Source organism: Rhyacophila brunnea, unplaced genomic scaffold (assembly GCF_057557595.1).
Source record: "Rhyacophila brunnea isolate RB1 unplaced genomic scaffold, BYU_Rbru_1.0 scaffold_17, whole genome shotgun sequence".
Lineage (NCBI taxonomy): Eukaryota > Metazoa > Arthropoda > Insecta > Trichoptera > Rhyacophilidae > Rhyacophila > Rhyacophila brunnea.
Window position 1 is genome coordinate 11,081,235 of NW_028232827.1, and position 72,089 is coordinate 11,153,323.

Below are 72,089 nucleotides of genomic sequence, written 5' to 3' on the forward strand. Positions count from 1 at the left end.
AGAGTATTTTAAAAACTCTGTCGCACAACGGTGTTTTATCCCTTCACTTGTCTAGCATTAACCAGATAAATGTTTCATTTCTGCCCATTATACGGTTATTCTTGTTGTAATGACGTTACTATAATAATATCTATTAGCTAGTTAGCACTCGCAAAATTTGAAGGACTTTCACTGTCGACTCACTGTTAAACGGAGTCTTTTGACTCTGTTGCCATCTTTCGTGACAGCACCGGCATCTTAATATACAAACTGAGGTATGCACTTCGACGTTATGTTCAATATACATAATTTGAAAACACTATAAAAAAAATATGACACTCACATTAACGCAATTTGATGAGCATTTTATGTAAGAACTCCAGTTAAATATGTCATAATTAAGTAGGATGCCCGTAACTCAATTGGTTAAAGTGCATTGGTGCGAATCCAGTGGTTACGGGTTCAACTCCCATCAGATGTCATATTTTTTTCAAAAAAGATTTTTTCTAATATGTATATATCTGAGGTGTTTCAAATTACGTACATATATTCAATATACAGTCGAACTCGGTTATTACGATCTCTACATACATTTATTCACTTTTATAACGAGCTACTCATCAGGTATACCAAGCAAAAATATTGTCATTTATAATTTATTAATATCGAAATTTTCTTAAAACTGTTAATGTGTCGATCGTTTAAAAACAACATTTTCGACCCTAAGCAATAATATCCGACTGATTCCGCCGGGATCGGATTACGTTTATGACACTAGTTTAATGTCCAAGTACCTAATTGGTGTTTTCGCTGACAACATTGAAAAAGTATCCACGCATATGGTTGAAATTGCATATTAAAAAAAAAACGGTGTGTGTACTTATGTACGCGCGTTAGAAGTTACACTTCTTTGGCGTAACAAAATAAAATAATCGCACACCGCGTTAGTCAAAGTTCACATCAACCAAAAATATTCAAACATTTAAAAAATAATTTTCATATAAACTAAATAATATGTAATACCAAACAAAAGTAACATACCTATCACACTTAAAAATATTAAGCTTAGTTTTGACAGCTAATCACATATAAAAAGGAGAGAAAGGAAAAGGACAATTCACAACGCGAAAGAATATTTTTCACCAAGCAAAATAATCCATACTCCTTATTCTATGGTCACTATGGTCGGCTATGATCACATCATTGCGCGAGACGTAATGTTTCAAATCTGTCAAATAATAAAGTATGATATAAGATAGAATTGACGTTTTAATAGCCCCATATCAATAAAAACTATAATAAAGGAGGGCCGCTTATTGGAGTGCCACTGGTATATTTCTAGACACTTTAACTTATATCACTAAATAAATTATTTAATTATTTCTCATTGATTTTATTTTGGCCAACAATAATAAATTCGTTTCCTAGGCAACGGAACAATTCTTCGTACATATAATAATAAATTCGCTGCCTAGGTAACGGAACAATTCTAAACTATAATAATATACTGTATAATCGTCACGATTGCATTATCATACTGTGGCGTAAAGGCAGTGCGTTCGGCTGATAACCGAACAATCGTGGTTCGAATCCAATCGATTGTGATTTTTTTCGTGAAAAAATAAATTATGTGTTACAATGTCACACGCCAAAAATACACTCGATCTGATTTTCCAAACCGCGCCTAAAGAAGTATAACTTCAAAAATACAGGCTTTGTGAAGTCAGTAGGTATCTATCAGCGCCGTCGGCTCATTACAATAAACAATTTCTTTTGTAGTTTATGAATGTCATGCTTTTTTGGGGATTTTTACAATGGTTTTCAGATTAAATAGAACGTGGTGCGAAAAATGTTATATAACGAGTAATGCTTATAACGAGGAAATTCAGTCGGTCCTATCTTCCTTGTAATAACCAAGTTCGACTGTATATAATGTTACATTCTCAAATTATTCATTGAATAAAAGAAATGGTTTTTTTTTGTTCTCATGTTCCTAATTGTCAGCATTTTCAATGGGAAACTGTAGAATTAAGAAAATAATTTATTTCTCACCATCAAGACGTATTCATTATTATATTATTACAATATTCTAGTCTAGTGATATTGCTAATTCTATGAGAAAACCACAGAACAGATAATAAATAGAATACCGATAGGCTATATTCAATACCCCGCATCTTGATGCAGGGTTTTGAATGTGTGAGTGTCCTACGAAAATGAAGCACGCATTGTGAACGTGCAATAGTGTGTGTAATACACCAACATTAAATGAGCGTAAATGCATAGACCGAGAGCAGTTTTCAGTATTCAACGTAAAACGTATTCTTGACACGTGTGTAAGTTTAACCCGGATTCTTCCTTCGAGTTCCTCGAGTCGGTTACCTGCTATCGCCTTACCCGTTATGTATTTCAATTCCCATTATTTCTGAGTTCCTGGAGAAAACTGTTTATGTAATTAATCATGTATATACTCAAATTATTTATTTGTTTGTTTGTAGATATTCATCATAATTTTTTTTTATACATAATGTGTATTTTATTATAATTTAAATTGTAATCGATGAGAGTTTTGTACTACATATTTCATAAGTGTGTGGTTTCTTCACGCTATATGTACCTACTTATATATGTATTATTAATCTAGTTAAAACACAATTTTATCATACTGATTCCACTTTTATTAAAATATAATTGAAACGGTTTCGCCGCCTCAGAGAGATATTTTCAACTAGATTTTCAAGTGGAAATAGGACGAATTGTGTTTTATTTAAATTAATAATACAATGCATTTCCACCGTGAATTATTGATAGGGATCATATACAACTGACAAAGATTTTATTCATTAAATTAACTAAATAAATGACCTCACAAATGATGCCTTAATATTGGAAAGTTTAACGTCCCGTGAAATGGGATATTATTTTTAACATAACGGTAGTACAAAACTGATATCAAATGAAATTGAAATTTTATTTGCAAGCGCCTCACCCTTTTTTTTGAGTCAATACCTACTATTCATTTGTTATTATATTTTTTTATAGTGACCTTTATATTTTAAGGTATTTAACAGAATAAATACAATGGAATAAGCATTGAGAATAATTCTAGTTTTGTTGATTTTAAAATTTTACTAAGTACCTGTATACATATTATTATGGACATGTTTACTTCATAAATACCAATAACATATTTTTATTAGAATGTATAATTTTATTATTATTAAAGTATGACCTGCATCCAGTATTTTTTTTGCATTGATCATCTGTTTCATGCTTTATGATTTCTAAGAGTAAGTTCTTGATAAACAAAATAAAAAACATCTTTCAAATCAGGAAAAAGCGTACCAATGTTGTAATCCATCAGAAATAAATGTTCTTACAATAATAAAATAAATGCCTTCTTATTTATCAACACTACTTATCTTGTCAATACATATATAATTGTGACTTTCTCCCAGATCTACTATTTAAATGGCATACGGATACGCAATTGAGCGAATTTGCAAAATTCAAATTTCTTCATTCAAATGCAATGCAAAATATTGCGTTTGCAGATTCACTTTATTGCATAAGCACTTTATTAAATAAAAACAGAATGGCTACCCTAAAATTAAACCAAGTATTGTTGATATTTTTAATTTAAAGCGTAGTTGTAGCCCAAGTATTTACTTTCGGTGTAATGTATTTTATAATATATGGACCTAAAAAACTGCATAATTAAATTTTAAACTCAATGTATACGTGACGAAAATTAACTCTTTCGCTTTTAACCCACGCCTTTTGTAGAATTCATTTTTATCACGGTGAGATTGGCATCTTGACATTTTTAAATCAACGGGAGGGACGCATGTTTTTAACTCTTTACGGTCGAATGATTTTAATATTAATTCAATTATTACTTAATATTATAATTAGTGAATAATTACATTTGAATGGTAGCTAGGAGGAGGGTCACTCACTTCTTCAAGAACAGCTGACTAATATACTGAAGGGCGATGATTCGGTCTTTCCGTACTCTAGAGGGGGCGTCTGCAGAAGGCAGACAGTTCTGTTGGTGTTAGTACCTATTAATTTACCATGATTCAATCCACAAAAGCGGGTAGCCTACATTAACGAAATTCGAGGAGCACTTCAGTTGTGTGACAAGTTAATTTCGTTGTAAGCAGGGCAGGCCACATGTGGCTAAATAGGTAAAGCACATTGACCGGAATCCGATGGATGCAGTTTCGTGTTCCATAAATGGGTAGCATTATTCCTCCTGTCTTTCGAAATACATTCCTCCCACTTACATACTGACGTACCCGCCCCGCGTGAGATACCTACTTTATACTTCATTTGTATAATAGGAAGGAAATAACCTTTAGGAATAATTATAAGACAAATCCATAAAATATAAATTTATTTTAACACCATAGTAAAGTTTCTATATAGGTACATATTAGAACACCAGAATAAACGTCCGTGCCCATTTATTCCGCTGTCTTGCAGAAAACATATATCTTCCGAGCACAATTAACACTGATTAGTCACTTTGTTTCTTAAAAACTCATTAAACAGTACTTATTTTTACATTAGAATTTTTTACAGACGTAACTTTTCCAAATACACATTGAACCGTCCATCATAGCTGTTTTCGGATTTGACCTACGATAATTCTCTAATGTTAAAAATGACTGAACATAATGGTAGTTTTATAGATACTTACTACATAATTAAAAAATGTTTTTTTATTATTCTAAAAATGAATACATAATATCCAATGAATTGAATTGAATTTTCTCATACAATATGAATGAATACTAACTTAGTTACTTCACACGATACGAAATATTCATTAAGTCATAAACATAATAACATCACAAGTGAAAATCAGGAGTGCTGACTGCTGAGCAAGAAAAAGCGATGCAATAATACAGTTTGATATAAGTACAGTGGAGAATAACAACCGTAACAATATTCACATTAATGATGGCTCTGTCTAATTCCTGCGCATTACATCTAAAACTACTATATTATGGTTCGGTTCAAAGAGATTTTTGGCCCAAATAGGAAAACAGCTGTAACCGGGAACGGATTTACCAATATTCTGAGTGCACGCAAAAGTGGGGCCCCGGATTTAAAAAAAGAAATCAGAAAATACTGAGATCTTTAAGAATCCTTAAAAGAATATTATGAAACTGTTTATTGAATTGAAGAAGTAAATTCCTGTCAATTTATTAATTAAATTTTTTTTTCGAGCAATGAGAAAGAATTTGAATGAGTTCAGAGATAATAATGATTACAATTTTATTCAAAAAATGTGCAACAAAATAAAAAAATATTTTCTATGATACTGAGGACATAGGAACCGATTTTAAAAGGAATCAAAAATATATTGTGGTAACAATTAACAGCCCGTAGAAGGCCTTGCGTGTGGAATTGTAGAAGAGGAAGGAATCATTTGTATTGATCTTGGAGCTATTTATTATTTATATACATGTTACACCGAATGTGCGAAATTGACTATTACATGAAATGGGCAAAATTTTGGCTAATTCATGTAATAGTCAAGCCTGTTGCCTTATTCATGAATTAGGTAATTTTTCTGCTGAGTACATGAATTCGCCACGGTATGGAATTCTTGAACTGTCAACATGACAGAAGAAAAAGTAAATTTAATACGGATGGTTTTATTAGTTATAATTGGACATAATATAATATTATTATTATTAGGTTAGGTTAGGTTAGGTTTTGTAATTCTGAATTAAATTATTCAACTGAATGTCCATTTTGAGGTTAGCTATCAAGTGTCAACAAACTATCACAAACATTCAATCGACCATTGCACAATTGATACCCAAGCACGAATCAAATCGCGAAAATACTTTTCAATAAAATTCTTCCGTTATTCTAGAATTTTTTTGCGCATAGTAAATGGATATGAACGTCATTCAAATCAATGACATTTGACACATTTGTTTAGTTGCAAAAAACATCACGGAGCGCGATCATCTATTTTGACCATAGATAATAATATAAATGTACATTTTGACCAATCCATGAGCATTTGATACATTTAGTTTAGTTGCAAGAAATACCACCGTAGCGCTACTATCTAATTTGTCCAAGACATGAAGTAGGCAGAAAAATTACTGCCGATTTCACGCACTCTCCAGATATTTTGTCTAATTCATGAATAAGGCAACGGGCTTGCATTTTTCATGATTTAGGCAAAATTTTGTTCATTTCATTTAATATTCAATTTCGCACATTCGGCGTAACATACATATTATATTATTTATATGAAATTTTACGTGTAACATTGACAAGACCAAAAAAAATGGGAGCATTAAAAGGAATAATAGGTATGTACATACTCAGATGATATTGATTACATCCTTTTAAGTAATTAATAATTTCGAAATGCAGATTCTCTCACAATTTTTCGGTAGTGAAGTAAATTAACTGACATTTAAAACAATTAGTAAGTACGTTTGTGATTAACAGCATTATCTACTTAAAATAATAATATGCTCTGAAGCTTACAGTTGCGAGTGGTGAACGCAGCTAATGTAACATGCTGTCGCTATGGTTACGGACATGTATCTTAATAATATTATGTATTGATATGCAAATTGAAAGCCATATTTATTATTACAAATAATTAAAGTGGATAATAGATAAAGTCACTGTGAATATGACTCGATAGTCCATATACATAATATAAAAAATATAGTTTCATTAAAAATAGAAAAGATAATTAATCTACAACTTTATATAGAAAAGTTTGACCATCTTGTCACTAGGCTCACTTCAATTCCCATTCACCTACTCATTTATAGGGCATTGAAGAAATAAAGTGATGTAAGTATATTGTGTCAGTTTCTTTTAATCACCTTCAATTACACATTTTCAAGACAATACTATTGCTAATAACATTGTTAATATATGCCGATTTCCCTACTGACAACTTTTCTGTGGTCCCACATATATAAATTACAGAAGGATGAAATGCAGTCACTTTTCTATAAAAATATTAGATGATATTATATACATACAAAATAACGCAGCAGTTGAGTATTTTGACTTTAAAATTAATATTCCACTCTTATGATAAAAATTAAATATTTTTTGGGAAATTGAAAAAACAATAGATTCAAACTATACTTTTCACTGAATGACTAATATAAGACGAGGGTTTCCAAAAATGCACCGCTGGATGATAATAAAAAACTAATACATATTCATTATACCTACCTATCATAGTAAAAATAGAGTAACCTTTTAGTTTATTATCTCAACTTAATCTATACATACATATTGTATTTTATTACAAATTACAAAGAAACAGTCGCATGCTAACCTTTTCTTACGAAGAAAACTTACTGAACGTTTGTAAAATACAAATGTTTTAAAATGAAAGGAAAAAGAAACGGTTCTAGATTCATTCTTTTCAATAAATTCTCATTGGAAACATTTCTATAAGTAAACCAAACTTTTTCACATGTTTTTTACATATATTTTCCTCTGATAATAATAATACAATATCGTTACGCTAACACTATGCCTAGGGGCATAAAATAATATAATATGTACAATTACATCACAGGTTAGTGAATTGGCACATTTTTTAAATGAAAATTATCCTAATTTATTAAAATTTGAAATTGACCTTTCGTATTATATTACATATAAAATGACAAGACATACATAATATTATCTTAATATTAATTGTGCAGGCTATGTTCAATATATTTATTAACACAATAACTGTTTCTAAACGGACACAATTAATCTTTGAGGCGTCTTTGGAGGATTTACAATTAAAATAAAGCATATAGCGTGCCCGTAATAATTGTAATTCTAATCATTCCCCTCCTGTTTAAAAGACAATAACTTATAATAATTAAAATTTAAAGTAAGTATACTGATGGCAGTTTAAAATTTGAGACATAAAATTTGTTTCTAAAGATAACATGAAATAACATAGACTGACCGGCGAGCCCATTTATATCGGTCGGTCTACTTTGTGTTTGGTCACAATATAATATTTGGAAACTCCCGCTTAAACTATTTGATATTCATATCTAAATAAATTGGACGCGTTCGGTCATACGCCACTTTATAGGTGACCAATGAACGGCATCGAGCCGTTGAAATTTTCGGTAAGTACGGACGAGTTACATTTTGAGTTAATTAGACTAGAAAAAGTAGCACAAAAAAATATATTTAGCAGAAGAGACGTAGACAGGGAGAGCGGACGAATTGATCTTTTCAAATAGGCACCTCCCCGTAAGTGTCGTAATCGAAGATCGACTGTATCACTTCTTGGATAGTCATCCAATTCCAGGGGAAGATACGCACTACGCTGCCCTGTCTGACTGTACTGCAGTATTTCATGGTATTATATAAACGGACGCAAGCCATCACCAAGCAGAACACGGTGCCCCAGAACCATACTTTTTGTAGCATGCGAGAACTGTAAAAAAAGACATACGTTTATTCTGTGTTTAGATAATATTCCGAGTGCGAGCGAGCTGTCACTTTTATAAATTTGATGAGGGATGAGGCCGGGTCTTACTGAATTTTCAATAATAAAGCTACTACTGTTCTCGAATATTCTTTTCTACTTTTCCATCATCTTATATTATACGGATTTAGATATAGTATGATGTCTAAACTTATTACCAGTAATACATATACATCGTCGGTGTTTTGTAAAAAGGGCAAATTAACCAAAATGCTATTTTACAGGAGGATTTTTAACTATTGACATTTATTTGTTTATGACCTGTGGATGATTATAAATATCTAACAAGTTTATAATAAAGCTTAGAAAGAATACTGTCATTATAATAGGCATTATTATATAATATTTTAAAAGGCCTAATATGTCACTTTTTTTATTCGTAATTTTAATTAATTTAATTTTAGTCGATTATCGTTTTTAAGTACTTTTCTGTAGAGATACAAATTCACCGTTTTTACACAACAAAGCAAGTGGACTACATATTGTATTTTCATTAAAATCTCGATTTCGCCAAAATGGTTGATTCGCCCTTTTTACAAAACACCGACGATATTATATACCTATATTATATTTCAATTTACTTCTGCAAGACCGATAACGACAGTGCACTTACGCACTTACATCATTATAATTAGTTGAATTCTCAGCACATCGATTATTCAAATTACTTTTAATAATTATTCTCTGATTGACTTTAACAATGGACTGTACTTCGAAAAAGCAGTGTTTTCCAATATCGTCATCATATTACTTTTCCGATTTAAAGAAAAGTATTTATGACAAAAGTATGGTACATAAGAGCTCATATCGAGTACAGCCGTAACACATTGCAAATCGCTGACAACTTTCTACAAATCATTCGCTTGCTAAAATTCGGGAAACACTGCTCTAAGTTATAGTGAAGTGCGCCCATAAAGTGAAGCACAAAGGAAAGTGACGGAGGAGGAAGGAGTTGTCGTTTAATGATTTCGGTCGGAACAGATCGTAGATAGAAGAAGACAAATCATTAAGTGAGCGAGTGATATAATTTATCATTCATTTTAAAAATCTTTTAGAGGGATTGAAATCAAATAGAATGCGGCCGTAGCATAGGCAATAAATAATAGAATATTATATTATATCAAATATGATTTGAATCATTTTACCAATATCGTCGTAATCTGGCAGCACACCCTTTGGATTCTTCTCTATTTACGCAAACAATCTTTAATGAATCCTTCATCAGTGAAGCGTTCCCTGAAAATATGAGAATAATTATTGAATGACCGATTTCAACATTTAAGAATGAATTTCTCGCACAAATCAAGATATTTAAAAATTCAATGTTTACAGGCTTTTGATTTTCAAATGCAAATAACACGTTATTACAAATTTAATTAAAAGGGCCCATAAGCATTGAATTATGTTTCGGCATAAGAGCACTTTTGGCCAAACCGAAAACAGCTGTTTTTACATGAAAAGATTACATAAGTTATAAATAATATAAATAGTAAAAATGAAGGTATAAAAGTGACATCTAAAAGTTCTATACAAGATATACATATTATGTATTAGCAAATAGGTACATATCAGTCTGTTAGTAGTAATTATGCCTGGAGAATACACGTGACCCTACAGTAGGTAACTACAATAAACAAGAGAGAAAAACCCCTTTGATGTACAAAAGAAGTGTTAATGAAAAAAAGAAAAAAATTAGATATATACAGACACATAGGAGACTAGTAAAATACATTGATGTAATATATCATTCTAGTTGAGAATAATTATTTTCAATATATAGGAGCAATCTTTGCGCATGTTAATTACTATTATTATGGTCACAGTAGATCTCGATAATCCACATTTGAATTAATTTCTCTATTCTCTACTATCATCATCTTATCTAATGTGTTATTATTCAAGCGCACACGCACAATCGAGTCACAAACCTACCAGAAAAAAACGACACGCATACTAAACATAACAGATATTTTCTCAGAATTCTCTCTTCGCAGACATATTTTGTTTATTTTAGGTACACCCCGTTCAGCTTGAATTACCGATAGTCTACTTCCATGCATATGAATCATTACTCATTTACTCAGGCGACTGCATACATAATAAAGCAAATTAAGCACACTTTTAACTTTTAGAGGTGAGCTATTATAACATTGAGTGGGTACCATCGACTAACCACCAAGTATTACAATTTCAATAGTTCATCTCAAAGTAAAACAGAGGTGACTCATTTTGGTTTAATCTAAATTCATGACCGCTCCGCCGATCTGCATCCTTAATTTACTTCGAATTACATCGGTAAGGCAATTATATTGCAGTCATGATGTCTATAAATATAATGCACGCATGCGTCTGCAATCATTTCAATGATGTCATGCATGGAATTGAATGTGTTCAAATAAATCGAATTTTGAATATTACTGACATAAACTGGGAAATAAAAATGTAAAACCAGGAATTAACTGTACAATAATGAAACGACACTGCAGAAATAGCAGGAAAACATGAATTTTCAACGGGTAAAATCGAGGTTCCACTGTAATTAATATTATTATAGTGTTGTAAAAGGGAATCCTATCGAGCAAATACCATTTCAAATTGCATTCAAGTGGCAAACTGATATTTTATGTAAAGTGATTCAAGATAACGTTTGTTATAATTTACCGATGACAGCACCGCATTCCGTCTGCGTACCGCTTTCCAAAAACATTTCTGCTTCCTTTATTCGATGCTCAGCCGGTCGAGAATGTTCCTCCGAATCGTACCGCAAAGTTGTCAATTTTCGACGGATAGACCACACATTTAAACCCAGCAACATTTCGTGAGATCTGATCACGACCATTTGGTTTTTGAAGGCGTCCACTGTACGTTTCATTTCCATCATTTCTTCATTGTTTTTAATGAATCTTTGCCCGATGCTCACATTAAATTCTCTTTGATCGATCAACTCTCTTTGCAGTGCGTTTATTCTATCGTTCCAATCGATTTCGCAACCTTTCATTCTTTCACTTGACGGATCGTCATCTAATACGTAAGTGTGTTGACAGGAATTACCGATATTAAGAGGCGATTGTATCTCTATATTATTTATCACCGAGGAATCTATGTTTTCTTGGACGCGACACGCGGGAGCTTGGGCTGAATTTAATCTATCGAGGGTAAATTTAAAATTGTTGTAATCGATCGGGGGCGCGGTGGAAACATTTTCGCAGGCCCCGCTGAATTCTTGCATCAGAGACAACCGATTGCGGGGAGTGCTCGTCATCGCCGCTTCGCTCCTCGCTTCTTTTTCTTTGGAAGCGTCTCGTATAAATAGTGCTGAGTACAAATATACAGATAATAAATAAAAATGTGCAAATAGATACTAAATACATAGGTACACATATTAACCCCATAACGCCGAGCCGAGCCAATTTTTCCGGTAAATGAGAAAACTGCCTACTGTCGATACGCACTTAGGTAAATCAATAATTTTTGATAAAGATCGCATTAAATTGTCTACAATTCCTAGCGTTTGTAATGTAAATTTTGTTCTCTTTTCAATTAATTAAATTGAATGAAAACGATTTCTAAAAATTTCCATAGAAAATAACACGAAATCTACATTTAAACCGCCAATTTGTCTCCCTCATCTATATAAATAATTGTGGATTGAATGCATAGTCTGAAATCAATCATAGCCATGTTTTGTACTTCCACATTACATAAAAACGTGACGTGTACAAGAAGACTTGTATATTTTGGCTAACATTTTATAGCGGTCATCTAGGGAACTATGAATCTCCCCATCTAAAAGGCCACCTTTTAATTATTTATATATCGTCGGTGTTTTGTAAAAAGGGCGAATCAACCATTTTGGCGAAATCGAGATTTTAATAAAAATACAATATGCACCCCACTAGCTTTGTTGTGTAAAAACGGCGAATTTGTATCTCCACGATAACAAAAACGATAATCGTAAGGGCGAATATCCATTTAGTATTACGAATAAAAAGCGAATGTGACATATTAGGCCTTTTAAAATATTATATAATAATACCTATTATAATGACAGTATTCTTTCTAAGCTTTATTATAAACTTATATAAATTATTATAATATATTTTCTCAGAAGTGTTTTCAAAATTATGTATGTTCAATAATATACATGTTTTAACATTTTTTGTAGATCCTAATCATAAATTAAAATTGGATAATCATATTTTTTTCATAATATTCTTCGACCATGTCCGATCCTAATAGGATCATAATATGGGCCTCCACGGTGGGGTTTGTATTAATAGATTTTGTTTTTATGAGAAATGGATGTCAGTCACTTGCTCAACCTATTAGGTCCATACTCTGATACACAAATTGAAAAACAATATGTATACTTGTCAGACCCAGGATTCGAACCTGGGACCCACAATGTTATAGGCCAATGCTTAGGCCGCGCGTTAAATTAACGTCAAACTGTGCAAAAATCCGTCCCAACCGAAACCGAAAAAATCATGATGCCATTTAAGAGGGCGTTTATATAAGAAATTAATGTGTTATCCAAGAGATTTTGGAGTAATTATTATAGGGATAGATAGATCATGATTTACAACCGAGTAAACACTGAATCACTTGAAACTGTTTCTGTTTGAATTATTAATTTAGATATGCGTCGTCAGTTGGTGTGCGAAACGTGGCAGTTTTCACATAGGTAGGCCCCAGGCAGTTGGAAGGTTAATATGTATGTGAAGAAATTTAAGAAAAGAAACGAAAGGGTTAAAAACACTTGAAATGGACAGAGGATTTATTCTTAGAAGAGTACCATTACGAATACCATAATTTAAAAATATTTACACAAGCAACCTTCAGTGCAAAAGTCGGCAGCCTTATTGCCATGGAGTTTTTGGAGATAAAATTTGAAAATCGCCAAGTACATACACATAATGGTTTTGTTATGAAAAATTATATTATTTTGACTAAGTATCTAAAACCTTAAAAATCGCATAAGCACAATATTTTAAAACCTACTAAACAAAATTGCACTTAGGTGCCTTAAGTGTACGACAGTGTGACTTTTTATCAGAATTTCCAAGATCTAAGAGAAATAGGATGAAACTTAAAAGAAAAATCGAGAAAACTAGGTTACAAAAATAGTAGCAGGCTCATTAAAAATATTCACTTTGCGAGCACCGAGTCGGCGACCTCTGCTTTAGTACATAAGAAGTCACGACATGAAGTCAAATATTTATAATACCCACCTGACGATCGGTCATCACGCTTGATTGAGACTGTTCTAAAATCATATTTGTCGATGAGAATCGCCGAACCCTCGTTGCTGTTTTGGTCACAGGAGTGAGCCTGTCGCTGATGGCTTCTGCAGAGCAGCGAAGTGTTCTGCAAGTTGATCTCCAGAGAATTATTGACAGAGGTCAGGTGATTGATGGTCTTCTCCTGCTCCTGTATTCTGTCTTTGAATTGCACGCATTCCGATTTGAGAACGGCGATGTCGGTTTCGGCCGCTGACAGTAACGACACTACTTTATTTTTGTCCTTGTTGGACTTTGACAGCATCATGGACAAGGAATGCTTCTGAAAAAAAAAATATATATACATTGAAAATTTTCAACATCAATGCAAATATCACAATTCAGACACAGCAGTGGAGCGTATATATATATATATATATATATGTATTATACATTAAATATTATATATGTTCTAATAGATTTAAGTTTTGTACTATTCCACTTGAGTCATTTTTTGCGACCTGGGTTTCGCCTTTCGGCATCTTCATGCGCCGTGTATACTCACCAAAAGGCAAACACACACTGACAATGAACACTATTAACTCTAACTTATATAATAAATCAATACAATAAAGTAGGTAAAAACTTATCGCCTACCTATTAAGTCAAGGATCCAATAAGAAAATATATAACAAACAAAAATTATGAATAGTTGAAGTGTTTGTAACAAACCCCCATACCTTATCAATAATAATACATTTGATAAGTGTATAATAAATCGTCAAACCTAATAGATCATTAGTAATTAGTTGTCAGTGTGTGTTTGCCTTTTGGTGAGTATACACAGCGCCTGAAGATGCTGAAAGGCGAAACCCGGGTCACAAAAACGACTCAAATAGAATAGTACAAAACTTAAAACCATTAGAATTTAAATTCAAATTCCATCAGGTACCTTCGGTCGATAGTATTAATATTATTATATAATATATATTCAAAATCGAATATGGTTATTTATACAGAAACGTGTTTGTCCCCCGCAATGGAAGCATAGATGTTTTATAGTCGTCTCATTATGTCAATTAAGCCTGTCTCGGTCATACACCCGATCATTTAGATTCAAAAGATTTTCCATTTTCAGACGATCAACAATCTTTCAGTTAAGAAACGGCACACATCACTATGGTTAAAAATGTAATGCACGAATTTAGAAAAATATGCCATTACTAAATTACAAGGTTAATCAAAATTCCAGAAGAACATTGGCGTTTTTTATTTTCTTGTAAAAGTTGGAGACGAGATGACGTCCACGGAGCCCGCTCTGGGCTGATAAATTTAATAACAATGATAAAAAATAATAAACCTCATTATCCAATTCTGCAATGTTGTTACTCAGAAGGCTGTTCTGCTTTTTCAGGTTATCTAAGTTATTAGTGGTGACCTTTAATTTTTCTCGAAAGCTGTTCAGCGTATCCATCAAGTCTTCATATTCTTGCTTCATCGTCGCCACCGACAAAGTATTTTGTTGTTCCCTGAAAAACAGGCCATGCCATCAGTTAGTATCATCCTCATAATGCAAGCGAAACAGACTCGGGACAAAGCATATTCTGAAATGTTTTTCCCTACGAAAAAAATGAAGCACCGGAAGCCTCCTCTGTTGTCACTGTCGTCCTTTTTCCCCGTTTACGTTTACACATGCATGTATTTATTGCAGACAGTACGTATTATTGCGGCCATAAAAAAAATGCATGTGTAAACACGTATTATAGTGAAAGTTGCAAGATTGCATGCATGAATCAAAAATGTTCAGAAGCTTCTGAATTTTCAAGCAATAATTGGTACTTGCATGGTGGTGCGCATGCTCAGTAAGATGATAGTGCCGAACCTAAACCGTACAGAATATTTTGACGTTTACCGATTATCTATGAACGTGTCCGAATCAGTCTGAATCTGTCAAATAGCACCATACGATTACAACATCGCGTCATGCTTACGCTTGAAGAAATTGGTGAGACAGTTAGCACTTTTATGCACATGTATACAGTTGTTATCGAGATAGTTTAAAATACACACTATTGGAAATTCAAGGAGTATTATAAATACTATTCACAGTTTGTGTACTCATTATTACATTCTTTCTAAACTAGATAGTTTTTGTAGAACTGTAGTTGTCCGACTTTACGTCGACTTTCAAACATTCATTAATGAGACAACTACCACATGTCTCACTTTACGTGGGAAAGAAGTAATATCAATTATTAGCAACTTTACTTATCACAATAGAAATACTCATAATTTTAATTATTTAGAAGAATGTTATCTTCCTATTAACTAACATTTTTTATTTACCTAAACCAACTATCATGGGGCTTCTTTGGCTACTCATGTTGAACATTATTATTGAATTTCAGCGAATAAAACAATAATCATGCTATTTCCCAAACGAAAACAGTCAAAATAATACACGAGCATTTCTAACGTACTTTGTTAACGGCCGCCTGCACGGAGTATATAAAGACAACTGGCCACCTGCACGACGTACATAAAGACAACGGGCATTTATCTGTTTATGTGACTGGAAGTGATTGTCTGGTGTCCGATGTAAATACGGACATATTCCGTGTTTACGCGGTTCATTTAATAAAATTAGAGTATATGAGGCGTCTAATTACAAAAAATTGTCAAAAAATTTTTTTCTCTTAATTTTATATCAAGGGGGAAGTTATTTTAAGTGTTTTGGAAGAAAAAATGCTTTTTTGGTAGATGTCCGAGTTTACGTAGGGACCGATCGAGGGAATTCCAAATAATTGTGTTGACAAATTGGAAAAATAAAAAAATGTTTCGTACAACTTTAATTTATGGATTAATGGACACATGGTATTTGCAAGATTTTAATTTGAGAGAATTGTATGGAAATTTGGTAGGCACATCTACGATCGAAAACGAAATTCAAATATTTTTCTTTTTCACAATTTTAATATTTTTTCCCCCATACATTTCATATTTCGTAATTCGATTTTTTTTCGATTTTCGCTCCCATGGAATTCGTATTAACGAGGTTTTACCGTGTATTCATTTTAATTGATTTAACCGCTAAAAAGAGCAAAATGTATTTTACATCAATACACCTATTCATTTCTGAGTGTGAAAAGTAATCTATTCACAAGTGATTACTATTATTTCTATATATGTAGTGAAAATCTACCATTTGACAGATTGTTTATTTCATCTTTATCAATCTTGTCGACACTGTCTATTTTATTGTGCGAATATATATTCCTCAAAAAAATATAGAATAGGCGATTGACCGATTAAAGAATGATTCCACTGACACTAGCGATAGTTTAGTTCGCAGCTGATCTCTGTCCTGCGTGAGGCCGGCCAGCGCCTCCTCGTGCAGCTGCGTCTGGTTAACGGCTATGTCCAATTGCGTTTTCAGTCTGCACACTGCGTACTCCCTTTCGGCCACCTCATTCTGCAGCTCGGCGATGCGCTCCCTGTAACCTTTACGACGAAATCTCAATGAAAATATCGAACTGACTTTTCGCACATTAATTATGTTGAATAAGCAATCGGTCTGCGCGCTTCATCTGCCATAAGTGAACGACAGTATGAGTCTACGAGCCTGCCGCCGCTTCATTCTCATATTTAAATATAATATTATATTAATTTATAAACATATTACGTAACTATATAAATACATGTGAGCGGAACACTGCATGAAAAAATGGAACGACTACGGAGATTTTTTCATTCGATGTCATGTGATAACTTGGAGATCGAACACTGAAGAAGAACATGACATAGTAATCATAAATCGATACAAACTCCATAGAATGACTGTTACATTTTTAGAGCGGCTGAGTGATACTTACTTTGACTGGATATGCTGGAACCGGATGAATACTGTAAATGTTCGGAAGCATCATAATTCGTACTCATGGAATTGTCTTGGATCAAACTGAAAATCAAAAATAGCTTATCTAATTGAAATGCATAATACTCTATTTTACAGCTATTATAATGGAACCCGGTCAAATTTTAATCCAATATTGAGCATGTCCGAGATTACTGACCCAAACTCCTTTCATTTCAATGGCGAGGACTTCTTACTACGCGATTATTTAGAGCCTATCTTCATAAAAAAAAAAATACGGAGAGTATTTAACAGAATTTTGTATTACAATAATTAATAACTGATTAACGGAAACATCTACACATTCGAGACCTTTAGTAGTTATCCCAATGTACCTACTGCCTATACATATTATATGCCGTAAGTACTATGTAAGTTCTAATCGAGCACTCGATTTATTATCGATTTGTATAAGATATGAGGTGGCACCTATCGGAAAATTGAATGAATCGTAAGTTGAACAACATGCTTCGAAATTAACGCATTCGCTGCTGAATAGATAATGAGATTTTAATTGCCCCCTTTAAAATGCACGTTAATTACATCGATCGGCCGCCTGGTCATTACGCGCCGTGTGCGTCTTCCGCGTCCAAAGTATTAAAATAATTCTAAACATTAAATAGCCAAAAAAGAACTTACTTTCTATGCCATTCAATTTTATTATGTATAATCAATGATATTAATATGGACGAAGCATCTGGAAAAAAAAATGACACTCACTTTTTTGTCTGGTCTGCCGAATGGCATAATCTGTTCTAACGCCTTTACAATAAAGGTGATATTGCTATAAATTCCCGATGCTTTTTGTCGGGTCTGCCGAATGGTTCGGTTCGAACGGGTTCGCTCAATTGACACAAGAAATACTGTTCTAACGCCATTACAATAAAGGTGATATTGCTATAAATTCCTGATGCTTTTTGTCGGGTCTGCCGAATGGTTTGGTTCGAACGGGTTCGCTCAAATGAACATTGACACAAGAAATACTGTTCTAACGCCATTACAATAAAGGTGATATTGCTATAACTTCCCGATGCGTGATATCGCATAATAGAAATTGCGTGACGTCTACCTAAATACATATGCGAATGCATGAATTTACTTGCTAGCTACTGTATTGAGTGCGTTGTCCATTAATAATGTCATTGTGTATAATACATTTTTTGGTACTGTTCGGTTATACGGAATACAGCGGAAAACACATTTTGAAAATTGCCGATAAACTGGATTATTTGTTAGGTTAACCTAAACTAACCCAAACTAACAAATAATCCAATTTATCGGCTATTTTCAAAATGTGTTTTCCGCTGTATTCCGTATAACCGAACAGTACCCATTTTTTAACTATTATGGATCGGTTAGGTAGGGTCAATATCAATTTAAAAACAACTAATACCATCTTCATTTTGTATTTTAGTTCAATGAAAGCAAATAAGTAAATTTGACTGTTTGACTGACAAAGAGGAAAGAAGTTGAAAGATACACTGTATAGGTACACTACTGTGTTGCTGATGTAATTTTATTCATTCCATGACATGACACGAGAATGAATGTGGGAGAATTATCGAGTATGAGTATTTTGAATTTTTCCGATGCATCATTTGAGATAATAATAATTTGATTACTCACCAAGTTTCCATTGGGCATTTTAAATTTTCTGTCCATCGCAAGAGAGCTGACTTCAGGTCGTTTTTATTAATGCGACAATTCATCGAATAAGGATCGAGTATTTCCCTGAGCATTGCATATTCTGATCTGAAACATGCAATATTTTTTTTCTCCAGTAAATAGGTAGGTAAGTAGATACCTACTTAATCGTATGATAATAATAATATAATTTAAGTATTAAAAATGACAAATATAATATGAAAAGACATACGCACGTACATATTATTTCCTAAATAAGGCGTAATCAGCTCCATTATAGTATCGGTGGGAATGTTTACAACTCCATATCCGAGATTGTCGAATATTTGTAACACAACATTTTCATAGTCTACAACAAATAATAAAACAATATATTAGTACAATAATATGACATAGGTACCTATTTATTTATTAGAAGTCTTCAATTCAATATGGACGTGGAGTTGGGGGCTAACGATTTCTGCCAGAAGAGAATTATACAATTTCCACATGGCTCAAGAAGTAAACAATGTTTTGAGCGTATAGGTACAATATTATTTTTTGTATCCGGTAACCTAACTATTGTCAATTTTTTAAAATATGAAAACAGAATTCCCACCTGAATCAGATACTTCCATGATAGATAACTTCTCAAAGCACGATTTTTCATTACATTAAAAAGATGAACTTTTGACACGGTCTGCACATAAATAAAAGAATATCGGCATGTCAACAAACTTATATTTCATGGCTATTTGACACTTGACGTCTTCAGACTTGCCGCCATTGAGAAAAGATTTCTGTCTAACGGCTATCAACGCAGTGTTGCCATCTTTTTGTCAGCAAATTATAGTACATGGTCCAAGAAATGGGTCTAGGACAGTTTGGCACCGCGAACTGGCCTCCGCCGATTGGCCTCCGGTAATTGGTCGCCGGGACGATCGGACGCCGGTACAATCGGGCGCTGGCCCAATTTGACACCGGCCCAACTGGCCGCCGGGAGATTGGACGCCGCACGGCTGAATAACATGCGCAAAGGAAAAGACCTACGTAACGACTTTGTAGAGAAAGTAGACGCGACACTTTAATATGCTTCTATCTACTTAGTGGTTGCACCTAATATATTTTGCGCTTAACGTATTTTTATTATGATTGATAATAATTATTACTTATGCTTTATGCAGTTTATAAAAAGAAAAGAATTCTTTCCTCGTCAGAACTTGAAGATGTGCATAATTAAGTGGTTTATTGTGTAACCTACCCATTCATATTAAAAAAAAAACAAATATCAATAATGAATTGGTTAGTTAAAATAATATCTTTCGGCGTTTTTTCGATTTCATGTTATTATAATTGAACTTTATATGTGTACATTATCCGTAAATAAGTATTTTGAAGATTATGAAATTACAAACAATATAAAGTAGGTAGGTAAACTACTTGAAAGGTACCAACATATTACATTATATATTATGTTGACAAAGCGAATTTGTAACTTTATTGGAAGTTTTAGTCATTTAAACACGATTTTGAATACTGGATAAGTCAATCCTCCCAAGTAATCGTTTTATACCTTATCATATTATAGGTTACACAGTTTGGGGGTATCCATAATTTTACAAATAATATGTTTTTATTTGATGTAAAGTTAAAAATCCATACATACCCAATAATTAGTTAATGGATACCTACAGTTTTTTTAAATTGTTTTATTTATAAAAAAATTGACAATTAGGTACCTTTTTATTGTTAAAGGTTTTCAAATTAACTCTCGCATAGAATTCTTAAATCATTGGTTTTGTATGGCAATTAATTATATAATATAATTGTGTCGCTAAGTTTCAAAACCCGCTATAACACCTTTTTGAAATAATTGAGATAAGTATATATATCAATGGATTCGTTATTAACAATTTTTTTATGAACCATGAATTTTTTTTTGTCTCTTTCAAAGTCCGCTACGATTGACCATCATTTATGAAAGAAAATCAATGTGTCAATCAATTCACGCTATAACACTATGTGTTACATTCAAAATCCCCTATAACACAACTGACCAATAAGAAGCGAGAATCAGACGAAATGCAACATGGCCGCCAGTAAATTTATGTTGTGAGTTGCGGTAGGAGTGCTGTTTTGTTGATTTGTTATTCTTACGATTTATAGTCTTAAAATATGTGACGAACTTATAAATATGGTTAAATCTCCAGTTAATAAAGCTAGGAAGAGGTTGAGCCAACCAAAATCTTGGAAAGTCAATGAAATACGCCGTAAATGGTAAGTTAAATTAGACATAAATGTGTTAAAAATCTGTCATCATCTGAATTTCCAGTGGCGTGTAACTCAATTATGAACTGGTTAAAACTCTTCTTTTCTCAAATATATTTTTATAATTTATAATAATAAGTTTTTTTTTTGTATAAGACTCTATAAAAATCTTTTGATGGGTAAACGTTATCACCCTATCACTTATCACATTTTCAGCAGTGGCAGTGTTATGTTATTTAGAATATTTTCAGTATGATATTGTGAAGAAAACAGTGTTTTTGTCAACACGCCACTGTTTTAAAGAAAATATTTAGCTCTACAGTATTATTCAAATGGTTGCTATGATATTAAATTTGATACTTTTCATAACATGTGAGCACCAAACCCCATAAAACCGATTTATTGGTCAGGCACTAATGCGCGACGATAAACCATGTAAATTATTATATTTTGGAGCATTTTTAAATGGCGCCATTCACAAACCGCACTTGTATGTCATTGTGTAGGTACTGCGAATTTTTTTATAATTTATTACACATAATAACTTAGTTACTTTATAAGTATAACAAATACCTTTCACATTCAAGTTCAAGTGGTGATGCTACTGGCTCAGCGCGGTGACAGATTATTTGACTCACTTATTTACATGCTATCGACTTATAAAAATGTTATGAAAAATAAAGAATTTAATAAACAATTAATTTACTCAAGTAAAATATAAAACAAATGAATGAAACATGTTTGCAGTCAAATTATGACAGTACCGCGTCACTCATATTTTTTAAAACCAATGTATATATTTTATTTTATATTATTTTTGTGAGAACGATAAAATATGCTATACATACAGTGTTTTTATGTAAATTGCATTGTATTTTTAATCGAATTATTTTTACTGAACAATGAAAAATTGTAACATTTTTAATAATTTTTAATGTTTCCTAATTTTTAATGAATAAAACGTTTATTAAATAAAAATATGTAACTCTTTTTCATCCTACCACGCGCCACCAATGGAAGATTCCGACTTTAAGTTGTCAAAATTTTCCCTAACAAAATACGCTATAACCTTCAATGGGTATTTCAAAAACCGCTATAACACTATGTAACTTACAAAACCCGCTATAACCAAACATTTAAGTCTTTTATTTAATCAGTGGACTAGAATACAATATAAATAGATATGCATAATATTTCCAAAAATTATCTATCATTGGGCAAAAATAGAAAAACATCGATAATCTCTTTATCCATAAACTGAGAAGTTTTTATCGATTTTCTCAACAAAATGAAAAGGTGTTATAGGGGGTTTTGAAACTCAGCGACACAATTCATATTATTTATTGTATCTAATACCTCATAAGTAATGTATTTATATTCTTATAAATATATAGGTTATTAAGTAATAGGCCTACTTGGAGTTATACAAAAACTATCGGACGTATTGAGACATTTTGTAGTTGTGAAAAAGTCTATTATAATATGCAATTGGATTTCTACAACCATAATCCTGTATATTTTTAAATACGGTTATCAGCACCTTTAAATGATTGTATTTCTGAGGCCTTTCCTTGTTCATTACATTAAAATCTACTAAATAAATAATATCTATACCTCAGAGGCAGACGGCGGCAACTGCCATATTCTCAATTTTTTTCAAAGAGCAAAAAAACAATTTATATTTTTGATGAATGCCTATAACTAATAAGAACTAAAAACATAAACAAAAAACGATCATCTTTTCGGTAAATTTAATTCATTAAAGAACTGTTAGAATATTTAAAAAAATAAACGTTTAATTAAATTTAGAATATAAACTAAATTATTATTAAAATAAGCAGTAAGGATTAGCATCATATTGCCTCTTACGCGAAAATAGCCCATCATTCCGACACACTGTCTTGATCCCAAAGTCAACCGACAAGAACTTGGCAATCATTTAGTTAGATAGTCACGAAGATTGACTGTAGGACATTTTTATCAATTATTAAAAATGGTTTCATCTTAATTATTCTGTCAAAAACTCATTTCTGAAAAAAAATGGAGTTGCATTAATCTGCTTCCGAAGAACAGGAATAACGTTGTGGAATTTATATTCAATCGTGAATTTATCATAAATGTCACAAATTTATGTAAGTAATATTACACTGACACTGCCACAATGATCAAAGAAAATGTCTATGACGAGGATTATACATTTTTTTATTTTACCATTTTTAGTTGTTATGAAAATCTGCCCCAAAATATACTCCAAAATTATGGTCTATGTATACAAAGGTGAATAATCATTAGGTATTTTTAAACATCTCAAAATACTATTACTAAGTAGATAATGCAAAAGTTAAAGGCATTAACCCTACAGAATGCACCTAGATCAGTGATGGCGAGCTTGTGACACTAGTGTCACGCGAGATAATTTTTCATTGCACGCGAATGTTTTATTTTAAAAAGAGAAAAAAAACCTACAATAATTTAATAATATACAAGAAAGTTTTGCAAATAAATTAATGTTCCTATAAGTAAGTATATAATATTAAAAAATGATAACGACAGAGCAATGCGTGTTTTCTTCGGTGTTTAATATTATTTTTACCAATCGACGAAAGTCAGGCAATAATGACAGATTAAAAATAAAAATATTTATCCAACAATGATGACAACTTGATGAAATTTATCGGCAGTCATTCAAATATAAACAGCTGCTTATTATTTTACCTCAAATATAATCGCTAAAAACAGAAAACCGCTTAGTGATAGGGAATATTATAATAATATGAAAGAAGCGATGCTAAAATGCTTCCACGATCTCCTTGAAATTTTGAAAACAAATAAAAAGTTATTCAACGAATAAAAGATTAGCCTTCGGCTAGAAACACGGTGAAAATAGAATTCGAGAACTCAATTTTAATCTTTAAACTTTTTCAATAGCATTCTTAAAAACTGTTTTTCATATTTTTCTCATGAAAAACTGCTCGGTATGTCAGACAGTCGAAAAATTATAATAGGGAAATTTTGGCCGGCGTACGTAAAAAGGTTCGCCAACCCTGATCGAGATAATACTATTAAACCTATTTTTCTCCAAAAAAGGGGTTTTCAAACTGTGTTCACTCCTATAATTCTGTTTAATATAATATTTATTTTATTGTGTTAACTGTCAATTCATGGTGGAAATGAATTGTATTATTGATTTAATTTAATAAAACGCAATTTTTTATCGTACTGACTAGACTAGCCACTGGGTGGACGAAACCGGTCGCAGTTATAAAAGGTTCATCTGATTGGGTCATCGATATATTTAATATACATATTAAATTCTGTTCAATTCTACATATTAATACTTTGGATGCGGAAGACGCACACGGCGCGTAATGACCAGGCGGCCGATCGATGTAATTAACGTGCATTTTAAAGGGGGCAATTAAAATCTCATTATCTATTCAGCAGCGAATGCGTTAAGTCATAATTTGTGTTAAGCTAATAATTATTTAATTTATAAATACGTGCTGCAATATAATCAGTTAATGTCGATTTAATGATTTATTTTCTTCCAAACTCAATAATTACCCAGTATAACCTAACTAAAAAAATACGACATCCAACAGGATTCGCGCCCAGATGCGTGCTCTGGCCACTATGCTATACGAGTCCTATCTAATTGTATCGAAGTGAGCTAATGTTTTTACAATTCTCTCTGAAGCACTTTCTAAATTGCGTTACTTATTGGCAATCGGATTTTGTATTTTAAATCAAAGTAGGTATTGAATTATCGATTTCGGTATCAGTCCAGTGTTTTATATTATATTTTGCTGATATTTTTGTTTGGCTAGGTATAATGAATCTGGACGAATCCACTGGATGGCCCGGCCCTTAGACTTTTAGCCGATGAGTTAGACATTTTTCGAAATTCTTGTCTATTAAAAATATTTTTAACGCTATTATAACATTTTATATGATTCTCATGAAAATGACCAATCATTTTTAACCCCTGACTAATGATGTAGTTAGATTAGATTATTTTTAAATACCTGGGGCCTTAGCACGTACCCAGGTATTTCCACAGGTAAATTAAAAATAATTCCCTATTACAAACATCGGCTTCTTAGTAATTCATATAATAGGTATTATATATTTCGACGAAGTTACACAAAAAAATACAACTCGTAAAATATAAATCAATGCTTGGTGAAATGTTTCACCAGTCAATATAATTTTTTTCCTAGATTATTTATTTTCTTATTATCTTCCCAAGTTATGTCACCATTCTGTATCCACCATATATATAATGTGTGGATGGTTTTAAGTAGCCTTTCAGGACGTCGGAATCGAGTTGGCTTGAAAAACAGCCTTGGTCAGGTGACAGGTGGTGCTATTGACTTTTGTTATCAAAGAAGATATATAATTATTAAGTATATACTGTTACTTATTACTATTTTGTTATACTATTTCAGTTATATTATACGTATTCATATTCCGACAGTGAATTTTGACCTTTTTACATTTTCATTTTTTGTGACATTTTCTTCAGAAATAAATATTTATCTTCTTCTTCTTATTGTGCCATCTCCTAGCGGAGGTCGGACACCATCAAGGTAATATTAGCTTTGTCGTCTGCTACCTGGAATAATTCGGTGGAGCTGCACTCGTACTAATCACGGAGGTTTTTAAGCCACAAAATGCGGCGCCGTCCTCTGCTACGCTTACCATTTTTTTTTTTTTTTAATTATTAATAACCATATCCTTGCTTTTTCGTACAAGGTGGTTGTTAGTAATTTTGAACAATCACAAATACCCAGGCTTTGAGAAAAACACATTAAATGTTTTTGTCATGACCGGGAATCGAACCCAGAACTCTCGGGTGGAAGGCCAGCGCCTTACCCACTGCACCACGAGAGCCGCCTTATTACGCTTACCATTAATCTTTCCTTGAATGACAAGTTGGGGAATACTGTACTTTTGTCCTCTTATAATGTAGCCGAAGTACTGTAGTTTCCTGGTTTTGATACTACGTAGAACTTCGTGGTCCTTCCCTATTCGATTAAAAACTTCAATATTTGTCACCCGGTCAGTCCAAGAAATTTTGAGGATGCGTCTATACAGCCACATCTCGAAAACTTCAAGGTCTCCGTGACATCTCTTGGTTTAGCGTCTATAATAATGTTTATAATAATGTATTAATGTTAGCCATACTATCTATCTTTCAACAAAAATATGTATTGATGAAATACACATTTAAATTAAAGGTGAAATTTTTAACATATGAACATTTCGACTTAAATTAATACTTTGGACGCGGAAGACGCACACGGCGCGTAATGACCAGGCGGCCGATCGATGTAATTAATGTGCATTTTAAAGGGCGCAATTAAAATCTCATTATGTACTCAGCAGCGAATGCGTTAATATCTACTTCACTCTACTTCAGTTATTTTTAAAATAATGAAAAAAATTATACCACACTATGAAAAAATATTCATTTACCTATGCACCATGCTGAATTTTTTAAGTCAACTTTTCTTAAAATTCATCTAATGTGAGTTAGCGCGTTTTTTATAAAATACGTTTAGTAATAAAAATGGAATAAGCAATTTTAAGTCGAAGATACCTACTACCTATTTCAAACGATGGTGTATTAATAATAATATACACCTACATACAAATCCGCTTTGTCAACATAATATATAATAAAGTAGGTACTGAATACGGTATGGTTTGCTAATTATTATAGATTTATTTTATTTATTACGTATACGGCTTGATTAATATAAATTGCACCTAATTATTAAAGATCGATTGACCAACACATTTCAAACAATAATATAATATAAAAATTAGGTATGTGGGTATCTTTCAAGTGGTTTACCTAATTACATTGTTTGTAATTTCATAATCTTCAAAATACTTATTTACGGATTATGTACACATATAAAATTCAATTATAATAACATGAAATCGAAAAAACGCCGAAAGATATTATTTTAACTAACCAATTCATTATTAATATTTTTTTTTTCATATGAATAGGTAGGTATACACAATAAACCACTTAATTATGCACATCTTCAAGTTCTGACGAGGAAAGAATTCTTTTCTTTTTATAAACAGCATAAAGCATAAGTAATAATTATTATCAATCATAATAAAAATACGTTAAGCGCAAAATATATTAGGTACAACCACTAAGTAGATAGAAGCATATTAAAGTGTCGCGTCTACTTTCTCTACCAAGTCGTTACGTAGGTCTTTTCCTTTGCGCATTTTATTCAGCCGTGCGGCGTCCAATCTCCCGGCGGCCAGTTGGGCTGGCGCCCGATTGTACCGGCGTCCGATCGTCCCGGAGGCCAATTGGGCCGGCGTCCAATTGTACTGGCGGCCAATTACCGGAGGCCAGTTCGTGGTGCCAAATCGTCCCATTCCCCCAAGAAATTATAGTATTTTAGCAAAAATTATAGTACGCCTTGTCACATGTTGAAAATGTGTAGGTTTTTTAAAAAATAAAATGAATCGGCAACCTACACATGGGTATAAATCAAACTTCATTCAAACTCAGTTTATTTCTAATGTAGTTATTTTTTATTAAAAGTATTTTTTTCTGTTTTATTTTCGTTTTTATTTTATTTTCCATAAAAATTGATAAAAAAATCAATCCCGAAATTATGTTTATCAATCCCGGGATTCCTAGGTATCGAAAATAGCTCGGGATCCCTAATCATAAGTTGTAGTTGTGTGCCTGTTTCTGATAACAGAACCAGATCATCGGCAAAACGGAGGTGACTAAGGTATTTGCCATCGATATTTATTCCATATTTTTTCCAGTCCAGTTTCCTCATTATTGATTCTAGGATGGCAATAAACAGTTGCGGAGCAATATTGATTGTTAATAATTGGTTGGTGATAAAGAAATCATTGTTTATTGCGACTGCCTGCTTTCCTTGACATTTTTATTATGTTTTGTTGATCATTTTAATGTGTAACACAGTCAAACAGTATTTTTAATGGTAGGTATCTTTATTTCAAATTCTTTTTTGCTATGCATTTAAAATTTAAACCAATACCTACAAAACGTAATATGCAGGTACGTAGGTATTTTTTATTATTAGTGACTGGATATCGAATTAATTACATAATGAAAAAATATACCTATGCAGATTTTCACTTTAGACAAATACCTATTTGTGGAACCCATGCAGATAAAAAGTTTAAACAATAAACCTGTAAATGTGTAAACATCAAATAGCTTAAAGTTTAAAGTAGAATGGCGTATAATTAATGTACCTAACTATCTCTTTGAAAATTACCTACTAGGTACCTACTTAATATTGCATTTTTTTTTAAATAATGTACGCTTTTAAAATAATATGCACCTATAAATTAATATTAGATACCTACTAAATATTCTACCTGCATGCTAGTATTGTTTATACCAGAGATTTCTCGGAATTGATCACGCGCGCAACAACGGCAGTGGACACATTCGTGTGCGCAAAGAAATATGATAAGAAATCTAATTAGTCTGTTTTTTTATTTTTGTGAAAACCTGTTTTTTTTCGAATCAACTGTTATTTTGTATACATTTTCAAAAAGGCGGAAACAATTTACTTGTCTTCCAGTTGAGAACCCCTGTAGCTATAGCTCTACTCTATAGTTATTATTATTTTATGTCATTATTTATTATATAATCAATTTTATTCAATAAAAATATTTACAACTAAAACTTGCATTTGCATAACTATTGCTGGTATCCCTGTATCATGCTGAAACAAATGTTAATTTGTTACCATCGAACGACGCCAAATCCAACAGAGATTACTTACTAACTCCGCCAAATCCTGTGATAACAATCAAACTACGCTAGCTCCAAACGGGTTTTGCATTTTTTATACCATAAAACAAAAATATTTCGGCAATTTATTGTTTATTCATAAAGATTCATACTTTTTAACATACATGCATTTTTATTTGTTAAATTTAAGCATGTAATTTCTTTATACAGAAAATATCCATTTGCCAAAATTGCTTGTTTGTGGATTTGGCGGGTATTGGAAATAGACGCCTCATTTAACAGACAATAATAATAACCTAGTAAATACAATCAATATCTCATTACTTGTCTAAATTTCATTTGTTATTTTACTTATTGTTCATAGTAGCAAATGAGCGTATTATCAACCGATCAAATCAAGCGCCAACATGATTGAGTTGGTAGCTGAATCGTTCCGTGTAATTGCTATTTTAAGTCGACGATTGCTTATGACGATGGTTGAATCTAGTTGGATCTACGAGTCTGTTGGTATAATTAAACCTGGAGTCTTTTCAAAAATTTGTTTCATTATTTTTTTAATGGGGACACTACAAAATACAGATTTTGTGGTTAATTAAACTGGTTTTATTTTTTAATAAATTCATTTATATCTTGTTACTTAATTGGAGGGAGATATTACTCCTCAATATCGAAACATGTAAATTTTTATTGAATACTCGTAACGTCGTAAATAAATTGTCTCAAAGATACCTGATGAAAATTTAATCATTGATTTCATATTTCTAAGAAATACATAAGTACATGAGATTTTTATCAGTTATGTTATAGATCGAAATCAATTTTCATCAGGTATTTCATGTGACATATTATTCAATATAACAAGAAAAAATAAAAAATCAGTTATAAACAATTTTATTTGTTTCATCATCATTATCATTATTCATCAACTCCTTGGCAACCTGGCTCTCTCAACTGACATACTTTTTTATTTGATGTATATTTATAAAACAATTTCAAGGCATAATATTATAGAAATAAGGGGGACAAAATATCACAAATTCGCATCCCATAGTTCCAAATCTGATATTGTCTTATGGTACCGTTTTAAATAAACAAAATTATTGATAAAAACTATTATTTGCAACTTAAAAACATAAAAATTATCAGGGCATCGAACCGGAACTGAACAGAAAACTGGAAAAACCGCTATTTTTCTCGGAACAAAAACCGAAACCAAGCCAAAAAAAAATATCAGTTTTTTCAGTTCGGTAGGTACATCTTCAAACACGCGCATTAACATGATCTTACATCCCACTTCAGTTGTTGTTGAGTTGTTGTGACGCATCTCGACATAATTCTCATAATTTATAATATATGAAGCGCCTAGCTTCAAAAGGCCCTAAAACGATTTTAGGTAGTTCTGAGAAAAATGATTTTAGGTAGTTTTGAGAAAAATGAGAAAAAATCATATCTATTAAATCTGTGAACTTTATGTATTTATTTTTTAATTCATTACATTCTAAAGAGTATTTTTGCTTTCCATTTTAGGGGTATTTGAAAAGCACACCCACCCATTTTAGCGGGTTTTGAAATCTACCCTAATTTTCGATCATACGTATTAACGGTTTTTGGCGTTTTATAAAGTTCAATCTTTGGCCATAATATAGGTAACAAAAATATCCATCTAAATACATATCTAACTCAAAACTTTTCTAAAACCGTTTTAGGAGCTTTTGAAACTAGGAGCGTGGCGCCGGGCTATCATACAAGTACCATAAAATATTCCAAATTATGGTAGAAAATAATTTTTTCACGATTTGACCATATTTTACATGAATTCTTCAACTATAATCAGCTCCATGATATTCTCTCGTTGTGATATTCTCTCCTCCATTCTGTCTCCCCATCCATGGGTAAAGGTCAAGTGATCAATCCTTTAAAAAAGCGTGTCACATTATTTATTTACCTCTTGAAAGGGTCAGGTGAAAAATGGAATAGGTTTTTAGACATGCTCTGATTTGGTTAAATTAGACATAATATCAGGACATGTGTAGGCATTTGTTCTGATATAATTCTTGTGGGGGTGTAAGGTGATCTCAGGTGGCCGCGCCATCAAATGCCTGACAGCCTGATCAAATCAGAAAGTAGCATTGGCAGTTGGTTCAACCTAGATAGTCATGATGCCATCGAAAATCCTGACAAAAACAAATGCTAAGTCAAACTGTCTGTAAGCAACTTTATTCTGGTCAGGCTGACCAAATCAGATTGTAGAGGCTTGAAGTATCAAAATATAGTAAGCGCATTCCAGATGACTTTCAGACTTGTGTTTTAATTTGTGCCTCGCGTTCGTGCACCCGCATGTGGCCACGCAGCGTGCAGCCCTGAGTGAAGGCCCTCCCGCACACATTACACACATGCTTTTTCTCCCCTGTGTGGATCTTGATGTGCTGTGTGAGCGCCGACTTCCGTTTGAAGCATTTCTGGCAATACTTGCAGGGGAAGTTCCGGTCTGCTGAGTGTGAGAGCATGTGGTTTATCTTTTGAAGCTTGGTGAAGAACTGCCGGTTGCAAATATTGCAGTTTACGGTTCGCTCATTGAGGTGCACACTGCGCACGTGCTTTGAAAGCGTACCTCCGAGAAGGAATGTTTTGTCACACAGTTTGCACTCGTACTTTCTGTCCTTGTCATTGTGCTTCTCCACCAGATGCTTGCGGCGCACGTTGAAGTTTTTGAAACGCTCATCACAAAATGGACATCTGCAAGCAGAAACAAATCATCATGAAATCTTTGGAAGTACCCAAAGACATTGAAGAAAACCTTATCTAGAATGTGATAAGCTAAAAAATTTGGTGGGTGTAATAATACTAAAAATCTGTTATCGCATACGACTTTCTAAAAAATTCTGTAATATTTATGTAGACAAATTTTTGCAAGTGGAGCCCGAATAATTGATTATAATGCAAATGTAGCTTAACTACCTGTGACAGGACAGACATTGTCAATTATGCCTGAATTACATTATGATGCACGTCGCGTTGTCAAATTTAGTCTATGGTTTCAACATTTTGTAGAATATTTTGAACGATCACTATCTCTGTAAATTCAGTGATGGAGAGTGCCAACTCTAATGTATTAGTATTTTGAATTATTATTCATTATTCATGCTAACTTCAATTAATTTTAACAGTTTTTACATTATGTGCGTTCGTTAAAATTACTTGGTATATTGCATCCATAGATAATATTTTGAACAAAACCCAACCTGCAGACCATAGATAATAGATAACCACTAAAAACAAATAACACGCGATTTTGACATGAGTCGAAAATGTATAGGCATGTGGAAAACGATAAAAACGTTCATTGAGTCATGCGGGTGTCGATGCAGTGCGGTACGCGTGAAGTGACCTCATTGTTGTTCTGGTGATGTCAGCAGATTTCGCTAACTGACAATGTTTATTTAAAGGTTCAAAATATGCTACGGGATGGGAGCATCAGTCTGATAACATTTTAAACACCAAGAAAACGACATTACATATTGTTTTCCCGTAGCGGCAGCTCACTGTGACTTCACGTGATAGTATGCGACGTGTACCATAATATATTTGATGCTTTAATGTACATAGATAGTTTGTTTGTAGCCTTCATGTTTCAATGTGGCAATGTCCAGAATATTAAAATTGATGTTAGCAGCGAACACTGGCTGCGACCTGTTGTACCCACCAGTGGTGAAGGGTGGAGGTAGGCTGTAAAGATCCGACATAAATAGTGCGTATTAAACTTTGTCAGTCATACGTATTTGTTTTTATTGAACTAAGACTACAATATGCAGAGAATGTTACACATATACACATAGTTTTAGGTATTTTATAGAGAGAAGAATATTTTTTAACGATTATAGTTTTGTCCAGACAGGGGTTAATGAATTTAAAAAAACTAATCAACACTCTGTAAAATCTATTTTTAATTCAACGAAAACAAACAAGTATGACTGAAAAATTGTGCACTTTTGTCAGATCGCCCATAGCATACCAAAACTATTATGGTTTGGCTCAGGCAGGGTTTAATTGATTTTTAAAAACTAACCAATGCTGTATTTTCATTGTAGCCTCAGTTTAATGAAAACAAATACTTATTACCACTATTTATATCAGATTTTAACAGCATACTGCTAACCTTCGCCGCTGGTACCCGTTTACGTATATGCCAGTAACTAAAAGACACCGTACGGAGATAGCCAAAGCACTCACTTGTATTTATTGATTATGCCGAGATGCTTGGTCCTGGTATGACTGCGCAGGGCCCCGCTATCCTTGTACATCTTGTCGGGGCAAATGGGGCAGGCAAAAGTGGGAAGGCGGTGCGTTCCCGCGTGGGATTCCGCTTTCCTTTTCGTCAGCGACAAGTAACCGCAGATCTCACACACGTGGTTTGCGAAATGAACCGACATGTGCATCTTTAGATTGCGGTGTGCCACAAATACTTCGCTGCATATCCTACGTGCACAAAACAAACAACACTACATAGTAGATATATCGAGAATGTGTTTTAAAAAACTAATGAACTGGGATTTGAACGCGATAGATTCTATATAAGTGATGATTAACCAGTCATGTGACTTATTGCAGCTCACTGTCTAAATGAAATAGATGATTTTTTTAATGTAATGGAGGCCTGCAACAAATACGGCCAAAACCTAAGAGAGAGAGCATTACATTATATGAGGGGCTTAGTATCATAACTCAGAATCTCCATCAATGTGTGTTTTTGGCAAACCGAAAAAAACTGTTTTCATGCTACAGTTACGAATAAACAGTTTGATTATAGTTTTATTAGATGGAGGATCGCAAAAGAAATTGCCTGTAGTAAATACAGATGTTATTTTTCATCAAACATTCAAGATATCTTCAATTTAAACTTGGAGATTCTTAGTTTTGATGTGAGTCTATGGAGATTATTAGTTTAGAAAATACGCCATAAGGATATTATTAGTTATATTTTATTAATTATATTATAATTATAATTAATTATACTTATTTTATTAATTATATTAATTAAGTAAAACTTGAATAAAACTGAGGAACAGATGCTTACACTTTGATAGATAAACAAATACTTTCGACCATGACAGTTCAATGCTGCCTTCTCATTGGCTGGAATGGAGATTCTTAGTTTAGAAAATCATAGGGCATTGGAGAATATAAGTTTTGAAAATAAATACAGATTTCACATTCACTTTGTATGGGAGATTGTCAGCTTAGAAGAATAATTTATACTTTGAATGGTAGGTATGAGCACGGAGAAAAATGCTGCATTCATAACTCATTTTTGGTATATGCTGGAGATTATGAGTTTTGATACCAACGCCCTCATATACTGTAAACCCAAAATACCCAAACTTTTACTGCGATGGAACACTTCGCAAATCCAGAAATTTTAACAGAACACTTTGTTTATTTTGTAGGGTAGGTAAATAATATATAATCAATAAACTTAAAAAATTGAGAAAAAGCAATAATTATTAATTAGACGCCCACGATGGTCCTGGGTTTGGCAAATACACATTGTTTTTCAATTCGTGTTTGAGTCAGAGTATGGACCTAATAGGTTGAGCAAGTGGCTGACATCCATTTCTTGTAAAGACAGAAATCTGTTATTACAAACCTCCACTATGATACATAATATAAGTGAATGAAGTTTTTAATGAGTTCGATGATTTTGGGTCCTTGAATTGCAAATCTTCTTGATATCAGACACAATATTAGAAAGTTTAGTTCTTATATCTAGTGTGGTTTCGAGACTGCCCCTGAACTTCATTGCAGTATAATAAGAAAATCCTACTTCGCATAAATATGTCGTAGTAAACGGAAGCAAAACAATAATATGTAGTTTGTTTTGGCACACTGGGATACTCTTCTGAAAATTTGCGGAACACCAGTGTTCAGCGGTACATAGTTTGGGAAACCCTGAACTAATGACTTCAGGTCAATTTAATAAACACAGCAGACAATCGAGTGAGATTTCCTAGAGTCACAATATTATTATTGTAAACAAGTGAGTTACTTTTTTAGGTACAATCTTAAATACGGTTACACGAAATTAGGATATTTAAAAACTTTGATCCCCGGAACATGCTATCTTATTTAGCACTACACTACTGATGGTAACGTTGACCCACCTGCATTGTAATTCCGATTCATTCAATTCAAAGGGTAGACATTCAGCATATTTCAGCGCTTTTCTTCCTGAATTTGAACTGCTGTTGGCTGCATTATACTCGTTGTCATACTCGCTAAAAATTATGAAATTAAAGTCGCTAAGTATTTCAGTTGTCAACACAAAATGATAAAGTATAACGCAGTGTGTGGGCATTCAAATACTTTTACACTCACTGATTTAAACATCGCACACAGTACCACCCAGGGGTCCCCACTACCGAGAGTAGCAATGTTTTCACACGAGAAGCAGAAAAGGAGGTGACTGCTCAGCTAAATAAAGGATTGCTTGGCCTTTAGTTATCATAGTTCAGCTCAGTCTAATATCTAGTTTGTCTAGTTCAGTACATTACTGGTACATTACTAATAAACTGACCTGTGGAATTAAATATATTTTATATTAAGTAACATTCTGTTAACGTTTAGTCTTGGTCACCTCTTTTTAGATTCACATTTATCTTAACACTATACGGTCCGCGAATTTTCGCGACGTACCTACACCAACATCCGGTATTTTTAAATGAAAATCAACAAATTTCGATCACGAAGTTAAAAATGATATAACTTTTGAACCTATTGATATATTTCAATAAAATTTTCAGAAAATACTTAAAATATATCAATGCATCAAATTGTGTCATTTATTCAACACTTGTCAACCTCTGGCCCGCGTTCCATAAAGGTAAAGTATATAATTTGTAAATTTTCGTAAATTGTTTATTATATGTTATTAGATTAGTTCAATTTGTTAAATATAATGTAAAGGAAACAGCCTATTGATATAAAGCAATCACAATATATTATTTTTTAATTAAAAAATGTAATAAAATATTCAAATATAAAATGTTTCACACCGCTATAGAATACGTATCAATTCATTTTTAGCGCGACTACTCATATCTCTGATTATCAAATATAATAAAATAACAAAGACTTCACACAAACTGTGAGTGTTTAAAAATAAATGCACATTCATTCCCGAACGAACACTTATTTACTGATTTATTGGTTTTATGAGTTTTATGGCTGAGCTAGCCGATAGAGGCAGTGCAGTGGCGTGCATATTTTCGCGTAAATTCAATTAAATAAAATGCATGCATATACATTCCCACCGCTTATTACAATTTGGTATTTTTGTAGGAATCGAGACAATCCAATAACAGTGCAGAGGCGTGCGTAAAAAAATCATATAACAAAATCTAAGAGCAATAAATTGTAAAACAAACATCCATATTCCACAAAAATATTTGAATCAACACTCAATCTTATGGATAATACCTTTAGATAACTGGCTAGGGATGAAATAATTATTGGCACATAATAATATAGTGTACGAGTAGATTTAAAACAAATTAAACACTAAAACTGAAATTATTTGAAATAGTTTATAAAACTATGAATGTAAATGAACTAACAACTAATACACTTTTTTAAATGATACGAAAAAAAGCAATTACCAATATGTAGATGTAGAGGTACTTTACACTCTTTGGACATGTAAATAGGTTCTTTTCGAAGTTTATGTGAGGAACACACTTTACACTTTCTTCTTAAACATTTATTAGTTGCGGAAATCCCCGGAAATATTTGATTGTGACTGAAAATTTCGGAGATATTTGATGTTGTTTTATACTGCCAGAGAGTCTTTGTAATGAAGTAGGTGAACTGGTTTTATGGGTTGAATCTGTATCAGAAGATGTAGAAGGTGCATGCGTTTCCGCAACATCAATTGATTCAGATGTCTGTATATCCTCGATCAAAACTTTATGTTCAACAAAAAATCGTGAAATTTCATTTTTCATTATTAGTGAAATGTAAATAACGCAATATTTGAAAAACCGCTTACATGGAATAATTGGATTTGTCGACCAATAAAGCTGAGTCGCTTTTCTGACAATGCCCATTATTATCACCAAACCGAACCACTTTTTTAAACTCCGACATGGTTATGTCCACTCATTTTTTAGATTTAGCTTCTGGACTTAAATTATCAGTGTCAAATGTTACTCCTGATAATCCTTCAAATGGCTTGTTCTCTCTCGGCGGATCATCATCGTTCCATCATTGTCGGCCTCAGTTTCTGAATCCTCAGAATCACTCGCGAAATATGTTGTACGTGGGCGTGTTCTCAAAGGAGCAAATGAGTCTGTTTCAATATCACTAAAATCTCCGATATCTTCACAGTCACTGGGAATATCTGACATACAATCCGCATAGTTTTCCTCTAAAAACGATTGGTCCTCCATTTTAAAAAGTTATTTTGGAGATAAAACTAATAAAAAATATATATCCTAGCTAAAATATACTTAGGTTAATTATTTTTTCAATGAAATTAGTGCAACAAATATAAATAATAATAGCTATTATTTATGCAGTTACACAAGCAATAATCTCCCGAAAAAAGCGAACGAAAATGACATCGCGATACAAGTTCACATTTATAACTGTTCTCATTTTCAAGTTAAAATTTCTATCATGGATGATGAAGCATGGTGGACGTTTCATGGGTAGTAAACCATTAAAGACAAACAATCAAATAGCACGCAATTTCATAGCTAAAAATCGCGTTCATTTTTTAAAAAAAGAATGCAGGTTCATAAATGGTTGACTGCCACTGAAAAGAGTCGACAATTAAATTTCGAAGTTGAAGTGACGACACTGGAATTTAACATTGAGTGTTTATTACCTTTTTTGTTTATGTCTCGTGATTCACCCGCCTAAAAACGGGCTTGTAACTAATTAAAAAAATGGTATAGGTACAAAAAAATACTGAATGGTATTACGTCCGCCATCTCTGTAAAAACCCCGAAATATTTTTTTTTCCATCGTGATTTTACTTCTTGCACATGTCATTCAACCATCTGTCGATAGATCTTGCAACCAAATATAAAATTTCATATTTATTTTTCACAGTAAAGATATGCATAAGTCAAAACACCACGTTGGCGTCCCCGGATCGTAACGTTCGGCTCGATAAGGACGCCAATGTGGCGTTCCCGGACCGTAAAGTGTTACTATTTATTCTTCTTCCCATATTTCTTCAACACCTATCAACCTTCAATAATGAAAAAATATTATGGGGCCAGATGCAGATTAAATTTACCTAACTAAGCCAAGGGCCAGATGCTTAGTCATGCTTATATATATAAAGTCGCTGTATATTAAATACCTCCTATGTGGTGATTTTGACAAAAATGAGTTGTTAATACCATGTGAAGAGCATTTTTTTTCTATACTATCTGTATTATCATCACTGTATATTAAATACCTCCTATGTGGTGATTGCAAATAAAATTGATATTAAATTAATACAATGTGATAAAAACATAGAAAAAGCTACAATTTTTCTATTAAATAATAGATATATTATACAAAAATAATATGATTAACCAATTTTAATTTATGATTAGGATCTACAAAAAATGTTAATTTTTTAAAACAGTTTTTTTCGATTATCTCCAAATATGACTCAAACCACATAGGAGATATTTAATATACAGCGACGATAAGAGACACCATTACTAAATAGTGGCAGAATTGAAAAACACAAGTAGCATCTATCACAATAGTCGAGTATTTCATATACAGAAATCTAGGAAATACAGTAGTGTCTTGTACCCAAGATAAAATGAAATCTGTGTGGGATATTATATACCTGTTTACTTTGACAAGCGTTTCTCAATCTAGCCACTATTTAATAGTGTTGCTATTGTCCGGCAACTTCATCTTGGTTATGTGGCAAAACTGTGAACTACCATCAGCTAATCGAACTTCCGGTTTCAAATAAGGAACGCCCCCAAATTATTCATTACATTTTTGACAGCCGTATTGGACGCATCTATCAATTTACGTAATTTGAAGCTTTTTATATTCAAAAGATGTCTAAAACATACGAAGTCACGTTCGAATTATTATTAGTAAACTTTTGATTTATTGTGAAGAAGAAAAAGAGTCGCAATTAAAAGGCGAGCCTATACAATACCATATCACGGGTTGCTGTCATTGTCAGGTATGTCAAAATTCAGTGTTGTAATACCAGAAATATTTAACCAAAAACTGGGAATTATGTGTGTATATTATATAGTTGTGTGTATTGTAATCTATTTTATTAATATTTTTGACGTATAATAAATAATTAAGTATAAATGATCATTTAAGTACACTGGCAGTGTAATAATAAATTGGCAAGAAGAATATTTTCAAGAATAAACATTATTGTCATTAAATCAATTATTACGGAGATGTAAAATTTACAAAAATGCTTAAAATTATGTAGATACTTATACGTAGTGTATCATTAATTTACAGGAATATCCCAAGGACAGTTTCTAGAATCATGAAAGAAATGACTACAGCGAGTGCCTCCTCTTCAAAAATCGTAACGCCTGGAAAAAATAAGATTGCATTGGACAGTATGGACTTATGTACCATACGTCAAAAAGTGCAGGAGTTTTATACTGTCCACAAACAAGTTCCGACGCTGCAAAACTTACTGGTTTCCTTAGGAGAGTGCATAGATTTTCAAGGAAGCAAAGAATTTTTACAGCGATGGTTACATAAGCTAGGGTTTAAATTAAAAAAAAGCCTTTCTAAAAGAAATGTTATCATAGAGAGACACGACATAGTTGCGTGGAGAACATTCCCACAAATTCTATAATAGTTATGGATATTTCCCCTTACCATAGCATTAAAATAAATAAACCGCCAACTATGGCCAATAAAAAAAGCGTTATGCAAGAATGGCTGAAAGACAATAATATTATATTCGAAGAAAATATGGTTAAAACCAAATTAAAAGAAATAATTGATAGAAATAAACCACCACCAAAGTATTTATTCGACGAGCTGATTAAAGAAAAAGGCTCAACAGTAGTTCGTCTACCACCATACCCCTGTGATCTTAACCGAATAGAATTTATCTGGTCACTTGTGAAAAGAAGAATTGCAAGTAATAATGTTGATTGCCGAACAGCTGACACGCAGAGGCTAACAGAAGATGCTTTTGGAACGATAACACCGGACGATTGGAAAAAACAATGTGAACACACAATACATTTGGAAGAGGATTATATGGTAAAAGATAGATGTTGCGAGACTATGAGTGACCAAAGTTTAGTTTTTAGTGTCGATTTTGACAGCAGTAGTGAAAGTGAATTAGTATCAAGTGATGATGAAACCAATATGTCTGGTGTAGAATACCTCACATGATGATTGGTTTAATCAATTTTTAATGTCGTGTCCTTGAAAATGTACTTTTAAAAGTTGTGTTGATGACCTTATGATGTTATCAATTATTTTAATCTTATTTGTATTTACGGTTAGTTAATTAATTGTCCTTGTATTTTTAAACCGATAAGTAGGTACATATTGTTTTAAAATTTATAATGTTAGGTGGATATACTTAATTTAATTTATAGAAAATTATTTTCACAGTAGGTATGTGTTTCGACAACAATTTTACTAAAAATACAATATAAAAGACATCATTTTTAAATTATAAAAAAATGTGATTGAGTCATCAAAATAATAATAAATATGTTATATCTTTCACTTCTACTTATTTAGTCATAATTTGTGTTCTCCTAATTATTTAATTAATAAATACCTGCAGCAATATTATCAGTTAATGTGGGTTCAATGATATATTTCCTTCCAAATTCAATAATTACGCTGTATTAATTATCCTAATATAATAGTAATAATTAAGAGGTGAAATTATTTAAAATAATTTTTCTATTGATACTTATCGAACAATAATTGGACTCCTAAATTAATTACTTACTGAGAACTTACTGATTGATATAAATTAAAAACCTAATTTCGCGGGATTTGTTTTCTCAAAAAATGACAACACTGAGAAATATTCTATGCGCGACAAGGGCGACTTCCTGTTGTCGCCTAAATAATGTTGTCGTACAGTAGTCACTAAGCAGCCGATTTGGCCACTGAATATTAATTTCCAATTTATAGTGATATACGCACATTCTGTTATGGACGTGGTTGAGTATATTGGGATCCAACAATATGGAGAAATTGGAGAGAAATTGTACAAGAAGATGTCGCCCCATGGAAACCAGCGGTCAGAATCCAAGATGTTACACTGTTCATCAAAGAGTACGGCTCGGTAGATTGATTTCTTTTATCACTTAACCTAAGAAAATAAATGTTACTTTACAAAAAAAAAACTGAATCAAATGACTACTCACTTTAATTGAAACTCTATCTCATCTGGTTCAAACGGTAAAGCGTCCTCCGCACTTCTTTTCGGAGGGTGTCGTTTTACCAATCGTTTTACCAACTGTTTCGGTAAATTCAAACCGTTCATTGTGTGTAACGATTCATCGACGCGACGCTGTCTGAAAATTTACAATTGTGTGAACAATAATTTTAATAAAAAAACGCCTAATAATATGACATGATTTCGTAGGCCAGTGATAAAGGGTAGAGGTAGGCTGTGGAGCTAACTAACACCATCTGCAAATTGTATTCTAAGTTCAATGAAAACAAATAAATATGACTGACATAATTTAGTGTGCACTATTTATGTCGAATCGTAACAGCCTACACCCATCCCTCGCCACTGTTATATACAAATACATAAATCTGGCAAAGACTAATATGAAATCATACATCAACATGACAGCATTAATAGACGGAACAGGAGGTGGAACTTAACATTTTCTTCATAATCTTTGAGGTAGGTAATAAACCTTTACCCCTGAGTTGGGTCAGGCAACAATGGAATTTTTTCTATTTGGCTCACGACTCGATGAAAAGATTAAAATGTGATATGTCTCCATCGGGCCAGATGGTCGGTTGGAGTCATGTAATTTAACCATTGGTAACATTCTTCTGATTATCTAAATGCGTACCGTAAAAATAGAAAAATGTCATGAGAAGCTAAGCAAAGCGTGTTAGCTAGGTTGAGGAGGTGAAGTGAATTTCTACGTAGAGTGATTACTTGAAAACAGTGACAAAATTCCGAATGACCAACTCCCTGAGTATGTTTGAGAAAAGGCACCTTTTCACGCTGTCACACTATGCACACAATGTCTTTACTTTATTGTTATGCTAACTGTGCGTAAGATTATAAGATATCGTGACAACTGTTGTGAAAATTTATTTAGAACAATTATGGATGTTAAGTGTGCTGTAAAATACCATTACATAATCACATCATACAGGAAATGTTTATAGATATAGATGAGAGTACTATATTTTAAAACAATATTAAATATTTATCGATGCATTGCTGGGGATAGTTAAAAGAATACTTGGATGTTCCAGAAATGACAACTCACTCGCATAGCAATTCTATATCTTCATATTTAGTAGGCATTTTCCACGTGCGGTTTTTCGGCTTTTGACGTCTTATCAATGGTCTTGGCAAATCCAGAGTGCCAACAGCACCAACAGCGGCAACCGCATCATTTAGTTTTACCAGATGACTTCGACTGAAATTGAATAACTGACGATGAGAATAAATATCTATTCACAATCTTCTCTTCTTTATATCATTATTCTCATGTCTTGAAAAAACTTTAGAAGCATCAATGCTCGTAATAAAATGTTTTATTTACCTTTTAGTACGATGGTGTGACCGTTTGTTGGCAGTTACTTTGATCGCCTTTTTGGTAATCCTTTTGATGGCAACTTCAGGTGACATCCACACTTCCGGCTTGTCGTCAACCTCTTCGTGCAAAGCATCATCACAAATTGCTTCTTCAGCGTCCAGGGTCCCATCTTCATCCGCAAAGTTTATAAGCGGTTTTACATCTAGCACCAATTTACAAAAGAAAGTGTAAAGCTAAAGGAATATTTAATACATACAATTTAACTAGTGGTGGCTGCTCCAACACCATTCAAGTGCACTGCGCTCCGTATAATATTTTAAATGTAACCGTGTGAAATTTAAATTTATAAGTCGTCACACATTTATTGGAGTGACCAATTTCATTCCCATGTTTTGCATTTTGATTGAATATCTTGTGTAAAATAAAATACTTACATTTTGGGCTATACCCGATAGTTTGAATATTTAATTATTGCTTTTACTAGATCCTATTACGTAATGAAGGATGATGGTATACCATTGGGGAAGGATGAAGTTATGCTGTGGAGATCTGACATAAGTGATGACACATGTACATGACAGTGCATACTAGACTTTGTCAGTCACACTTATGTGTTTTCATTGAACTAGGAATACACTCACGACGGTCGCGCGGCTTAAGCGTCAGTCTATAGTGACGTGGGTCCCAGGTTCGAACTGGGTCTGGCAAGTACACATAACTGTTTTTCAATTTGTGTATAAGTCAGAGTATGGACTTAATAGGTTGAGCAAGTGGTTGACATCCATTTCTCGTAAAAACAAAATCTGTTAATAATAAGACCATAATATGATCTTATTAGGATCGGACATGGTCAAAAAAAAAAAAAATACAAATTGCAGATGGTGTTGGTTACTTTTTAAAATACCATTTTTTTTTAATTAAGATTTAATTAGGCCTTGGGGCCAGTAAAATAAATTAATTGACAAGAAAAATAGTTTTTTCTATAGTCTTCCTCTAGTGTCTGAATTATTAAATTCATTAGATTTTGATAAATAATGTAAATTTTGAAAGTTGGAGTATTATTATATAAAATCAATAAGGAAAGTACAGTAAAAATAAAACAATGATTCAGTTGGTCGTGCGGATGTTTAGCCATACTGGTGTTACTAATGACCTGGCAGTTGATGTGCTCGTAGCGCTGACAACGGTATACGAATTCGTACACATACAATCCACGAACCGAACCATTGTTTTGTTTTTACTGTACTTATGTCAGAATATTTTTTTTTTTTGGAGAATCTGTAGGTTTGAGCCCGGGTCACTTTTATGTGTAATATCTGGTTTTATAGTCATATGGACGTATGGTCGTAAGGTCACATAGCTTACTTTTTTAACTTGAGATAAAGATATTCTCTCGACACTTATTTCAATGATCGATGACTCGACATTGTCAACATACCTAAAAGATTTTTCAACGCAACCTGAGCTGACGCCAACTGTTGTTTGAAATCATTTGCATCCCTCAATTTTCTGACGCAGGCTTCGCAGATATAGCAATGATCGGCCTCGTCCTCGCCATGGATTTCATCAAACTGCAAATGAACCAATTCTTGAACACAATACAAAAAATTTAGATTTCGAGAAAGATTTCGAAACAAACATTTTAATAATAAAATATTACGATTCTTTCGAAAGATATATACATTTCTGTGAGTATTTCTTATATACAGTAGGCGGTCGGTAATCCGGCGTTCACCAATCCGGCACGTCCAATAGTCCGGCATTTTGCAACTCGGCTCTCCTGCTCTATAATAAGGCAGATTTCACATTTAACTGCCGGCTTATTTGTTTATTTATCCAATGTTAAGAATTTTATTTAAGCAATGGCAAACAAAATCACATCAAAATATCGAAGAAATAAAAGTGAGAATCATACTCCATATGAATAATATTTAATTATTGATATGGCTTTTATTTTTTGATTCACTTCGCAATTACAGGCGGCCCTTGACTTTCGTACGTAATTGGTTCCTGAAAATGTGTACGAAGCAATGTAAAAAAAACATCAAAAAGTGTACTTTAAAATATTTATTTATCAATGGGTATAATAAAGTTAAAAAGGCGTATTAGCAATCTTTATAAACTTGTCAAAAGATGGTTTAAGAATACCCTTATTCCTTAATTATACGTAAAGCACGAAATGGGGAATTGTACAAAAGTAGAACGTAGGAAAGTCGAGGGCCGCCTGTAGGTCTTATCATTGCAATAGTTTGGATGCTACTTCCCAAGCAAAATAATTTGCAACTTCTCCCATATTCGTTAGTGACGCATGATCAATTTTTTCATGCGTTTGATTGTAATTGTAATATTAAAATTACTACAAAAACATTATGTTCGACAAACTGAAATACTTTTGTCGTAACCCACAATTCACTAACTTTACAGGAAGCACAAAAAACTGTATAATAATGCAATGTATGACGAAGCTGTAAATAGTTTCTTCTGTATATTTTTGTAGCATACGACGCAGACCAAGTAAAAATCTTATATGCAAAATGTTCTATATCTCTCTTGAAGGCATACTTACGGCATATGGCAACTATTTTTTTGGTTTTATATAGAATAATAAATGAATACAATTTAAAAGAAAACTGTTCATGAAAATTTTCTGATATTTTACACAGATATGTACCTATACTAAAATTCCTTACTCGAATCAACAAAAATGTCAATTTATCCAAATTGGTGGGTTTATTAAAAATATATCTTAGCAATAAATAAACACAATTCAATTCGAGCTATCAGTGATAGAACGAAATGAAACAATGGCGGTTGTCGGAAGTTATCCATTGCCATCTTCTAATTGAGATCTAAAAGATAGCAGAATCTACTGCAACCTACTGCAGTAACAAATGAAAACCTATGACGTGATGCGAGCTTGCGCTATTGACATTCGTTTGTTTCTGGGATTCTTCAATAGGATGTTTTAGGACAGTGAAGCAAGATTGTTTTTGGAAAAATCCATTTACTGCCACCAGCCATCGTTGCGTTTTCTTCTATCATCGTGTTTACTTTTTATGAAACACAATTATAGAATAATAATTGTCAACTGTCTTACAATGTATAAATTGGTGTAGTATACATCTATTTTGATCATTACATTTAAAAATGTGAATTACGGGACGTTTTTCAACTATTTTTTGACAATATGGAGTACTGTATATTTACTATACGCTATTTAACTGGATATTACAGTCAGATAAGCAAAGCAAGGTATTGTTCAGTTGAAGTTTCTAAACATGGTAATTTTCTTTATTGTGGGGTGGCCGAAACATTGCAGGACACGTCTGAGACATAATAAACTCGAGAAAGGCATCATACACATCGATACAGACCTTCATGGAGAAGCAATCCATCAGCATATTCGCATAAATTTCCTCTTTGCCTTCATGATAGTATATCTGAGTCATCTTTTTTAGGTTAACAATACTGAAACAGCCTCGGCAGCCCCCATTAAATATTGTATTATCCTTTACATCGTGTTCGACGTTTGTTTCATCTGTTTTTTCGAGTTTAATTTCACTCCCATCTAAAATTATCAATGGAACGCTAGAGGAATCCATGAAGTATATTGTGTCAAATTAAGGTAACTGAATATTTTATTTTGTATTTTTGACGTTTGTAATTTTATTTTTTATCGTTATTAATATGGCTACATAATATACACAAACCTAGCCCTTTAAAATCCTTAATACAACATTCTTGTAAAATGAACTACTTATATTATTAATATGCACCAATTTTACAGTCGAAAATTCCAAAAAAAATGATGATATAATTAATTGTTTGTTTTTTTTTGAAATATGATTGTTAATTATTAGAAATGTATATTTTTTATAGCTAGCAGCACCGCTGACAAATGTCAAAACAATAAGCAGGCGTCAAACCATAGACTATAATATATAAACAAGTTTGGTTGTCAAACAATAATTCCAACATGCATTGACCAAATACTTACGAATTAAGTTATTTTATTTTAATAATCCAACTTTATGCTGCGCGCCGACATAACAACAAGACGTTGTCAATGCATTTTTTTCATCCTTTTTTTATGTTCAGTCCAGGCGTCTCCCGCCCAAGTACGTAGACAGATTGGACAAATTCCGTGCCTCTCGCCTGCCATTTCTCACGCTGGGGGCTGATGGTGTCAAACGTGATAACATAATATTAAGTCAGCGCGATCGTTGTCAAATAAGTATCTTGAAGTATCTTCACGTAGTACAACCTATTTTATTTCCAAAAAATATGAACGTTTCCAACAAAGATAATGTTTTGAACATCAAGATTGAAGATACCAATGGAGCAATTGACATCACTGAATGCGAAGTCAAGCAAGAAGTATTCAATGCAGCGTGCACTGTCTGCCGCACCATTACCAGTCTCAGGAGTATTACCGACACATATTATCACGAAGGCAAACCGGAAAAATATTCTGAAATGTTATTGTTTTGCTTTCGCGTAAAGGTTTGTTTATTAGTATCTCAACCGTCAACCAAATGCATTAATATATTCCAGCGAATGTTTATAGTACCTACATTGTATCTTAATGCATTGACTTCGCTTTTTTCTTTTTAAATTATAACTTCTTTAACCGGGTTTGGAAAGAAATGCAAAGCCCCAAAAAATGTATGGTAAATGTACCGCAGATGATGTCATGAGATTTTATAACTTTCTGTTTAGACCAAACCAAACCTAACCTAATCTAACGTACCCCAACCTAATATAATCTTAGTTTGTGATAATGATGCATCAAAATGTTTGAAAATTTCAAATTAACAATTATTGGATCGAAAAGCCTATGCGCCGACAGAAAAGGGTATTTATTATAATTGTCTACATGGAATAAACTGTTTTCGTAAAAAAAAATATATAAAAGCTCATGACAACATCTGCGGCACAATTACCAAATGTATGTGTGGGCCAACAGTTGTCAAGCCCTGATTTATATCATATAAAGCAGTAACTATCAGTCTAAACAATAAATTTAATATACCTGTATCGTTTATATGTTTTAGTCTGAAGATCTGCAGAAAAGTGGACGTTGTGCAATATGCGATGACTGCGTTGAAAGACTTAGAGATGCAACCGACTTCAGAAAACAATTGGAGAAGTCTATCAATAACTTTAAAGACCTTTTAGGTACACTTGTTGCTTGTATTATTTTCATATAGCAAATGAGGTACATACTTTGGCTAAGGAATTACGGGAGATAGGGTTATCGAATTGAGACACATAGGCGTTAGCTTTACAAGGTGTTTATAGCGATCAATAACTTTATGCCGGGTCAGCATGAATTTCACTTATAATCAACAGGTCATTTAACTATCAATAACTTCATCTAGCATCAACGTTTTTATTACAGGCAATTACATAGCTATCGGCTATCTCATGCCTGCTCATCAAAACACCTCGTAGACGTTAGAAATTTTGGTCAGCTGGTTTCTCAATCATAACCTAGTCAACAATGACTAGTATCATTTATTAACCTAGATCAGGGTTGGCGAACCTTGTAACGTACGGGTGCCAAAATTTCCCAAATATTATTTTTTGACTGACGTGCCGAGCAGTTTTTCGAGTAGTTCGAGCAGGAAAAAAATTTAAAATTTTTATTAAAAAAGTTAAAAAATTATAAGAAATTGAGTTCTTTAGTATTACTTCCTTAGTTAGGTTATAATTTTTTTTTTGTAAATAAGACATACATAAATACAAGCTAGGCTTTTTTCAATGCATGGTCTACAAACACTGATGCCGTATAAATAATTGTTATAGATGATAAACCAGTCTCAAAAAGCAAAGAAGATTATATCGTTGCGAGTCAAACATTGCCCATCAGTTTTAACGATTCTGATCACTATTCAGACGGAGGGAATAATTCAGATACCAGTATCGATGACATGGTTTCCCCAAAAATGCCCACTGGAATAACAATAACGAAGAAGACAGCTGATAAAAGGTACAAATTCTTCAAACTTCCTGGTCATCTTCGACTGATTCGGTGTCAATGATTGTTTAAATGACAATTTACAAGAACTTTTTATTTACCCCACCGGTCTGCAATGGACACCTGTAAATCCGTTGGAAAAGGTTTGAGTCCCGCGGCTGAATCAAATACATAATATGTTTTTTATTCAACATGCATTCGCATCCAGAGTAAAAATAAGTCTTAGTCTCAGAGTAGCCATGTTTCTCGTGTATAACGCACAGTCGAACCTCAATTTTATTATTATTAACTTAAGGGGACGTTCTACAGAATTGGCCTTGAGAATTGAAAATATGATTTTTTAACATGTGGTCCATAATATCTGGTCTACTAGTTAATATAAAAAGGTCGTGTCAAAGTTGTTTGTGTCAATAAATTTGCTCTATGACTCGATCCGACTCATATTTCATCAGGGCTGTCGAAGACATAAATCATAAATATTTATAATTTTAAATTTTTATTTATAATATAATATTATTTAAGTTTTGTGCATCTAATGCCGGGTCCACACTGGCAACAAGTTAAGTTGCTGGCAACCTCGTTAGATTTTACGATAATTATGATGATTATCGTAAAATTTCTTAAGCAATTATGGTAAGTATCGTAAAATTTAATGAGGTTGCCAGTGTGGAAATGGCTTAATATCCACTGTGGTTCACGTAGTGACATGGACCTGGGGTTAACTAATTCAGGAAGTCAACACCCATAATAGAATTTTTTCCAGTTTTGGTTGAAATTTCTCAGTGTACATAGTAAACAAACCTACGAATAAAAAAAGACAAGAAGGAACATACTGATTCATCGCAGTAAAATCTGGCAATCAAATTCGCCATTTTGAAAAGCGACGATTTTGCGTAAACAAATATCACGTGGTCTGTACGTGTGCGGCAAACTTCGAATGTGTTGTGTATTTTATGTTTGTGTATCACGCATTGTCGGCCATATTTGCCGGCCTTTCTGATTGCCGTGATTTGTACACATCTTCCTTCCTGTCTTTTTTTATTCGTAGAAACAAACAGTATTTTTTATTAGTTATATGAAGTTGGCCTTGAACCTGTAATAAAATAATACACAATTAAAAGATTTTGAAATAGAAAAAAACACATTTCCAAGCTTTCAGCCGTGCTCACTCATGAATGTCATTCGTCATTTAGATAAGTATATACACATTTTGATGTTATCTTGCAAAGTGCGAATGTAATGTTTTCAAATAATTGATATGGATTAATTATACCATCGTATTATTTTCTCGAAATATAATAGTATTTGAGTATCAACCTATGTTCAATTTGAATTGGGTTATAATAATAATATACCCGTATATATCAATAGTATGTTTGCTACAAAATCCACCCAAGTTATCAGTACGTACTTGCACAGGTTTGATTAAAAACTATGATGAAATTAACATTTTAAAAATATGAATTCATAATATTATTTTGACAGCCCTGTTTTCTGATCGGCGTACATCTTTCAGGTGTTTATAAAATAATAATAATGTTCAGCGGCAGACAATATCAATAATAATAATAATGTTTCTTGAAATAAAATCTCCGATGATTAGTGATTTTTGCGAAAAGATCGATTTAAATTAACGTACTTACGACGCCGAGGTCCTTTTTATACTAAATTATATTTGAATGTCGAGCTCTTCATCCACCCCTATAAAACGTTATACCATCATGTTGCTTCTCAGTACGGCTACCAAATTTAAACACAACATAGTTAAACATATTTTCTACTAAATTAACTAAAACTAATTACCACTAACTTTATGTTTAACACAAAAACAATAAATTTCAGCAACACATGCTCGCAGTTTTTAAATAAATGTAATCATTCAAAACAATACTTACCGGCGATGTTTCAAAAAATATTTAAAGAAATTCTATCTTACTCTAACGCAGTGGTTTCCAAATTTTATGTTACTACGCCTCCCTTTTAAAAAAATCCAATCTTGGCGCCTCCCCCCTTTATTTCATTAAAAAATACAGACACCTTTATGTTAATTTTTTAAAATAATTTGTTTTTCATGCGATGAATGTGCTTGTTTATTAGCACAATCAATTTTAATAGTAGTCAATCCAAATTCATCATCATTCATTGACAAATGGATTCTATCATGGGCCCCACATCCTGAAGCGGGCCGCCAGGCCAGGATCTTTGGCGGACCCACCTACCTATCGCTGAGGTTACGGGGAGTATGGTGCTCTAATGTAGTGTTTCCTAAATTATACAGGGCGTTATCATTTAAGTAAGTATATCAATCATCATATGGGTATCACATCAAATTGTAATGGACAACCAGATATTTAAAATATTTAACAGCCCTGTAGCAAAGCAGGCGACTTTTTTCACTATTAATAAAATAATGTGAAAAGTGCATTAGCAAACTAACCAAGAACTCAGTAAATGGATTTTTGTTTGCTTCAATATATCTGGCGCAGAAATCATTTAAAAGAGGAAACATGGTGAACATATTTTTTTTGTAATTTTGATTTCCAAATCTCCAATTTTTTATGAATGCCTTCACTTTGTCTTTTTAAATCAGTGAACGCAGGAGTGGTCCTTGCATTGATTTATTCACTCAATTTTTTTCAAATTTCAACCAAATAGACAAGTTTAACAACAAAATTATCTTTCCTAAACAAATTTGTCTCAAATTTCAACATTATGATTTGACCCTTTTATTTAATTTTTTCATGAGATAGCCAGAGCGCTTCACAATAGTATAGAAGTGAGGTATTATAAAATTAGTCTCCATATTTTCAGACAGGTTTGCAAACAATGCATTTGCAAAGTGCAAACCTGTGGCTACATTAATTGTGATAAACTTTTTGCGCCTCCCTTTACCACACTCCGCGCCTCCCAGTTTGGAAATCGTTGCTCTAAAGCATATTGTGGAGATATAAGCGTGCCGAATGCTTTCATCATCGTTATGGTTCGTTTTTGTTTAGACCTTGGTGTAGGTAAATTTTATTACCACTATCATTGGTCCTGTGTTTTTCGGAATGGTAATAGGTGTGAAGTCGAGCCATTTAGATGCTATTCAACAGCTAAATTATCCAGATCACAATCGTCGTGATAAAATAAAAGAATTTATTACAAGATAGCATGATATGTCTACTTATTTTTCTTCTTTTTTTTTCTTTGGCACTAGAGCCTGGGTCCGACATTGACCGCCTCAAGCAGATTCCTCTACTCTGACCGGTTTTGTGCTCGCCTTCCCAGTCCCAGTCAATCATTTCTAGGACTTGTAAGTTTCTCTGTAAATTATCAAAACCAGCCTTTCTGCACTTCGTTCTTGGACCACTGAATGTGAGGTGCTTTATCGGTGTTTATTCATCCATACATGTCACGTGGCCGGCCCATTGCAGGCGTTGAGTTTTGATTAATCCGTCATCAGACACATCGAAAAGGTTGTAGACCTACCTCATGATTACAGCCACGTTACCAGATACCATTTGAGCAAATGGGGCCAAAGATATTTTGCAAGATTCTATGCTGAAACACCTATATCTTATGGACATCACTGACAGTTAATGACCACGTCTCCGAACCGCAGTACAATATTTAGATTTATGTGTCTGTAGGGATCATTATAATTATTACCTGTTAGTTCTTACTACTTTCACATTTATTTTCATTTCATTTTACATTCATTTTGATCTGTCTGTCAATCAACATTGGCACTATTACGCATTTAAGTACTTTTTGATTATTACATTATTTAAAATGTTTCGCATTGTGTTCCAGACCACTTTCAGTGACAACTACAATTGATATACAAAAGAGTCTGGTGAAAGAAGTCACTATGAAAAGTATGGTGAAAATAAAGCCAATTCTACCGAGTAAATTAACAGTAAAGCAGGCTGCTGTGGTGTTCAATATACCGAGATGTATTAACTTGAAAGCGGTCCCTGGGGGAGAAAGTAACAAAAACACTGACGTCGAGACGGACGAAATAGACAGACATACCAAAAGGAAGACAGTGGTGAATCCCAGCAACGATAAAACGGAAACAGCAGAAATTGGTGGAAAAATGTACAATTTGCCAATTTTAGTGCGTGGTACAGATGGACAACGGGTGTGAGTATACATTAAATAAAACACAATTCTTTAACACTACCTACTGCTCCCGCCAACGTGGCGTGTTATAGTAGTGTTACGAACCGCATAATGGTTTCTCTGACCATAGTCAAACTCTTTCGTCCAATATTATTGTTAAATTTATGAATTCATTACAGTACTGTATATTATTTGATGTATTTTTAGTGTTGATTCGAAAAGCAGCACACCAATAGACACTGGGGGAGAAAATAACAAAAAGACAAACATTTTGTCAGCTGGCAAGCTCAAGCTCCATATAAATACAGTTGCTAAACATAATGGAAATAAATTGATAAAACGAGTGGTGAAGAATGTAGAGATGGACAAAACAGAGAGACAGATGAAAAAAAAGACAGTGGTGAACCCCGGCAATGATAAAATGGAAACATCAGAAATCGGTGGAGAAATGTTTAATTTGCCAAATGTAGTGCGTCATACAGATACAGAATGCGTGTGAGTATACATACATTCAATAAAACACATTTCTTTAATATTACCTACCGCTCCCGCCAACATGGTGTACCTACTATAGTAGCCAAGCATTACGAACAGCGAACTACCACATTACTAAAATTTCAGAAAGCTTCCTCTAACCATAGTCATAGTACGTCCACGATGGCCGAGCGGCTTACGCTTCGGCTTATAATGTTTTGGTTCGAATCCTGGGTCTTTCAAATACACATAATATTGTTTTTCAATTTTTTTTGGACCTGGATGGATGGATGGAGATGGAGCAATTGGCTAATATCAATTTCTCGTTGAAACAAAAATCTGTTAATACAAACCTCCACTTTGTGGAGAGGTTCAAATGATCGAAAAAGAATAAAACCATAATCAAATTCTTTCGACTAATCAGTATTTTGATGTATTTTTAGTGTCGACTCGATAGGTGCATCAACCAAAACCAAGGAACACATATTGCAAATAAACGATTTGGTGAATAACACTGATCTGAAATGTCGGTGAGTATGTTTAAAATAAACCACGTATCTATGTTCAGTGATGTCATGACGGGCCTGGTTATCATGTAAAAGTTGTAAGTCATTATTATGCCATATCTATCACGCGTATCAACATTTAATTATCATATAAAATATTTCTATACCTACATTAGTAGAATATTATTTTAAAACGTCTTCATTCTAAGTCTGAGAATGATGTTGATTGCGTGTTTATTTTCTAGTTTGACAGAACTACAGTGATACAGTGATGCAATATAACAGAGAAGTAGGTAATATTGTCCGTGGCACTAAGTTCTCACAAGATACAATAGCGGAGTGAGTTTTCAAAGTGACAAGATCAAGTGAGAAATTTGTTCGATCATTCTAGCCTTTTTATTTAACCCAACACGGTTAAAATAAAAGCACAAGTATCCCAGGCTTTTGGTGAGAAAAACATTTTAGTATAATGTTACTGAGGTGAAAAAGTGATTACTTGTAAGAAGTAATTTGACTGTGTGAATCTTGTATACAAAAGAATATATATAATGAACAACTTATTTTTATCCGTTCTCACCAATCAGCGTTATACAAAACTGCTGACTAGAGGTGGGAAAACTGGTCGATTTTGAAGACTTAGTATACTTACTACCCGTTAATACCATTTAGAACTCACATGTCTGTTGTGGAGTCCTCCGTTCAAAAGGACCACTAATTTTCATACAAACTGTTTTATTATAGAGGTTGCTGGTTATTGGTGGTATCTTTTTGCATACAAAAATGACACGTTAAACAGGAACTTATTTATATGAATACAGCAGACAGCTCTATCTGGAAGATGATTCAACATCTTTGACTATACGCCATTTGTAATACACTACAATGTTTTATCGTTTACTAAAGCCTCACGAGTATTGTTTTTCCAGTACTCTATGCATGGCAGAGTTCTCTCGCGAATATCATCTGTAAGAGATCTTGGAATTACGTTTGACGGTGAACTGACGTTTAGTGGTCATATAGATACCATTTGTAAAAAGGCGCTAAAGATGTTGGGCTTTGTCTTGCGTACTTCCCGGGTCTTTTCGGATGTTACGGTACTAAAAATTCTCTATAACTCCTTAGTTAGAAGCAGACTTGAGAGTGGGTCTATTGTTTGGGCCCCGCATCAGTTGAAGTACGGTCTTATGGTGGAGAGAGTCCAAAAGAATTTTTTAAGACTCCTTTACTTTCGGCTGTATGGATATTATCCGTTAGCTACATATTTTTTCAGACATATACGCGGCGTAAATGTGAACTCTGCCATTCTAAGTGGTGTTGGCTTGTGTGTCTCTGATAATTACCTTAGGAATCGAGGGCATCCGTTGTTTGTTCTCCCACGGTGCAGAACTAACCTGCCATTAGTAATGCACATTGGGAGGGCGGTAACCATGTTTAATGAAATCGCTTCGGATATTGATATATCCCACTTACGTGAGGGTGAATTTAGGTAGACGTTGTTTTATATGTTTTTAAGATAGGGTCTATCAAAGTTCACTCTGTGTGCTTCCATCTACTTTTATTTTGTTACTTATTTTATTTATTTTCTTATTTTATTTCTTATTTTATTACTTATTCTCTGTATTTTTATTTTTAAAAATTATTAACACTTATTCTATGTCATGTCATGAACGCTTTGAATTTATAATTTGTTATGTTCATTATATTATATTATGGAAAAAAAATTTGACTACAAACGGTTTGTTGCAGGATTTGTAGTGAAGAGTTCTTATACAATAAATATCTGAAGAAGCACATGGCTATTCACTACCCCAACCATGTCTGCGAGACTTGCGGCCGTTTATCAGCAACATACAAACAATACCTATCACACCTGCAAACACACACCACCAAGACATACCCTTGCAAGGAATGCCCCGACAAAAAGTACAAGAGTTCCAGTTCCCTGGGCGTTCATATGAAGGTGAAGCATCGCGGACAGAACAAATTGTTCAGGTTAGTTTACAATCGGAGCTAGAAATGGAACACTAAGAATCCCTTTATTATTTTGCAACTGGAACCATCGATTCTTAACCCTTTTACTCCCACGGGGCCGATATTTCGGCCCACCATACCTATGCGAAAACTCCATCTGGGCCGATCCATCGGCCGAAAGTTTGGAACCAAATTTACGATTTATTCCAAATTTTTTCCCGTCATATTTCATTCATGTAGACGAAGCATTATATTCACTGTGTGTTGGGTGGTGAGTAACATTTATTTTAGTGTCGGCATTGTTTATAATTATGCCATACCCTAATAACTCACAAGTCATAATTGCTCTGCTGTCGAACTTGAGACCAAAGAGGGTCATTAAAATAATAAAACATTATTTTTATGACACATTTTAAATTCTGATATTTCTTTTAGTTGTTTTATGATTCATATATCACATTACAAAATGAATTTTGTAATTTTTGAACTAACAATGGATGCCACTGTATTTTTAGTAAGATGGTGAAAAAATACATGAATATAAATATTATTAAAAATGATTTAGTGCTTTGAGACTTATTTTTTGAAATTACTTCATTCCATATCAGTTAGTCGTCGATACTGTATCGAATTCTCTTGCGATTTCGTGAATTGAATAATATTCTTGAATACCTTGACACTATACGATTTTTTTTGATTACTTTATAAAAATTCTATTTCATAGAGAAATAATAATATGTTTATTTTTTTTTTCTGTTACTACATAAGGATAGATTATATTATAAAATTTGATATATCAATTATAAATAAAAAAATGTTGTCACACTTGTTTTGTTGTTCAAACATAGTTTTATCCGTTCATTTCTAAATAAATATTGATACATTATTTTTTTCTTTTGTTTTATTGATGTAAACTATCAATATTATTACTTATTATTGCTTTATATACCATTGAGAACACACAAAAAAAGTTTCAAATTTTTAAAACATGTGTAGAATTAGTTATTTAAAAAAAACTAAATCGACGATTTGTTGTCAAAAAACGCTTGGGAGTTTTCGCATATGCTAGGCTAAATCAGCTGGGAGTAAAAGAGTTAATGTTGAAAGCCCCGGAATGGAAAACCCTAAAAATTTTGGGTTCTAAAGTTTCTATTTTTTTTTTTTTTTTTTAATTATTTTCCATATCTAGTGTTGAGTATTTGTCAAATAAATGACAATTTTAGAAGATCAATTTAATACCCCGTTTACATGTGCATGAATTTACTGCTGACAGTACGTATTATCGCGGCCATAACAAGAATATGCACGTGTAAACACGTATTATCGTGCAAGTTGCAAGATTGCATGCATGGATCAAAAAAGTTCAGAAGCTTCTGAATTTTCACGTAATAATTGATACTTGCATGGTGGAAGCACATGCGCATTAATACGATAGTGGTGAATAGGAAGAAATACAAACTACACCGCACAGAACATTTTGACGTTTACAGATTATCTACGAACCTGTCAAATAGCACCATACAATGACAACACCGTGTCTCTCTTACGTTTGAAGAATGAGATTGGAGACAGTTAGCACTTTTACAGCTATTATCGCGAAATTTTAAAATACACATTATTGGTGCCAGTAAATCCATGCACGTGTACAGGCGTTGTATCATGGGAATTATTATACACAAGTAATCGCATAGTTTCCAAAATGAGGAAAAGGGATATGATAGACTGATTGACTAAATGCTGTCGTTTACATATCACCCCTATATTCCATAGTCTTTAGTGCAAGAGTAACACATGAGAGAATACCTAAAATAACTAAGGGTAGGGCAGGTATATTGTGAAACAATTTTTGGTTGATTATCAAGCCAAAGTGTACTGCTCACATTGCATCTTAAGTTGTGAATATACTTAGATGCATGTCGCGTACTGTCACGCTGTTTAATGTCAAATTTAGTCTATGGTTTCGTCATTTTGCAGAATATTTTGAGGATTTCGGCAGATTTTGCTCACTTACAATGTTAGTTTTAAGGTTCAAAATATGCTATGGGATGAGAACATCAGTCTGATAACATTTTAAACACCAAGAAAAACGACACTACACACTTTTTTCCCGTAGCGGTAGCTTACTGTGACATCACGTGATAGTACGCGACGTCCACCATAGTATATTTCGCGCCATAGTCTCCCCAACTCCCCAGTCTCCAACTGTTATTGATGGGTCCGAAGATACCACTCAATTCGTTCCGCTTAAATGAGCCCAACACTCTTTCCATGCTTTTAGTCATGCACCAGGTCTCAGAGCCATACATGACAACTGGTCTTATTAGTGTTTTATACAAGGCGCATTTCAAATGTCGTACCTTCATTAGACCGAAGCGACATTTGTTACCTAGCACAATTCTTCTTTTAATTTAGATTTCAAGGCTACTCTCACTGTTAATAGAGGATCTCAGGTACAGAAAATTCTTGACCCTTTCAAAGGTGCTGTTGTGCACTCTTGATACAACTGTATTTTTGATTTGCTCCACATTTAAAATTTAATCAAAATTCAAATTTTACAAATTATAAATCTGAAACATTCACAAAATGTCATTTAAAAAAACAAAGAAATAGTATTAAAACAATATAAAGAAGAATGAAATATTATATGCAGTATCAGAAAAACAGTATAAAGAGTAAATAGGTACAAAAATTAGTAAGTAGATACATGGAAGTACACCGAATGAGCTAAGTGAACCTATCTTAAGGATTTATAAAACAATGGCCACCTATACTCATTCTCATGTAGGTGGAATATATCAACATCCGAAGCAATTTCGTTGAACGGAGTTATTGCCCTCCCTAATTGGCATCACCAATGGGTTAGTTTCTTGGGAAAACAAACAACTGTTGCTCCCGATTTTTAAGATAGTTATGTGAGTCCTAGTGTGCTGTTGTTTTCCTCAAGGTCCACAAATATTTCTCTAACAGTATTTTCATTCCGGCTTATGATGTCAATGTCGTCCGTATAAGCTAATATTTGATACGATTATAATATATATATATATGGGTTTATTGACATTAATGTCGGTCATTCTTACTGCCTTTTCCAAGCTTTATTGAAAAGCAATGTGACCAGTGGATCTTCTTGTCTGAAGCCTCTTAGTGTCTTAAATGCCGTCGACTTGACATTTTGAATTCTATCCTGACATTGCACTTTGGCTAAGGTGAGTCTAGTTAATCTAACAAGCTTTGAAGGAAATTTAAACTCAACCATTGCATTCCACAGTACCCGTCTGTTTACGCTTATTATTTTATTTGCAGATGTCCAAAATGCGAAGAGCGATTCATTTCATACAATCAACGCCGGAAACACCTGATCAAAGTGCATGATCAACCTGACGACGAATACACCTGCAAGCATTGCGACAAGAAATTTTGTTCGGCGGCTGGCCTCCAAATGCATATCCGCTTTGTGCACTTCAAAGAACGGAATCACTTTTGTCCACAGTGCAACCGTAATTTTGGCAACATGTCTATGTTGCGTAACCACATGCTTTGTCATACTACCAACACTGATTTCCCCTGCCAATATTGCGGGAAAGAGTTCAAACGGAAGACAACCCTAAGAGAGCATGTGAAGATTCACACGGGTGAGAAGAAACATGTCTGTAATGTGTGCGGAAGAGCCTTCACTCAGGGGTGTACGCTGCGAGGGCACATGGCTGTGCATGAGCGACAAAATAAAGCTGACAAAACTGATATTTAATAAAGTTACTAATTTTTATAAAAACATTTATTATTATTTCCTATTCAGTGACAAATTCACTAGTGCTTTGAGCACATGCTGGAGTGGAGTCCTGCAGTGATAAGGAGCCCTCTAAGTTCCAAAAATATTAATTAAAAGTTTCAAAATGAAATTTTAAAAAGATGAACACAGTAAGTATAACAAGTTATGCACTCAAGAAATGGTAATTTATCAAAGGATCCTCTCACAAAATTTGAGTCGTATAGTAACTTTGGAATGAATTGAGTTAGCAATGCCAATTTAGACAATTTTTAAGGTCAAGAATGGTGATTTCCTTCTGGGTTCCGCGGAATCCTGCAACTTTATTCAAACCTTTATAAAACGTGCCTACTTTTTCATCTCACAATCCCATTTCAAATTGATTCGTGTTCCTGCTTTCTGTTTTCACCCCCAATCAAGAATTTAGTGAATTGCATACGTAAACATCACCTAAAACAGACAATGTGATACATTTGTGCTAACTTCTCGTCCTTTTTTCTTTTACGGAGCTACATTCTGGGGCGAACCTCAGTCGCCTCAAGCAGGCTCTTCCATTCTGCTCTTGTTTCTTCAGTTATGAGCTTGTACAAATAGTCGTGAATCATCAGCTATCTCTCAGCGACTCTTGACAAAATATTCATACACAAAAATACATTAATAATAAAAAGAATTGACCATGGTTATATTATTATATATTTATAACTCGCTAGGAAGGTACAAGAAATTATGCGAAAACCACTGAACTGATTTCGATGGTTGATGGCTGGAATGAAAGCCCAAGGGTGCAAAAAAAAATATTTTACAGAAATAATTAATATCCAATCCTCCAAGTCCAAGTCAGCCGTACTCATGATATTCATTTTCAGACAGTTTCATGCAAATCAGTATTACCATCGAAAGAAAGTAGGTACAGACCTACAAACTTATCTGAAGAGTGGGATGGGGGAGCCACTGTCTAAAACTACCCAATCAAGACTCTTGGATAAAATCTGATATTCTAATGACATGGCGTCCTATGGTCATAGTTCCATTTTTGTCCATTCTACAGATAAGTTTGTAGGTCTGTATTAGGGAACTTTCTTTTCTGTGGTCTGTATCTATACTTTTTTGACGGCCTACAGTCGCACAAGGTAGTACAAATTTTAAAAATAGTATCGGCCTAATCTTACCCCATTTCACAGTACATATTTATTTCGATGCATTAAAAAATATGTTGTGTTACTGATGACACAGGGGGTTAGGTTTTTGTTATCAATATGGCTATAGTTTATTGTATAATAAACATTGATATTCCTAATTCAATATTCTTGTAAAATGAAAATTACGAATTTACCTAGAGCCATCACCTGATAGGACAGCTAGATGGTAGCATAGATAATATACGTGCTGGCAGCACCACCGTTAAATGTCAAAACCATAGTCAAAACAAAAGTCAAACTGTGACAGATCGAATCCACAAATCAGTTATTTCATTTTAATAATCCATGTTTAATACTGCGCGCCGACATAACCACAAGACGTTGAATTTTTTCACCCCTATGACCCGTATAGGCCCTTCCCGCCCAAGCTACATAGACAGATTCCTTTAGAATACCGTGTCCTCCGCCGGCTGTCTCCTACACTATTCTTGCTAGGGAGTCTGGTAGCGTCAAATGCGACGACCAGACATTGCAGTGGGTGGCATATAATATTATAATACGTAGGCGGACAGCATAAGTCAATGTGATCTTTGACAAATAAATCCCGTATCTACACATAGTATAATCTTTTTTAACTATGGACGTTTCCAGCGAAGATATTTTGAGCATCAAGATTGAAGATACCGATGGAGCAATTGACATCACTGAATGCGATGTCAAGCGGGAAGCATTAAATGCAGCGTGCATTGTCTGCCGCACCATTACCAGTCTCAGGAGTTTGACAGCCACATATTATCACGACGGCAAACCGGAAAAATATTCTGAAATGTTATTGTATTGCTTTTGTGTAAAGGTTTGTTTATTAGTGTCCGTACTATTAATCAAGTGTATCAATATATTACACCGAATGTTTAGAAGTACATTGTATCCAAAACGTCAAGTGTCGACTCCGCTTCTTTCTTTTTAAATTCAAACTTCGTAAGTGCCGCAGATGACCGCATGACTTTTTATAACTTTCTTTTTAGACCAAACTAATCCTAACCTGACCTAATCTGGTACTGTTCGGTTATCAGGAATACAGCGGAAAACACATTTTGAAAATAGCCGATAAACTGGATTATTTGTTAGGTTAACCTAACCAAACCTAACCTAACCTAAACTAACCCAAACTAACAAATAGTCCAGTATATCGGGTATTTTCAAAATGTGTTTTCCGCTGTATTCCTGATAACCGAACAGTACCCCTCATCTTAGTATGTGATAATGATGTATCGAAATGTATGAAAATATCAAACTTTAAATAACAATTATTGGATCAAAAAGCATCTGCGCCAACAGAAAAGGGTATTTAATATAATTGTCTACATGGGATAAACTGTTTCCGCCAAAAAAAAAATGATAAATAGTCATGCGGTCATCTGCGGCACTATAACCAAAACTTCTTTGTCCAAAGCTGAGGTAGGAAAGAATTGCGAAGCCACAAAAAATCTGTGTGTGGACCAACGGTTGCCAACACCTGATTTATATCATATAAAGCAATAACTATCAGGCTAAACCACAGGTTCTCAAACTTATTTCGACCACCGCCCACTTTGAGATTTAAAAAAAATCTAGTGCCCCCCATATTTTTAACTCACCTTTTTACATTACCATCTGTTGCGTTTCTTAAAAACAGTTATTGCAAATGTAATTTTTAAACATGAATTATTATATGGATAGGATAGATAGGGGGTGACCCATATCCTATTTCTGAGATCAAAGAATGTTTCAATGAGAGGAAATAAAACTCATATTTAATCATATTATTTAGAAGTATTTTTATTAACATTAAAGAAGGCTTTGAATTTAAAACTTATCTAATGTGAAGGATGAATCTGATGCATTTCGATGAATTTGTTAATATCAGGTTCGAATTCACTTAAAAATAGCCGTAAGTCGCTGCAACTTGCAGCCGATTTCCATTTTTAGTTAGCAACGTTGATACAGAACTAAATCCACTTGACACAAATACGACGATGGGAATGCTATCAGAAATTGTTGAACAACCGACCATAACCCAGGATACAGTTGAGAGATTCGCTTCTGCAGCCAAAATTCTTGGTAGCCATTCTTGAATTTAATTTTTTATTCTTCGTTTGTTGTCAGTTCTATAAGTTCTTTTAATCTAGGATTTTTATAGGTAGAATTTGTCTGCCGTCGCCTCTCTTGATTTCCATAACGCCATCTAATTTTCTTTGAGCATTCTACTGCCCCCCTGAAAGCCTCCAGCGCCCATAGGGGTTGTTATCGCCCACTTTGAGAAAGACTGGTCTAAACAATAAATTTAATATATATCATTTATATGTTTTAGTATGAAGATCTGCAGAAAAGTGGACGTTGTTCAATATGCCATGACTGCATTGAAAGACTTAGAGATGCAACCGATTTCAGAAGAGAATTGGAGAACTCCATCAATAGCTTTAAAGACATTTTAGGTACACTTGTTGCTTTATTATTTCATATAGCAAATGAGGTACATACTTTGGCTAAGGAATTACGGGAGATAGGGTTATCGAATCGAGACACACAGGCTTTAGCTTTACAAGGTGTTTATAGCAATCAATAACTTTATGCCGGGTCAGCATGAATTTAGACAACGTAAAATCAACAAGTCATTTAACTATCAATTGCTTCATCTATCATCAGCGTTTTATTACAGGCAATGACATAGCAATCGACTATCTCATGCTTGCTCATCAAAACACCTCGTAGACGTTAGACATTTTGGTCAGCTGATTTCTCAATCATAACCTAGTCAACAATGACTAGTATGATTTATTAACCTAAATTAAGGTATTGATTGCTTTTATATAAATAGCGAAGAATGATTGGCAAGAGGCACAGTTATCGACAGGCACCGGATTGCGGCTCAGTCTGAGCATCTAGCTCACTGTGATACTCTGTACCAAGACAATAAACATCCACATCCATCTATCTACACTACTGCTGCCTTTATAATCTCATTACCTTCTCCCTCACAATCCCTTCATCTTTTTTCCCAGTAATTCTTTCACTACTTATATTTCAAACATAATGTTGAAAAAAGTTGGACTGAGTGGGACCCGAAGTTACATCTTTCATTTTCTGAATGCTCTCGCCTCTAAGGTGTCGATCTGTATATGATTCTTGCGAATTATTACTTATAACTACATTTAACCTGGAGTACTTATTCAAATGTATATTGGGCAAGAAATATCAGGCAAATTGCACAACCAATTTCCCGTGTTCAATCTGTGAATCGCGTTTCGAGATAGATTACTGCGGCAAGGATTCGAGTCGCAGTGTGATATATTGCATTCCAGTCAATACATGATGCCCTACGTGTCATGAAAATTACTCTAGTCAATATGTCCATTATATTTTTTTAATTTTATCAATAAAATGTTATATAGTTAATAATAAATAAATTTATTCAGTAAGCTTTCTACATTTAAAAAAATAATAATTGGTTATAGAAAAATTTTGTAAATATGACATACATAAATACAAGGTACGCTTTTTGCCATGCATGGTCTACAAACGCTGATGCCGTATAAATAATTGTTATAGATGATAAACCAGTCTCAAATGGCAAAGAAGAGTAAGTATATCATTGCCAGTCAAACATTGCCCATCAGTTTTATCGATACTGATCACTAGGCTTAGGATTCGTAGGTATTTAAATTTTTTTTTGAGCGGCCCCACAACAAAATATGATAATATAAATAAACAAAATTTCAGACAATTTTGAAACATTTAAGCCCTATTTGTTAGCACCTATTTTTAAATTTAATATTTTTGGATAATTACATATTTTTACATATTCTATAGGTTTAAGCACATATTTTTACATAAACATAAAAATAATGGGATAATAACAGTTCCATAAAAAATGCATTGGCATTCATCACTTCAAATTATGGTCATCTGGTAAACACAATTGAAATGTTAGAATCATCTTCAAAGTCACGTAGTGGAGAAAATTAATATTTTAAACAATACTGCTGCTAAAATAAGAAATGTTCCTGGGCATCTATTCTGTACAAGACTGCTATCAGAAGCTATCCAGGGTAGGTTTGTATCAAAGTATTAGCACTTATTGTAACAATTACACTAAGTTAGGCTAAACAGTCAAAACTGACTATTTCGCTCTGAAATTTAGCATAGCCAAGAGAGGTGCTGTTAAAATGTAGCACTTATTATAACAATTACAACTAACTTATTGTAATTGTTACAATAAGTGCTAATACTTTGATACTTTCCTACCCTAGATAGATATTGTAGCGGCTGAAAGCAATCTTGTGTATAGAGTCGATGCGCTGGACCAAATGGATTAAAAATAAGTACAAAGTTGAATAGTGTTTTAAATAAAAATACTGGACTTCAAACGCTGCAGAATATTAAAGCTCTTTTGGAAAATCCATCAGATGCCTCAGATGTTTCAATTTTTTCTACTTCAGAAATAGTTTCATTTACATACGCAATAATAACATCTGTAGAAGTGGAAAGAAGTTTTTCCATGTATAAAAATTTGCTAAGATCAAATCGTCAAAGATTCACTTTCGAAAATTTGAACCATTATTTTATTATTTATTGTAATAAAGCGTTTTCTATTTGTGAATAAATAATAAATTAAACTGTTGAAATATATATGATTTATTGTGATACTTACTTAAATTTTTAGCACCTATTTTTGTTTTTAGCACAAAATCCTAAGCCTACTGATCACTATTCAGACAGAGGGGATAATTCAGATACCAGCATCGGTGAGATAATTTCCCCAAACATGCCCACTGGAATAACATTAACGAAGAAGACAGCTGATGAAAGGTACAAATTCTTCAAACTTTCCTGGTCATCTTCGACTGATTCGGTGTCAACTTCTTTTCTTCTTTTCTTTCGACCATGTCCTATCCTAATAGGATCAAATGGGCCTCCACAGAGTGGAGATGTGTATTAACAGATTTTGTTTTTACGAGAAATGGATGTCAGCCACTTGCTCAACCTATTAGGTCCATACTCTGACTCATACACAAATTGAAAAACAATATGTGTACTTGCCAGACCCAGGATTCGAACCAGGGACCCACGACGCTATAGTCCGACGCTTAAGCCGCGCGGCCATCATGGGGTAACTTCATGATTGTTTAAATGACAATTTACAATAATTTTTTATTTACACCACTGGTCTGCAATGGACGCCTGTAAATCCGTTGGTAATATCTGAATCAAATACATATACAGTGAAACCCCGATTCTACGGTTTTCAAGAGACCCTAAAAAAACGATTCGTGCGGGATATATAAAAAAAACTCGTTTTTCTCCGGGATTTTTTTCGACGTCTTGAATTATTTTCAGTTTCTCAGCGAGAGTTCTAGTTTTCTTCATGGGGGGCATTTTAGTTGCGACGAATATTTGTGACGGGACCATAATATTTAGACGATAGTTCGAGGAAAACGATAAATCGGGAAACAGTTAATGCGGGATTATTTAACATTGCTCTTATGGGTATTTGGCGGGATTTATGCGTTTTACGATACGATTTATGCGAGAACGGTAGATCGGTGTTTCACTGTATTGTTTATTCAACATGCATTTGCATCCAGAATAAAAATAAGTATTGTAAATTAATCTCCATTAACACTGGTCCTGTGTTTTACGGAATGGCAATAGGAGTGGAGTCAACTCATTTAGATGCTAGCCTACAGCTAAGTTATCCAGATCGCAATCATCGGATCGTCATGACAAAATAAAAGAATTTATTACAAGATGGCTTACATCTAACCTCTTTTTCTTATTCTCTGGCTCTAGAGCCTGGGTTGGAAATTGCCTCAAGCAGATTCCTCTACTCTGACTGGCTTTCCGCTCGTCTTCCTAATCTCAGTCAATCATTTCTAGCACTTATTACGCAGGTTTGTAAAGCAACTAACACTTTTATTGATTTGTATGTCAAGCTACATTGATGTTGTTACGCATTCTGTACGCATTTATGTACTTTTTAATTACGACACTATTTTAAATGTTTCACGTTCTGTTCTAGCCCGCCTTCAATGAAAACTACTATTCATACTCTAAAGCATTCTGTGAAAAAAGTCACTATGAAAAGTTTGGTCAAGATAAAAACAATTCTACCGAGTAAATTAACAGTAAAACAGGCTGCTGTGGTATTCAATATACCAGGATGTATTAAATTGAAAGCGGTGCCTGGAGGAGAAAGTAACAAAAAGACTAATGTGGAGACGGACGAAACTCACAGACAGACCAAAAGGAAGACAGTGGTGAATCCCAGCAACGATAAAACGGAAACAGCAAAAATTGGTGGAAAAATGTACAATTTGCCAATTTTAGTGCGTAGTACTGATGGACAACGTGTGTGAGTATACATTAAATAAAACACAATAATTCTTTAACACTACCTACTGCTCCCGCCAACGTGGCGTGTTATAGTAGTGTTACGAACCGCATAATGGTTTCTCTGACCATAGTCAAACTCTTTCTTCCAATATTATTAAATTTATGAATTCATTACAGTACACTATATTATTTGATGTATTTTTAGTGTTGACTCAAAAAGCGGCACACCAATAGACACTGAAACGAAGCCATTTGTTTTTGGATTAATCAAGCCCAAAGAACCCATGTTGAAAATAAATGACTTGGTGAATAATACTGATTTGGAATGTCGGTGAGTATGTTTAAATCAAACTACAGTAATCTCTCAGTAATCCGCCACCCCAAAAACCAGACAAGTGTCCAATTAGTGAAAATGGCGGATTATAGTGCATAAATACAAAATATTGTAAAAATTAAGACAGGTATTTCGTAAAAATAGTTTTTATTGAGAAATTTGTACTAGCAACTCACGGTTCTTTTTATGATCAAAATCAATTAATTATGTATAAAATTATACATATTAATTATGTTGACCATGTCCGATCCTAATAGGATCATATAGGCCTCCACAGAGTGGAGGTTTGTATCAACCGATTTTATTTTTACGAGAAATGGATGTCAGCCACTTGCTCAACCTATTAGGTCCATACTCTGACTCGTACACAAATTGAAAAACAATATGTGTACTTACTTGCCAGACCCAGGATTCGAACCTGGGACCTTCGACATTATAGACCGGCGCTTAAGCCACACGGCCATCGTGGGTGTGAATTAATTATAACTGAGTTTATTAACTACATACATATTAAACAGTAAATCATTTAACACAACCACTTGTTCAGTGTTGTTTATTTTTTTCTGAATATTGTTGGAAGATTATGTCATCTCGTAATTTATGCAACATAATGAATGTGTTGACAGTTGCATTATTTTCCTCTGCCCATTTAATGGTAACGCGTTAGTCCCGGCTAGTGCATCTTCTGATTTGACTGTATGAGCTGCGGTCGGTGGACAATTATTGCCTTCATCCTCAGAATCCAAGACTCTTGGTGTATTTACAAGCTCGTCTTCAATCGGAAGTGGCGCTTACCCCTCAGAACTTTCTGCTATCCATTCTTCTAAAACATTTCGCATTAGTATCGCTTGTACGACGTTCACACTATATCAAGTTGACCCTGCCGGGGTCCACGAACTACTTCTGAATCAGTCTGTATAACGCAATGCGGCAACACGCACTCATTTGTTCACTTAAGCTGACTACACGCAACGGCTGTCTTGAAGTCACTGAATGTTATTTGTTACTACCGTGACTGCCGGTCACTTAGTCTTGTGACAATAATACTGGGATTTGAGGGAGGTGTGAAGTAAGGATGACAATCTCTCATAATCGGCTCAACCACCATTTATTTTGATGTATAGAGATCGAGACTAAACTTACATAAAAAAATGACTAATTTTCATACAAACTATTTTACTACATTATGCAGGTTGCTGATTATTGGTGGTATCTTTTTGCATATAGCTTGTTTATAGGGATGATTCAACATCTTTGACTATATGCTATCAGTGGACACTACCGTTTTGTTTCTACGTGCCTTTTGCATATAAATTGTTTGTTGCAGGATTTGTAATGAGGTGTTCAAACATAACAAATTTCTGAAGAAGCACATGGCTATTCACTACCCCAATCATGTCTGCGAGACTTGCGGCTATTTATCAGCCACTTACAAACAGTTCCACGCACACAAACGCAGACACCCCACCAAGATATTTTCCTGCAAGGAATGCCCTGACAAAAAATACACGAGTTCCAGTGGCCTTTTTAGTCATATGAAAGTGACGCATCGTGGACAGGACAGATTGTTCAGGTTAGTTGTTTACAATCAGAACTGGAAATGGAAACGGAACCGAACCCTAGAACACTGAGAATCTCTTCATTATTTTGGGACTGGAACCCTTGATTACGAATCTTGCTCATCACTGCCAACCAATTTTTACTAGGAGGGCACTTGTAGGCCAGCTATTTTTGGAATAAAATAAATCCCTTAAAAAATTTGAAATAGGAACAGAATGATAAATATTTGTCAAAATTTACCAAATCAACATGTTTCTCGAGTTTAACGTGATAAATATTGTTTAAAAAATATACACAAACAGTTCATTCAGAAGTTATGACGTTTACAAAATCCCGCGAGTTAACTCGTCCGTGGCCTGGTGCGACATACATGCTTTGGCGAGTTAACTCTTCCGTGGCACTGATCAGGTTAACCTTGGGTTCTGGAGATTCTATTTTTTTTATTATCTTCTATTATTCTCCTTATCTCGTTTTGACTTTAATAATTTCAATGAAGTTGATTTGGCAAAAAAAGACAATCTCTAATATTTCTAATAAAGTGACTCGCCGAAAGAACTTAGGTCGCAAACATATTTAATTTTTACAAATCTTATTAAAAAATTTGTAAATATACAACGATTTAAGGAGTGTGTCCATAATATTTGCATTGATAATCAAATTTTATTTAATATCATTATAGTTTTGTTTTATCAATCCTAAATTTCAGCTACTGCTTTATCCCATGGGTATTGTGAGTTTTACTGTGCCGAATTTAATGAACACTCGTTCTGTCATTCAAAAGTTTAGGCGCAGCTCACATGCTCGTAATATTCTTACTCGTGTAGGTATATCCACGGTTCAGCTTAATTGCCTTATAGATTTTCTTGACTAAACCAGAACCCATGCCCGTGCTCTACTCTGGCGGGCATTACTATTCTGTATGAAGTATACGCTGTTGGTTCAAATTTATATGGCGTGAATTCCGAGAAGTGAGCGATGTTTTTAATATGTGAGGGAGTGCAGTGCACTTGCATGATGTTACAGCAGCCACCACTGGTTCGAATACATTGTTGTGTAAAATAATAATATATAGGTAACTTATTATAATTTTCGCCAATCTGAGCCTAGGGTTATAGGTCAGTGATAGAGCATTTAACTGCAGATCGAAAGGTTAGTGATTCGAGCCCGCCCTGGGACATTTCACACTTTACAAGTCAATTGTGATGCATTTTCGTTACATATCAGCTGATTTCACTCTACTGGGGATTTTGTTGTACCAGCGCATCTATTCTATACACAAGACTGCTATCGGCAGCTATCGAGGATAGTTTTTCATTTTTTGTTTCGAAATATTAGCACTTATGTTAACAATTACAATAAGTTAGCCGTCTAAACAGTCAAAACTGTCTATCTCGCTCTAAAATTTATCACAGCCAAGAAAGGTGCTGTTAACACATAGCACTTATTGTAACAATTACAACTAACTTATTGTAATTGTTACAATAATTGCTAATACTTCGATACAAAAAATGAAAAACTACCCTCGATAGCTGCCTATAGCAGTTTTGTGCATAGAATAAATGCGCAGGTGTAAAAAATTTTCACTTCAATAATGTTTGCAACATACACTATTTTCCCTATAACTCACCTCTCTTTGGTATTATTTTATTTACAGATGTCCAAAATGTGGAGAGCGATTCACTAGGTTCGCACACCGCCGGAAACACTTGATTGAAGTGCATGATCAGCCTGACGACGAATACACATGCCAGCGTTGCGACAAGAAGTTAAATTCGTCGGGTAGCCTCCAGAAGCATATTCGCTTTGTGCACTTAAAGGAGCGGAATCACCCGTGCCCACAGTGCGGCCGCCAGTTTAGCACCCAGGCTATGTTGGGTAAACACATGGTTTGTCATTCCACCAATGCTGATTTCCCCTGCCAATACTGCGGGAAAAAGTTCAAACGGAAGTCAACCCTAAGGGAGCACGTGAAGATTCACACTGGCGAGAAGAAACATGTTTGTAATGTGTGCGGGAGAGCCTTCACTCAGGGGTGTACATTACGAGGGCACATGGCTGTGCACGAGCGACAAAATAAGGCTGACAAAACTGATACTTAATAAAATTATCGATTTTTATAAAAGTTTTACGGCTACTTTTTCATATCCCATTCCCATTTCAAATTGGTTCATGTTCCTGCTTTTTATTTTCACCCTCTGATCAAGAATTTAGTGACTGGCTTACATAAACATCACCTAAAAATGGACGAAAATACATTTGTAGATCAAGAAACCCATATAAAATTAATAATAAATGACAACCAGGCCTGATTAAAACACGTACAAGAAGTAGTACCTCGTCCACAGTGTTGGCAATGTAGCGTATTTCTTGCTATACCTTAACATTTTTGAGTAGATGTCTAGCTTGCAAAATACGCATTTGGCGTTAAATCCAGTGTTTTTCGACACGTCAAAGAGCTTAAAAATTTCCATCAATGAATATTTCACCAATTTCCTTTTGAAAATCAACATGCTATTTTGTACTTTATAATAATCTCAACAATAAATTAAATATAAGGTGATCGGGGTAAGTGTAGCTACTAAGATATCTCAGTATCTACTACAAATTGGATATTGCCTTCTATGGAAAGGTGATAGCAAAGTCACTGATTTATAAAAAAAAATAATCAGAAATGGTGTCGATACCATGTTTTTTGAGGTGACTACATAGATTATTCTCCAGACGACATTTTGAAGTCGACGAGTGAAATGGTAGCTGTTACTAAACTATTGTTTAAAACACGGAAATCTGCACATTATGGTTGTAAAATTTTGGTGAGTATGT

General features: G+C 33.7%; 4 protein-coding genes and 1 long non-coding RNA gene across 6 annotated transcripts in view; 3 read left to right on the forward strand and 2 right to left on the reverse strand.

Moving 5' to 3' along the window:
• Window positions 1-7,091: 7,091 nt before the first annotated feature.
• On the reverse strand, window positions 7,092-20,049 carry LOC147073664 (uncharacterized). The gene is made up of 10 exons (XM_085944570.1): window positions 19,863-20,049; window positions 19,505-19,613; window positions 19,247-19,372; window positions 17,580-17,665; window positions 17,037-17,208; window positions 15,068-15,236; window positions 13,720-14,050; window positions 11,150-11,803; window positions 9,634-9,724; window positions 7,092-8,437 (listed from the first exon to the last, which is right to left on the reverse strand). The coding sequence occupies exons 1-10, from the start codon at window positions 19,879-19,881 to the stop codon at window positions 8,233-8,235; spliced, it is 1,962 nt and encodes a 653-aa protein (XP_085800696.1). The 5' UTR covers window positions 19,882-20,049; the 3' UTR covers window positions 7,092-8,232.
• An 8,307-nt stretch (window positions 20,050-28,356) lies between these two features.
• Window positions 28,357-43,526, forward strand: LOC147073665 (uncharacterized). The gene is made up of 3 exons (XR_015070372.1): window positions 28,357-28,506; window positions 41,457-41,610; window positions 43,074-43,526. It is a non-coding gene; the product is annotated as an uncharacterized LOC147073665 (long non-coding RNA).
• Window positions 29,876-46,722, reverse strand: LOC147073666 (uncharacterized). The gene is made up of 8 exons (XM_085944549.1): window positions 46,435-46,722; window positions 44,499-44,631; window positions 43,067-43,262; window positions 42,788-42,940; window positions 41,693-41,842; window positions 35,450-35,563; window positions 33,522-33,767; window positions 29,876-32,027 (listed from the first exon to the last, which is right to left on the reverse strand). Exons 1-8 carry the CDS (start codon window positions 46,660-46,662, stop codon window positions 31,586-31,588), a joined length of 1,662 nt encoding a protein of 553 aa, XP_085800675.1. The 5' UTR covers window positions 46,663-46,722; the 3' UTR covers window positions 29,876-31,585.
• Window positions 46,723-46,987: 265 nt separating this feature from the next.
• Window positions 46,988-59,955, forward strand: LOC147073667 (uncharacterized). Of its 2 annotated transcripts, XM_085944169.1 has the most exons (8): window positions 46,988-47,563; window positions 48,115-48,238; window positions 48,869-49,052; window positions 52,836-53,168; window positions 53,355-53,642; window positions 54,065-54,151; window positions 55,874-56,119; window positions 59,399-59,955. In XM_085944169.1, exons 1-8 carry the CDS (start codon window positions 47,345-47,347, stop codon window positions 59,841-59,843), a joined length of 1,926 nt encoding a protein of 641 aa, XP_085800295.1. In that variant the 5' UTR covers window positions 46,988-47,344; the 3' UTR covers window positions 59,844-59,955. The 2 variants fall into 2 exon arrangements, with proteins under 2 accessions (XP_085800295.1, XP_085800296.1); XM_085944170.1 differs by lacking the exons at window positions 55,874-56,119; window positions 59,399-59,955 and adding an exon at window positions 54,373-54,489.
• Window positions 59,956-61,277: 1,322 nt separating this feature from the next.
• The window catches only part of LOC147073668 (uncharacterized), a 12,626-nt gene continuing 1,814 nt past the window's right edge, over window positions 61,278-72,089 (forward strand). The window contains exons 1-7 of the mRNA XM_085944176.1: window positions 61,278-61,853; window positions 63,351-63,474; window positions 65,722-65,848; window positions 67,059-67,391; window positions 67,578-67,703; window positions 69,034-69,279; window positions 70,921-72,089. The exon at window positions 70,921-72,089 is cut by the window's right edge and continues 1,814 nt beyond it. Coding sequence (XP_085800302.1) covers window positions 61,638-61,853; window positions 63,351-63,474; window positions 65,722-65,848; window positions 67,059-67,391; window positions 67,578-67,703; window positions 69,034-69,279; window positions 70,921-71,365 — 1,617 coding nt within the window. The 5' untranslated portion in view covers window positions 61,278-61,637 and the 3' untranslated portion in view covers window positions 71,366-72,089. The remainder of the gene's footprint in view (window positions 61,854-63,350; window positions 63,475-65,721; window positions 65,849-67,058; window positions 67,392-67,577; window positions 67,704-69,033; window positions 69,280-70,920) is intronic.

Excerpts from the sequence above, each read along its gene's own strand:
- LOC147073667 (XM_085944169.1), top strand. The coding sequence starts at position 47,345 with ATGAACGTTTCCAACAAAGATAATGTTTTGAACATCAAGATTGAAGAT. Across the intron at positions 53,643-54,064 it reads CATACAGATACAGAATGCGT|TGTCGACTCGATAGGTGCAT; the intron begins GTGAGTATACAT and ends ATGTATTTTTAG. Across the intron at positions 54,152-55,873 it reads AACACTGATCTGAAATGTCG|GATTTGTAGTGAAGAGTTCT; the intron begins GTGAGTATGTTT and ends GGTTTGTTGCAG.
- LOC147073666 (XM_085944549.1), bottom strand. The coding sequence starts at position 46,662 with ATGGATTCCTCTAGCGTTCCATTGATAATTTTAGATGGGAGTGAAATT. Across the intron at positions 44,632-46,434 it reads TGGATTGCTTCTCCATGAAG|TTTGATGAAATCCATGGCGA; the intron begins GTCTGTATCGAT and ends GTTCATTTGCAG. Across the intron at positions 35,564-41,692 it reads GAGATAGAGTTTCAATTAAA|CGAGTATGACAACGAGTATA; the intron begins GTGAGTAGTCAT and ends CATAATTTTTAG.
- LOC147073664 (XM_085944570.1), bottom strand. Across the intron at positions 11,804-13,719 it reads GCGTGATGACCGATCGTCAG|CACTATTTATACGAGACGCT; the intron begins GTGGGTATTATA and ends ATTTGTACTCAG. Across the intron at positions 9,725-11,149 it reads GGAATGCGGTGCTGTCATCG|GGAACGCTTCACTGATGAAG; the intron begins GTAAATTATAAC and ends TCATATTTTCAG.